This window comes from Armigeres subalbatus, chromosome 1 (assembly GCF_024139115.2).
Source record: "Armigeres subalbatus isolate Guangzhou_Male chromosome 1, GZ_Asu_2, whole genome shotgun sequence".
Lineage (NCBI taxonomy): Eukaryota > Metazoa > Arthropoda > Insecta > Diptera > Culicidae > Armigeres > Armigeres subalbatus.
The window spans coordinates 205,630,467-205,702,555 of NC_085139.1; the positions used below are offsets into that span (position 1 = coordinate 205,630,467).

At 41.1% G+C, this 72,089-nt stretch overlaps 2 protein-coding genes across 2 annotated transcripts; one reads left to right on the forward strand and one right to left on the reverse strand.

Annotated features, from left to right (window-relative positions):
- The first annotated feature begins 13,388 nt into the window (after positions 1 to 13,388).
- Positions 13,389 to 48,473, forward strand: LOC134205698 (protein FAM107B-like). Its single transcript, XM_062681227.1, has 3 exons — positions 13,389 to 13,528; positions 14,302 to 14,605; positions 45,675 to 48,473. The coding sequence occupies exons 1-3, from the start codon at positions 13,465 to 13,467 to the stop codon at positions 45,961 to 45,963; spliced, it is 657 nt and encodes a 218-aa protein (XP_062537211.1). The 5' UTR covers positions 13,389 to 13,464; the 3' UTR covers positions 45,964 to 48,473.
- On the reverse strand, positions 29,982 to 37,341 carry LOC134218532 (probable cytochrome P450 4d14). The gene is made up of 3 exons (XM_062697659.1): positions 37,291 to 37,341; positions 30,970 to 31,772; positions 29,982 to 30,912 (listed from the first exon to the last, which is right to left on the reverse strand). The coding sequence occupies exons 1-3, from the start codon at positions 37,339 to 37,341 to the stop codon at positions 30,012 to 30,014; spliced, it is 1,755 nt and encodes a 584-aa protein (XP_062553643.1). The 3' UTR covers positions 29,982 to 30,011.
- Positions 48,474 to 72,089: the final 23,616 nt, after the last annotated feature.

Consider the following 72,089-nt stretch of genomic DNA (forward strand, 5'->3'; position numbering starts at 1 on the left):
GATTTCACGATTGATCGTATTACGAATAGCAAGGAAAACTGTCGCGTGATCCGAGATATTTTGTTTTGATCTGTACGGTTCGCGTTTTTATTTGTATTTTATATAATCCCCTCCCTTAGATCGCATCACTTACCAAAGTGAATCCAGATAAAATATCCTATGCAACTAATACAATACCACATCCCGTGACAATCGTGGAGATGCAGAGGTGTTCTCGGTCTCTAGTAGCAACGAGAGTCGAACTAACAATCCTACCTTTCCTATATGACCGTAAGGACGTGGCCGGCGCCGTTATTGACTTTAAATACGTGAGCTTCTGAAACGTGTACATTGAGAATGGATAGCATATCCCATGCTCCATTCACATGGTTCTCTGTGCAATTTCACAAGTTCCAGTCAATCACGGAGTAGCAACTACGAATTGTACGGTCATAATGCTCATGCTCATGCTAATGTCGGATCATGATATAACTTTTCCCCATTACCCAACGCTGTGGTATTTATGAGGGTGTCGCTGTGTCTAGCTCGGGGGCCCTTACGTTAAGTAAGTATTACTGTGATGTTTCCGTTCCCTCCCAAGTTACGTTTAAGATGGCGGTGACGAGGAGTAGTAATCCTCAATTTCAAGAAGAAGAAGCGGTAACAATCCATTCAATCCAATCCCTTCTCAGATTTTTATTGAAGACCTCCCTAGCAAGTTTTGAGATTCTTATGAAAGTTTCCTAATGGACCGGCGCTATGATAGTGAAACGTGCGCTGAAGTTTTCAAACGAACTTCGCTTACGCGCCAGGCAGCGAAGCTGCCACGAAGCCGCGATGCTTTAAATGCCCGGTGAGACTCGAGGATGGTTTACTTCCAACTCACAACGGTCAACCAACTCAACTGAAACCGAAAAACTAATTCCAATTCAAATAACCGATCTATTCGAAACGACTAAAAAAAAATGAGTCCCTAGTCAGCTGTCAATGCTTCTTCGACACTCGCCTGAATGTATGCTTCACGCTACTATTTAGTCTGGATCACTCTACTACCGCACTTTCATATTCTTATTGGACAATAATGGTGTACCAGAAGTGCCGATATGCTGCAAGTAGCGAGTTGACTCGACGATCGTCGGCGATGCTCGATGCGTACCGGTACGATGATCGTATGTTGCACTGGAAGAACTCGATGTCGCAGGGATACGGGAATTTCACTTGGCCGGTCAGGTACGAGGGGTCTAAGCCGTCATACACTGGATTCAAAATTCTCTACTGGTCTTCATCTTTCCTAGGCCAATGTCAATGCCAATCCTAATCAAACCGGCGGGAACCGGGCCTGGTGTCTTTTTGTCACTTTCACTGTCCAGTCGAGAGGGATAATAGCGTCCACGTGATGGTGGTTTATACCCGGGTTCGGAATAACGGTTGACCCAACTAACAGCTTCGTTTGAAGGATTTCCTTCAAACAAAATTACTATTAGCCTTTTCATTCTTTAATACTTGTCTAGCTAATTACCTGATCTAATTTGTGCCCTTCGCACGGCACACGGCGTGGTCAATCAAGTCGTAGCGATAGGATTTCCCATAACTGTTTTTAACAATCGTTATTATTATTGTTTTATAAGAAAGGATTTCATGGGACTCACGTTAACTAAACGCTTGTTGTAATGCACCAGCCGTTCACAATAGTTAGGTTCTAAAACTTTTAGCAATCTTTATCTTCCTTTGTTTCCAATTTCATCACTCCTCTCTGTAGCACTGCCTAAACTGGACTTTGGGCACTTATCATTTTAAGATGGATCTTTATCTATTGATCTGCATATCATATACTCCAACACGACGCGTCAGTTTCTGATTGGCTGTTCAATCGTTAGTGTGTCCATAGTAACATTTTTTTAGCGCCTGGCGCAATACTCGCCCTTTTGACCAAGGGGTATTCAAAACACTTTTAATTTTTAAATTCAAATTTCGCCCGCGTATTTTGTTTTTAATCTTGATTTAAAATATTTTTGTAACCACATAGTTACAATAGTCCGTTGCAGGCTGGCATCCGTTTCCTTGAAATGGCAAACGCCTGGAGTTGAGAATTCAGTAGATATTGTATCTCGTAATACGTGGTGTAATGGTCCTTTCCGGCTAGCCCTTCAGGATACCTGGCCTGCGGATTCTCGAGTCAACGAACAGCAATCCGTTGCTGATATGGTGTAAAACGTGTTGTCTCATTACCTGCAGCAGCCATTCCGTTGAGTGAAGTGTTCTTGTTACGTTCATCACTTATGATACTGGTACGTAAAAAGTGGCGCAATACCGAATACAAGTAGGAAGATAACTATAAGAATTTGAGTAGAAAACGGCAGGTCAAAGATTCATTCAAGGTTCGCAATCTGCAACCCCAACTGGTCGATGGGTTATTGCGGGTTGATAGCCAGCTGCGCAACGCACTGGGGCGGTGTCAGAAAATCGGAAGCACCCATCATACTCCATCATCGGCATCAGCTGTCCAAGAAAATTTTCATGGATTTTCACCAGAAAACGTATCATGCCGTCCAAAAATTGCTCATTGCCAGTGCCAGAGAGGAGCTCTGGATCATCTCCATTCGTAGGTGCTCGTGAATTTTCAATGCATCATATGATTCCGTTTGAAATTAAGAGTGCCACAACAGCAGCTGATGGCTGATTTACTAGCCATCGAATAAGAAGAATAAGGATAATCACGCAGGAAATCTATGCATTTTTATAGTAGCCTCCCATAGTATCCTCCGGAACACAACTTAAACGAAACTTCAAATGCAATTCATACAACTCAAACATCCAAAGTCGGACTAATTTAAATTATACTGCCATGCCATCATATAGCGCTTCCCGACCATTGCAGCAGCCAGACTGGCGCACAGGTAGAGGCCGCGTAGCTAAATCTGGACAACGACGACGTCGCTCGACTGATAATAAAATGAGAAACGGGTTACTGCTGCTGTGTACCAACTGCGTTCGTACACCTACCGACCGAGTTCATCGGAAGCATTCCAGCCTGATGAACATTGTACCGGAAATTGAATCAAAAAGACGACGAGCAAGCAAAATTAAATTCCATCAGCGCTTTAAGCTATTTGTTGGTGCTGTATGCTGCATTGCTGAGCGTACGACGATCAATCCAGTGCTCCGAAATGGGACAATTAAAGTGTTACCGTCGATGGTGATGATGATGATGATGACTACCAAATGGCATCAAATGAATCGTTTCATGGTATTTATACTACACAGTTATAAAAGTCTTCTCTGCGTGATTTATCCACATATGAGATAAAATTAGCGAATTGAACTAATCAAAATGACGCTGTACTATCCATTCACATAGGAACGTTACTAAAACTGATTAAAATTGACAAAGTGAATGATTCGGGATACAATTACTACCCAGAAGTCACGCAACATCCCGAACCGGCTTCAGTTTCCATCGCAAAAGATTTAAGATAATTGGACTGTCGCGTTTGCGGTTCAGTTTACGCGCAAATGCGAAATGAGCCAGCTCGGCTCGTTGCAAAAGTCCAATTTCAGAGCATCATTTTTATTGCACATTCCAGTTTGGGTTATTTTTCCAACCTTTGAAGCAATGGTTTCTTGCATTTCCCTCTGTCGCAGCGGTGCAGACTTTGCAGGGAATGACGTAATTCTTGCGAGTATTTAATGGCAATTTTTATACGCGCGCTGGCAGCGCGACTAACGATGACGTCGACGGTAACCCTTTTGGTGACAAGTGAAATAAAAATTAAGCTGAAACAAAACTGTTCTGATTTTACATGAAATCCGTGATAAATTTCCCCTGATATTCTTATAAATTTTAAGGATTTTTTTTCCAATTTCTCAACTGTCACTGCAACTGGAATCTACTTCAGTAATTCTCCAAAGGGTTAAACGCGAAATCCCTAGCAAAGCTATTCAAAACCAAAAGGCGGTAACACGACACCGAGTATGGTTGACAAACAGCCACACGGTTATGTGGAGGAAGACGAACGAGATGACAGAGTTGCAACCGATTACGACGACGACATAATTTCTACCGGCATCAGCGGCGCGACACGCCGTTGGGCCACCTGTAGTTTGAAGCGTAGTGTCAACTGGAAATAACCACCACGAGAGCTTGGATTATGCCTTGCTACTGGAAAACCATCAGTCAATAGATGAAAAGAGTGACAATTGTGTGCCAGACGGTTTTATGGGCCATAAACCGATGAATGACGGTTGATGGTACGCGGCCTGGATGCTGCTGATAGATCGCGCGCGCTACAACGATCTTTATGAGTGTTGCTTCTTCGTAACACCGTGATCTACTTTAGGCAGATGTGGATGGCCTTGACAAGACTGCATTGTCTGCATGAAATACGACAAGGTTTGGTGATTGTCAATCTGTCTGTAATTACAGTGGAGACACAGAACAAAGGTTTTCAGTTCTCAGTTCTCACCTTCTAGATTGTAAGGACGTGTCTATTAACTTGGAACGTAAAAAAAAAGTTTTAAATATAGAACCACAACAGGCTATCCTCTACGATGTAGGTATGTAGATCACAAATGAATTATTAATAGCGCACGATCATGTGAAAGTATATTTAATGTAAAACGAAGCATTGTTATTGAAAATTCCTTTAAATCATAACACGCCCACACTAGCTGGGCAAAGATTGACAAAAGCGAACACTTCAATTCGGATACCCTGAGAAGGAGAAATTATAATTGTTGACATCGATTCCCGATTCGGAATACCAAATGAGAACCAATTGTGTTCGTCCGTCGTTTCATGAACGCATTGTCATTGGGTTGCAAGTAGCTTCGCTCCGATGGATGGGTGTGCATTTGTTATGATGAATACTAAATGCGCCCCTCTGTCCGCGAGGGGTCGCCTTGTTGCAATCTTTTGCTACCGGGGGCTGTCTCTTTTTCTGTTTATTCAACGATCTATTTGAAAGTCTAAACACGTTCCCAAGTGGATATGTTAATGCTCCGGTTATGGACAACTGTGGTGTCGCGCGGTTTGCTACTGTACAATTGTACATATAGTGGCATCCTTGAATCTTGAGTACAACTGAGAGGGTGGAACAACAGCAGCGCCAGCCAGCCCAGCAGTTTCTCGCTTTGCATCGACCAAATTTGAAAGTGACGATAGATGTGGCGAACCGAGTGTGTGAGAATGAGAATGTTCGTGTCCATAATTTGTTGCTTGTTTAAGTGTGGGCAATTTGTGTTAATTTGAATCGGCTATTGTTAGTTATATGCATACATTGTTGCTTCTTTGTTGGAGTGTTAACAACTTTCAACAGAAGATGTTGATTTTTCAATCGCTATAGATATTTTGTAAATCAGTCATCAATTGAAGATGGCTTGTACGCCTAGGCAAATTCTCCAGCACGTGCAACATCTTCCAGAAAGCACTTTGCTCTAATTTAATTTCAATGCCTTTAATTGACAAAAATAAATCAAAGCACTCAAAAGTTACTTGTCGATAAAAAACGATCTTTGAATTCTAATCAATGTTTCAATAGCAATAAAACACATGTTTGGCATTTGAAAATAAACAGTACAGAAGGCTGCATTACATGTTGCTCACATGAAGCAATAAAATTTAGTAAGTTTGCATTTTAAAAGAAATAGACAAAAATTTGATTTTTCATGGGTTTAGCTTCACCCGCACTGACAAAACTGCTCATGCAGTATCAATCATAGTAACCCATGAGTCAGAAGACAAATTTTGACAGCTCTATCAGTGGATCTTCTTCTTCTTCTTCTTCTTATTGGCATTACATCCCACACTGGGACAGAGCCGCCTCGCAGCTTAGTGTTCATTAAGCACTTCCACAGTTATTAACTGCGAGGTTTCTAAGCCAGGTTACCATTTTTGCATTCGTATATCATGAGGCTAACACGATGATACTTTTATGCCCAGGGAAGTCGAGACAATTTCCAATCCGAAAATTGCCTAGACCGGCACCAGGAATCGAACCCAGCCACCCTCAGCATGGTCTTGCTTTGTAGCCGCGCGTCTTACCGCACGGCTAAGGAGGGCCCCTCAGTGGATCTCTAACCGTGATGGCAAAAACAATGAAGCAACTCCGTTCAGAAGTGTGCGCGTTCAAAGAACGACATCTCGCCGCGTCGAAAACAAACATCGTGCGGCACTTTGTGGGCGCCGGATACGCCTGTTCCGGCATCTACAACATATTGGCACTATTAGAAAACTATCAACTTTAAACAATAATATGTTTGTTTAATCAGACTTACAGTAAATTTTTATAAATAAATAGGGGAAAAGACAGCTTTGTCAAGTTTTGTTCTATTATTGGAAGAGGCGTTTTTGTCAACCAAATTTTATGAAATTTGGCCACAATATTCTTTGATATGCAAAGAATGTTGAGACCAAATTTGACCCTAGTCAGTCATAAAAAAAACCCCTGCCAATATCAGAACAAAACCTGCCAAAGCCGTCATTCCCCCTATTTATGTTTGGCTTGACAACTCGCAATCAATTCCAGTGATGGTGCAATCAAGTTATAGGAAGCCCGGAAACGGTGCAGTGGTAGAGCGAAGGACTGTCAATCGCAGATTTTCTTATTCGAATCCGGTTTACATTTCTGTTTTACTTTTTTTCGCACTACAGCGTTTGCATCATTTTTTAATTTTATGCCAATAGGAATATGCTCCACTACTTGCACTGCACAAAAGAAAACAATGTTTTTCTTTTTGCTCGTCAATTGATTTGCATGTCAGAATTGGTTTGGTTCTCCATTAGGAGTTCCTCTGGCTTAAACTTGTTCAGGTACAATGACCAGTGATGAAATGATGAGCGGAGATCCGTACCCGTACGGCTTTGGCTCATTGGTCCTTGTAGACCTGTGCGCCGATTGAAATTTCATCGGCGGCGGCGTGATCAGGGAATCATTTTTTCGTCGATGCGCATGCGAAACAAGCGACAAAGCTTTGTTTTTGTCGACGACAATATTCCAAAAAATAAGATCCGAAAAATTTTGTCCGCAACAAAAAAGAAGACAATTTTGTTGTTAACTTTCATTCCGTTATGTTGCATTATCTCTACAGCAAATTTCGATCTATGCTATCGTAATTTCTGCTTTCAGAGAATTTATCTCTGATTACAAAAATAGCGTCTTATTCTCGGAATAAGGATAATAAATGAATAAAGGACAGGGATAAAGGGTATATTGTTAGGCGTAGCTCGAATATTGATTTCTTGGGCGTGATAGATCATTTTCAGCCAGCGGCGGTGGCGTGGTGGTGTCACGCCGTTGGTGATATGCGGCGTTCGTCGGGCTAATTTTATACATAAAAAATCTACGGATTTCTTCGGAAGCTTACAGAAGTTACCCAGTGAGTTCCTCCAGGAATTCCTGCGGTATTTCCTCCAGGAAGTTCCTACTGGAATTCCTCCAAAAGTTCCTCCAGAAATTCTTCCGGAAGTTCCTCCAGGAATTCCTCCGGAAGTTCCTCCAGGAATTCCTCCGGAAGTTCCTACAGGAATTCCTCCGGAAGTTCCTTCAGAAATCCCTATGGAAGTTCCTACAGAAATTCCTCCGGAAGTTCCTACAGGAATCCCTATGGAAGTTCCTACAGAAATTCCTCCGAAAGATCCTTCAGGAATTCCTCCGGAAGTTCCTCCAGGAATTCCTCGGGAAGTTCTTCCAGGAATTCCTCGGGAAGTTCCTCCAGGAATTCCTCCGGAAGTTCCTCCAGGAATTCCTCCGAAAAATCCTCCAGAAATTCCTCGGAAGTTCCTTCAGGAATTCCTTCGGAAGTTCCTCCAGGAATTCCTCCGAAGTTCCTCCAGGAATTCCTCGGAAGTTCCTCCAGGAATTCTTCCGGAAGTTCCTACAGGAATTCCTCCGGAAGTTCCTCCAGGAATTCCTCCGGAAGTTCTTCCAGGAATTCCTCCGGAAGTTCCTAGGAATTCCTCCTGAAGTTCTTACAGGAATTCCTCCGGAAGTTCTTACAGGAATTCCTCCGGAAGTTCCTCCAGGAGTTCCTCCGGAAGTTCCTCCAGGAGTTCCTCCGGAAGTTCCTCCAGGAGTTCCTCCGGAAGTTCCTCCAGGAGTTCCTCGGAAGTTCCTCCAGGAGTTCCTCCGGAAGTTCCTCCAGGAGTTCCTCCGGAAGTTCCTCCAGTAATTCCTCCGAAATTCCTCCGGAAGTTCCTCCAGGAATTCCTCCGGAAGTTCCTCCAGGAATTCCTCCGGAAGTTCCTCCAGGAATTCCTCCGGAAGTTCCTCCAGGAATTCCTCCGGAAGTTCCTCCAGGAATTCCTCCGGAAGTTCCTCCAGGAATTCCTCCGGAAGTTGCTCCGGGAATTCTTCGGAAGTTTCTCCGGGAATTCATTAGGACGATCCTCCAGGAATTCCTTCGGAAGCTCCTCCAGGTTTCCTCCGAAAGTTCCTCCAGGTATTCCTCCGGAAGCTCCTCCAGGAATTACTCCGGAAGTTCCTCCAGGCATTCATCAGGAAGTTCCTCCAGGAATTCCTCCGGAAGTTCCTCCAGGAATTCCTCCGGAAGTTCCTCCAGGAATTCCTCCGGAAGTTCCTCCAGGAATTCCTCCGGAAGTTCTTCCAGGAATTCCTCCGGAAGTTCTTCCAGGAATTCCTCCGGAAGTTCCTCCATTAATTCCTCCATTAATTCCTCCAGTAATTTCTCAGGAAATTCCTCCGGAAGTTACTTCAGTTATTCCTCCGGAAGTTCCTTCAGGATTTCCTCCAGAGGTTTCTTCAGGAATTCCTCCGGAGGTTTCTACAAGAATTCCTCCGGAAGTTCTTCCAAAATTCCTCCGGCAGCTTCTCCAGGAATTACTCCGCAAGTTTCTACAGGAATTCCTCCGGAAGTTCCTACAGGAATTCCTCCGGAAGTTCCTACAGGAATTCCTCCGGAAGTTCCTACAGGAATTCCTCCGGAAGTTCCTACAGGAATTCCTCCGGAAGTTCCTACAGGAATTCCTCCGGAAGTTCCTACAGGAATTCCTCCGGAAGTTCCTACAGGAATTCCTCCGGAAGTTCCTACAGGAATTCCTCCGGAAGTTCCTACGAGAATTCCTCCGGAAGTTCCTACAGGAATTCCTCCGGAAGTTCCTACAGGAATTCCTCCGGAAGTTCCTACAGGAATTCCTCCGGAAGTTCCTACAGGAATTCCTCCGGAAGTTCCTACAGGAATTCCTCCGGAAGTTCCTACAGGAATTCCTCCGGAAGTTCCTACAGGAATTCCTTCGGAAGTTCCTACAGGAATTCCTTCGGAAGTTCCTACAGGAATTCCTCCGGAAGTTCCTACAGGAATTCCTCCGGAAGTTCCTACAGGAATTCCTCCGGAAGTTCCTACAGGAATTCCTCTGGAAGTTCCTACAGGAATTCCTCTGGAAGTTCCTACAGGAATTCCTCCGGAAGTTCCTACAGGAATTCCTCCGGAAGTTCCTACAGGAATTCCTCCAGAAATTCTACAGGAATTCCTCCAGAAGTTCTCCAGGAATTCCTCGGAAGTTCCTCAGGAATTCCTCCGGAAGTTCCTCCAGGAATTCCTCCGAAGTTCCTCATGGAATTCCTCTGGAAGTTCCTCCAGGAATTGCTCCGGAAGTTCCTCCCGGAATTGCTCCGGAAGTTCCTCCCGGAATTGCTCTGGAAGTTCCTCCAGGAATTGCTCCGGAAGTTCCTCCAGGAATTGCTCCGGAAGTTCCTCCCGGAATTGCTCCGGAAGTTCCTCCAGGAATTGCTCCGGAAGTTCCTCCAGGAATTGCTCCGGAAGTTCCTCCAGGAATTGCTCCGGAAGTTCTTCCAGGAATTGCTCCGGAAGTTCCTCCAGGAATTGCTCCGGAAGTTCCTCCAGGAATTGCTCCGGAAGTTCCTCCAGGAATTCCTCCGGAAGTTCCTCCAGGAATTGCTCCGGAAGTTCCTCCAGGAATTGCTCCGGAAGTTCCTCCTGGAATTCCTCCGGAAGTTCCTTCAGGAATTCCTCCGGAAGTTCCTCCAGGAATTGCTCCGGAAGTTCTTCCAGGAATTGCTCCGGAAGTTCTTCCAGGAATTGTTCCGGAAGTTCTTCCAGGAATTGTTCCGGAAGTTCTTCCAAGAATTGCTCCGGAAGTTCCTCCAGGAATTCCTCCGGAAGTTCCTCTAGGAATTCCTCCGGAAGTTCCTCCAGGAATTCCTCCGGAAGTTCCTCCAGGAATTCCTCCGAAAGTTCCTCCAGGAATTCCTTCGGAAGTTCCTCCATGAATTCCTTCGGAAGTTCCTCCTGAATTCCTCCGGAAGTTCTTCCAGAAATTCCTCCAGGAATTATTCTAGAAATTCCTCCAGGAATTCCTCCGAAAGTTCCTCCGGAAGTTCTCCCAGGAATTCCTCCGGAAGTTCCTCCAGGAATTCCTCCGGAAGTTAATCCAGGAATTCCTCCGGAAGTCCCTCCAGGAATTCCTCCGGAAGTTCCCCCAGAAATGCCTCCGGAATTTCCTCCAGGAATTCCTCCGAAAGTTTCTCCAGGAATTCCTCCGAAAGTTCCTCCAGGAATCTTTCCGTAAGTTCTTCCAGGAGTCTTCCCGGAAGTTCATTGAGGAATCTTTCCGGAAGTTCGTCCAGGAATCTTTCCGGAAGTTTCTCCAAGAATCTTTCCTGAAGTTCCTTCGGAAGTTCCACCAGGAAGTCCTCCAGAAGCTCCACCAGGGATTCCTCCCGGAATTCCTCCGGAGATTCCTCCCGGAATTCCTCCGAAGATTCCTCCAGGAATTCCTCCGGAAACTCCTCCCGGAATTTTTCCGCATGTTCTTCCCGGAATTCCTCCGGATGTTCCTCCCAGAGTTCCTCCGGAAGTTCTTCCTGGAATTCCTCCAAAAGTTCCTCCCGGGATTCCTCCTTAAGTTACTCCCAAAATTCCTCCGGAAGTTCCTCTTGGAATTCCTCCGGAAGTTTCTCTTGAAATTCCTCCGGAAGTTCCTCTTGGATTTCCTTCGGAAGTTCCTCTTGGATTTCCTTCGGAAGTTCCTCTTGGAATTCCTCCCGCAATTCCTCCAGAAGTTTCTCCAGATATTCCTCCGGAACTTCCTCTAGGAATTCATCTGGAAGTTCCAGTAGCACTTCCCCCAGAAGATCTCTTAGGAATGCCTCTGTAAGTTCCTCCAAGAACTCCTTCGGAAGTTCCTCCCGGAAGTTCTTCTCAAAATTTCTCCGGAAGTTTCCACAGGATTTCCTCCGGATGCTCCTCCAGGAATTCCTCCGTATGCTCCTCTAGGAATTCCTCCGGAAGCTCCTCCAGGAATTCCTTAGGAAGTTCCTCTGGAAGTTGCTCCAGGAATCTTTCCTTAAGTTCCTTCAGAAGTCTTCCTGGAAGTTTTTTAAGGAATCTTTCCGGAAATTCCTCCAGGAATCTTTCCGGAAGTTCCTCCGGGAATCTCTTCGGAAATTCCTCCAAGAATCTTTCCGGAAGTTCCTCCGGAAGTTCCTCCAGGAATTCCTCTGGGAGTTCCTTCAGGAATTCCTCCGGAAGTTCTTCCGGAAATTTCTCCACGAATTCCTCCGGAAGTTCCTCAGGGAATTCCTCCGCAAGCTTCTTTAGGAATTCTTTCGAAAGTTCCTCCAGGAATTCCTCCAGAAGTTTATGCGGAAATTCCTCTAGGAAGTGCTCCGGAGGTTCCTTCAGGAATTCCTCCGGTAGTTCTTCCGAAAGTTCCTCCAGGAATTCATGCGGAAGTGCGTCCAGGAATTCCTCCGGAAGTTCGTTCAGGAATTCCTGCGGAAGTGCGTTCAGGAATTCCTCCGGAAGTTCGTTCAGCAATTCCTCCGTAAGTTTGGCCAGGAATTTCTCCGGTGGTTCCTCCAGAAATTGCTCCAGATGCTCCTCCAGAAGTTCTTCCGAAAGTTCCTCCAGGAATTCTTCCGGATTTTCCTTCGGAAGTTCCTCCAGGAATTCCTACGGAATTTCGTCCAGGAATTCCTCTTCTTCTTCTTCTTCATTGGCATTACATCCTCCACTGGGACATTGACGCCTCGCAGCTTAGTGTTCATTAAGTACTTCCACAGTTATTAACTGCGAGGTTTCTAAGCCAGGTTACCATTTTTGCATTCGTATGTCATGAGGCTAGCACGATGATACTTTTATGCCCAGGGAAGTCGAGACAATTTCCAATCCGAAAATTGTCTAGACCGGCACCGGGAATCGAACCCAGCCACCCTCAGCATGGTCTTGCTTTGTAGCCGCGCGTCTTACCGCACGGCTAAGGAGGAATTCCTCTGGAAGTTCCTTCATGAATTCCTCCGGTAGCTCCTCCGGAAGTTCCTTTAGGAATTCCTCCGGAAGTTCATTCAGAAATTGCTCCGGAAGTTCCTTCAGAAAGTCCTCCAGGAATTCCTCCTGAAGTTCCTCCAGGAATTCTTCCGGAAGTTCCTCCAGGAATTCCTCCGGAAGTTCCTCCAGCAATTCCTCCGGAAGTTCCTCCAGGAAATCCTCTAAAAATTCTAAAGTAAAGTCATATACTGTTTCCAATATATCGAAAAAGGAGGATATTTTAGGTAAAAGGGAGGACTAATTTATAATACCATATGGTCACCCTATCATTGAGTAACCAGAAGTTCAAATTAAAAATTAAATCCCGTTAATATGAATGAGGTACCGTTGAAATTATCCAAGGGGTCCAAGGTAATTAATTATTTTCGATCGTTACTGAATGTCATCAAGATCAAGATTGAACGAACATCGGGTGAATTTGTCAGGCCGGTTCACACGTGCAGCACTTTTTTGGTTTTTATTTTCGATTTTTAAAATAGTTTAGAGGCTTCAAAATTATGGATTCTTCGGGAAAGTTGACCTTAAATAAGCCAAATTTTTGACGGGAAAGGTCAATTGACTGCTTTTCTCCGAAACGTGGCATAGCTGTGATTTTTGCGACCAACTATAAGCAGATTTAGAATACAAAATTAACTAGTGTTGCATCGCATTTGCTATAATGATTCACGAGCTGCTAATTGTTGAACGCAGTTGCAAAAACAGATACAAAACTACTACGTGCTAACAAGCTTCTCAACGCGCTCACTACAATTCGAAGTTCCCATTTACCGCAGCCAGGGAAAGTGACGGCAGCTTGAACAAACGTGATTAAGTACGGCAAATTTCGGTGACTGACTGGGAGCCAGCCCACCTCCCTTCAAGTCAAGTTCGCTGCTGCTGCTGGTTCGGTCATAATGGAAAGTGAAACCAATTTATGCGATAATCTTGAGCTTTTTTTCTGGCTTCGCCATCTATTTTTCTCTTGGTCGTCATTTCCTACATACATTATAACTTCTGTCATAAGTTCAGTGTGCATAGTATAATAAGCTTTATTTTCTTCCATTTTCTTTGCTTGCCTCATGGAGAAGCAGGAGCAGCAGAGGGGTGGCACTTATTGTATCTAATTTGATGGCCACTTGTCGCCTTGTGTGAGTTATTTGCATCCATCTAGGAAAACGAGCATTGAACCGGCTCACGAAGGCCATGTTCCGTCCGCAGATAAATCCGTCTCAAAATATACGGGAGAAGATGCGGCTGTTTGAGCAAGGTTTGGGTCGTTGTCCTCTGAAAATTATGCCCCTGTAATGCTAGATTATGTGGATTTTTATTCGATGTCACCAACTCATATCCAGCCCAGTTCAATTCAATACCCACTGCCTAAGCTAGAACACAGTTTATCGCTTATTTTTAGCTCACGTTTATCGACGATTCTCGGTAATCAAATCTCCACCCACCTGCATTGCTGATTGTGTAGCTTTCTCCATTCATGTTACACTGTGTTTCAAATAAAAATATGAAACGTATTCCAAAACTTTGTGTAGTTTAGGTTTAGATAAAAGACTTCCGATTGTCAAATCACCTCAATATCAATTTTTTGTTTGTTTTTGAAAAATTTGTCAATTTGATATAGATCATCACACTTTACGCCCTCCCTCCTCAGCTCAGTTTCATGGCAAAAATGAGGGACGACAATTACTTCTCGAAATCATAATTCCATTTCCTTAAGCTTCTTTTTATTCCAAAGTTATTGCTGCCATAACTTCTTTGCTTCTAACTATTTCGTCGAATTCATTAAGCAATACATTCATATGATGTATTCAACCGGACGAATGACCTATACCCATTCACATCGATATTTCAGAACCCATATAAAGCCGTGTTATCGCTACACCTGTATCTAGTTAAGTTATTTTACCTTATCCGTCGTTGTTGCCTCCACCCATATAAGTAGCAATAATCGAAAGAAAAAACGTTCTGGACACGTGAGATCTAATCGACGGCGTTCGTTTTTTTTCTCCCTTCCATTTCCATCCGATACAGATGCCAGCCTAGACTTGGGCTTCAACCGCCATCCCTCCCAACTGCATCACCATAGAAGAAGATACTCGGATAGTAGCAGCAGCTCGTCGTCGCACGGCAGTGGGGCCGCCCCGTCGTATCAGAATCAGAACCAGGAACCGAAGCCGAACGCCCACCACACTAGAATGATGCCTCCGATCAACCATTCGCAGGGCGCCATGACCGACTCGCAGGGATTGATCGTGCCGAAGAAGCTGGCCAACCCCTGCCTCGAATCGATGGACCGACAGAACCTGCACCGGGAGCTTATGTTCAATCAGAAAATGTGAGTATATTAATTGATGGAAATTGGGTTTATTTTGTTATTTTATTATTTTTACCATCATTGTGCACAACACAATTGATGAAATGAATTTCTCTGCGTTATTTTAGTGTACGTACTATCGAAGCAAAAAGAATTGGAACTCCAAAAGTAAAGCAATTTTTGAAGGTTTTATTAGCTCTAACAGGAGATATATTTCTTATCTTGCTTTGCTGTTGGAACTGATCAACACTTTTTGAAAAATATGCATTTTTCAGGGTTAGCATTAGCATTAGCATTGTTACGGTGTAATTCGTAGATTGGACACTAGTGATACTCATGTTTTACTTTTGAGATCCTCATCTAGAATGCTATCAGAAATCAAGAAGAGGAGTGCTCCTTGATTCCAGTCTTAAACAAAAATAACAAAAGCATGAGGATTACTACTCCTGGCCACGCCCATCTTCACCGTAACTAGGGAGAGGAAGGAAGTGTTGATGTGGTACTTACTTAACGAGAGGCCACCGACTAAGTGATATCTTCATAAGTACCACGGAGTTGGATAATGAGGAAGGTATTCGTTGGGTCAGGATTTGCCTGTAGCTGACAATGTAACCGTGGTAGATCTTACCCCGCAACACACCACGTAAAGGTGTCTACCCAGCGTTACAGGTCGCTTTTTGAAAAATATGCATTTTTCAGGGTTGGCCAAATACAGCACTAAGGTGGCCAAAACCGATACACTTCCCCTAGCAGAATGTTTATAAAACCACCCGGAAGCCAAAATTTCGATAGAAGGCTCGGTACTCGATGCATATTTGTATTTGATATAGTACACAATGTACCAACAGAACCCAGATGGTGCCTACATAAAGCATTAAACAAAATCATCGTCTTTGTAAATATGAGGCTATTATTTTTTTTATTAAATATTGTATTTAACGAAAGGCTATATGCTAACGAAAAAAAAAATGAAATTTTGATAGAATGTCCGGAGGGCCGACTTTTATATACCGATCACCTTAGCTCGACGAATTGAGGTGATGTCTGTCGATAAAGTTTTTAAATCTAAATCATTGGATGGCGATCTACTCACTACTGCAACTAGCGTGGAGCTGATTTCTGACCAAAAAGCGGGACGTGGGAAAATATCTTTGGCAACATGGCCACTATAGGTCCCTTTCAACATATTCTCGACCAAACATAAAAAACTTATTTCCGGGGAAATCCTTGATTCTTTGGGAGAGTTCATGGAGGAATTTCTGGAAGAAAAAGTCGGTGAGCTTCTAGAAGAATTTCCGGGGTTATTATTTTAAGACATTGATGTGAATTCCTGCAACAAAAAATATTGAAAAAATGTTAGGGGTAAATTTTGAGAATTCCGGGAGAATTTTTTAAATAATTTCCAGAGGAATTGCAAGGAGAATTTTTAGAGGGAATCCCGGAAGATTTTTGACGAAATTTTCGGAAGAATATCTGGGAAAATAGTCAGATGAATTTGCAGACGAATTTCTCAAGGAATTCTCGGGAGAATTCCCGAAGAAATGGTAGGTATTCCTGGAAGAACCGGAGGAATTCTTGGAGTAACTTGCGGAGGAATTCCTAAGGGAACTTTCAGAGAAATTCCTGGGGGCACTGAAAATCCACTTGAATTCCTGGGGGAACTTCCGGAGGAATTTATGGGAGCTAAGTAAGTTCCGGAGGAATTCGGGGAAGAACGTCAGGAGGAATTCTCGGAGGAACATCCGAATAAATTCCGAAAATTTCTAATGCACGAAATTGGTTCACACCGCCGCCAAGCACCAGAGGCGTGATGCCGCCACGCCACTACCATTGGCTGAAAATGATCTATTACGTCACCGCCTATAAAATTTCAATCGGCTCACAGGTCTAGATTAAATATCGAGGGAAATTCTGTATGAAATTCTCGAACAAACTTCTAAGGTATCCCCGAGAGAACCCTTGTGAGAAGACTTTTTTTTATATTTTATCTTTATTTAAGAGATTTTCAGCCCACGGTTGGCCCATCTCTAAAGAGGAAGCTTTTTCGGGAATTCCAGTAAGACATCTTAGAGGTGTCTTAGAAGGAACTCCTGATTGAATCTCTAGTGCAATCCAGGGATGAACTTTTGATGGAACTCCTGGGAATAGAACACTACTAATAATAATATATCAAACAAATAAGTAACTGAAAAAAAAACAAAATAAATAAAATAAAACGCTTCTAATTTCTTTCTCAAGAAAAAGTTTGTCACCGACAAGCGGATAGATTCGAACTAAACTTACTATAAGACTGTCAAAAATTCATGACACGTTGCATTTTTAAAGTATCGAGGTAAAATGTACGTACAGTCGGGAGTATGTACTATCGAGGTATGCCTGTATAAGGCAATTAATCGGGAATCGTAGTAGGTCGTGCCGCGAATGGACGTGTTTTGTTTTCGCTGTCACGTATTTTTGCCGATCTTTTATTCGTGAATTTCAAATATTTGCAGATTAGAATGTCTTCAAGTCCTTAGGGTCTGTTTCATTTGGAGAATTGAACTGAAATTAATCTTTGCACCCATCCTAAATATTTAACCCATATTAATTACCATATGATTTTTCTTTGAATAATTTAGGATTTTTTTAAACATGTTGCAAAGATTTTGGTGGCAAATTAAAGTCACACGTTCAAAAATACGAGCGAAAAAAATCGTGTAAAAACAGAATCCTGTGTAGTTTAAATGAAATGCCACGCGCGCGCGAGAAAGCAGTTTTCTTATGATTAATAAAGGAGGCTCATTAGTCCCGCCTCTTTGTTGATCAGTATGAGTGCATATATTGTGTAACCGTAACACTCACCAAAGGGGCGTGGCCACAGGGTTAACTTCATTCATTACAAGAAAGCAGCTTTTCAGCTCGTGAGTCATTTTATTCGAGATGTCGTGAATAGCAGACCGCGGTCCCACTATCAGCATCGGGGGATCTCCTGCCGGAAATTTTATTCCGCCGATGGTGTGGGTTGTGCGGTCGTTGTCCCCCACATCAGATGAAATTTCTTGTCTGTTTCGCCACGATGGCAACTGTGGCAGAAGCGCGGTGGAGCACATTTCTGCAACGGTGGCGTCTGAAGTACCATTAATTGGCTATCATCAGTAAATGCAGCTCTTAAGCCATGATTTGAGGCGAGATGAATTTTTATCAAAGTACAAATGATTCGCTTGGTGATGGCAGATAGTTTCCGTCGGTAGCAGAATCACGAGCGCACGTCAGTGACAGAAGCTGCAGAAAATTATTCGCATGGATAGCAGCAGTAGCAGTCAAGTGAAATGTCCCCTCAAGATTATAATTTTAGTAGGTAGTCTGCTTTATTTCAGGTTTTATTTCCATCCATGCGAATACATTTTTGCAGCTTCTTACGGCGCTCATGATGCTGCTGCCAACGGCAACATTCTGCTGTCACCAAGCGATTATGATTTGCACAAAGTTCGTCTCGGCCAACCCTCCTTTCCATAAAATATTCAAAAGAACTGATTGTTCAATCAATTGCTTTCCCTGTCGCGAACAGGGACAAAACCAAATCAGAATCTTGAGAAAATTTCACTTGGTTGCCACTAAAGCCACCCAAGCGAATAAATATTTGTAGCATCTCTCTCCGACGCGCGTTCATGATTCTGCTACGGATGACAACTTGCTGGCAAAGCAAAGCGGTCAACTTGCCCTTTGAACAAAATTCTTCTCACATCAATCTTCCCTTGTATAAAATGGTGGTCCCTAACCATGTGAGGAAATTTCACTAGAGTGCCACTGACACCGAAGATAGCCACTCGATAGTTTGCCGCTAAACCGTTACAGAAATGACCGCCATCGATGCTAGGACCGCTACCAACGCCATCATTTTGTGCGCTTTTCGTTCCCGCTCTCCATGATCATTCACCGTAGAGAAATGACGCGTGAGCTGGTTTCTGGATTGTTGTTTGAGGGATATTAACCCATAATGTTATTCATCCCTATTAAATTGAAAATTTATTAAATTAACTCTTTGTTCATTTCATTTCATTTATTTAGTTAACATCTAAACAGATAACACTGAATCAACAATTTGACGCCACAATGCACGGTTCGAGGCCGCATCTCTCCATCCTCGAATGCGCCCCACGCTCGCCAAGTCGTTTTGCACCTGGTCTGCCCACCTTGCTCGCTGTGCTCCACGCCGTCTCGTACCTGCCGGATCGGAAGCGAACAACATCTTTGCAGGGTTGCTTTCCGGCATTCTTGTAACATGTCCTGCCATATGGTACCCTTACGGCTTTAGCTACCTTCTGGATACTGGGTTCGCTGTAGAGTTGGGCGAGCTCATGGTTCATTCTTCGCCGCCACACACCGTCTACTTGCACACCGCCAAAGATGGTCCTAAGCACCCGTCTCTCGAATACTCCGAGTGCTTGCAAATCCTCCTCGAGCATTGTCCATGTTTCATGTCCGTAGAGGACAACTGGTCTTATTAGCGTCTTGTACATGACACATTTGGTGCGGTGGCGAATCTTTTTTGACCGCAGTTTCTTCTGGAGCCCATAGTAGGCCCGACTTCCACAGATGATGCGTCTTCGTATTTCACGACTAACATTGTTATCAGCCGTTAGCAAGGATCCAAGGTAGAGGAATTCCTCGACCACCTCGAAGGTATCCCCGTCTATCGTAACACTGCTTCCCAGGCCGGCCCTGTCGCGCTCGGTTCCGCCCACTAGCATGTACTTTGTCTTTGACGCATTCACCACCAGTCAAACTTTTGTTGCTTCACGTTTCAGGCGGGTGTACAGTTCTGCCAACTTTACAAATGTTCGGTCGTCAATGTCTATGTCATCCGCGAAACGAGTAAATTGACTGGATCTGTTGAAAATCGTACCCCGGCTCTCCGCATGACACCTTCTAGCGCAATGTTGAACAACAGGCACGAAAGTCCATCACCTTGTCTTAGTCCCCGGCGCAATACGAACGAACTGGAGTGTCCGCCCGAAATCTTCACACAGTTTTGCACACCATCCACCGTTGATTTGATCAGTCTGGTAAGCTTCCCAGGGAAGCTGTTCTCGTTCATAATTTTCCATAGCTCTACGCGGTCTATACTGTCGTATGCCGCCTTGAAATCAACGAACAGATGGTGCGTTGGAACCTGGTATTCACGGCATTTTTGAAGGATTTGCCGTACAGTAAAGATCTGGTCCGTTGTCGAGCGGCCGTCAACGAAGCCGGCTTGATAACTTCCCACGAACTCCTTCAATAATGGTAACAGACGTCGGAAGATGATCTGGGATATCACTTTGTAGGCGGCATTAAGGATGGTGATCGCTCGAAAGCTCTCACACTCCAGCTTGTCGCCTTCCTTGTAGATAGGGCATATAACCCCTTCCTTCCACTCCTCCGGTAGCTGTTCAGTATCCCAGATTCTGACTGTCAGTTTGTGCAGGCAAGTGGCCAGCTTTTCCGGGCCCATCTTGATGAGCTCAGCTCCGATACCATCCTTACCAGCTGCTTTATTGGTCTTTAGCTGTTGGATGGCATCCTTAACTTCCCTCAAGGTGAGGGCTGGTTGGCTTCCATCGTTCATTGAACTAACGTAGTCATCTTCTCCGCTGTCTTGACTTTCACTGCCTGTACTCTCCGCGCCATTCAAATGTTCCTCGTAGTGCTGCTTCCACCTTTCGATCGCCACACGTTTGTCCGTCAAGATGCTCCCATTCTTATCCCGACACATTTCGGCTCGCGGCACGAAGCCTTTGCGGGATGCGTTGAGCTTCTGGTAGAACTTGCATGTTTCTTGAGAACGGCACAGTTGTTCCATCTCCTCGCACTCCGCTTCTTCCAGACGGCGTTTCTTCTCCTGGAAAAGGCGGGTCTGCTGTCTCCGCTTCCGTCTATAACGTTCCACGTTCTGTCGGGTACCTTGCTGCAGCGCGACCGCCCGCGCCGCGTCCTTCTCCTCCAGAATCTGTCTGCACTCTTCGTCGAACCAATCGTTCCGTCGACTTCGTCCCATATACCCGACGTTGTTCTGCGCTGCGTCGTTAATGGCTGCTTTGAGCGTATGCCAGCGCTCCTTATGAGTGGCCCCATCGAGCTCACCCTCCTCCGGCAACGCTGCTTCAAAGATGCTGCTCGTATGCAGTGGCGACATCAGGTTGCTTCAGTCGCTCTAGGTCGTACCGCGGCGGTCGTCGGTACCGAACATTGTTGTTGACGGATAGTTTTGGGCGCAGTTTAACCATCACCAGATGGTGGTCAGAGTCGATGTTAGCGCCACGATATGTCCTGACGTCGATAATGCCGGAGAAGTGCCGTCCATCAATCAGAACGTGGTCGATTTGTGATTCTGTCTTCAGTGGTGATCTCCAGGTGTACCGATACGGGAGGCTGTGTTGGAAGTATGGTTACCTCTAAACGTTCGCACCATTGATCCCTTCCAACAAACCTCCTGCAGTTGCTGGGTAAGAGGCTAAGGACCGCGAGATGGGGTCTATTTTATTCCTTCAGATACGCGAAGTACCAATGGTACACTTTACCCAGCATTTGCCGTGCCGGAACCGTTACCCTACTATGTCTGAAACTTGATTTGTGCAATTGCACAACATGTGAAAGATTTAGTTCGAAAAATGTATTGGAGGGTAAACACTTCCTTCGGTGGGGTTTGATCCCACGAAACCAGTAGCCAGTAGGCTAGACAGGTGCTTTCCCTACTAAGCTACGAAGGACCTTCGTCATCCTCCGCAGCTTAGAAGGCTACTGATGAGATCAAATTTCCAACACCAGGCACATAGCCGAACTCTCGCAATCTATCCTGTCTAGCGTACTGGTTTCATAGGATTGAACCCCTCCGAAGAAAGTGGTTACCCTCCAATACATTTTTCGAACTAAATCTTTCACATGTTGAGACAAAGTACATGGTGGCATGTAGGGGAAACTGGACACACATGATCCCCGGGAACACATGATCCCCCATGTTTTCTCGAAAACTAATCACATTTTTATACCACTGATATGTGCAAAAGGATTCGCTAGATATATTATTGAATCTGAGTAACATTTGATATTAGTTACTTTATGTATATGGGTTTTAGAGAGGTTTTATTATTTAAGCATTCTCAATTCTTTTTTTCTTCAAAGGAGAAAAGTTTAATAACTTTGAATATGTCCAACCAAAACGTGTCAAATTTTTACTGGACAAAGTTTTATTATTGTAGAATTGAATAAATTCATTGTATTAACTATTGCTTATTTCAATTCAATACAATAAACAAAATAAGATAAATACTCAACATGGACACACTTGATCCCCCACAGTTTGGACACATTTGATCCCGATATTGCATATATTAAGGCGTTTGTTGTATACCATCGCATATTATAGTATTGTATGTAACTAAATTGATCTGTTAAAATTCTTTTCTATTTAAACAGTATAAATTATTTTATTTCTCTTTAATTTTGTCAATCAGGCAATACACGCGCAATTTTAATGTCTCAATAGCCTTATTGTGATTGAACATACTTAGTTTTGATTAGTTTTATCAAATGCATTTTAACATTATTTTCAATGAAAACGAGTATAAATTCTTCTTCTTCTTCTTATTGGCATTACATCCCCACACTGGGACAGAGCCGCCTCGCAGCTTAGTGTTCATTAAGCACTTCCACAGTTATTAACTGCGAGGTTTCTAAGCCAGGTTACCATTTTCGCATTCGTATATCATGAGGCTAACACGATGATACTTTTATGCCCAGGGAAGTCGAGACAATTTCCAATCCGAAAATTGCCTAGACCGGACCGGGAATCGAACCAACCACCCTCAGCATGGTCGTGCTTTGTAGCCGCGCGTCTTACCGCACAGCTAAGGGAGATCCAGTATAAATTAAGCTTTGAAAATGCTCAACAAATCACTGGGCTTAAAATCAGTATTGTTCGATCTGGTTTCAATTCTTTCCGTTTCAATTAGGGGAAGTTTGCTTACAATGAATTTTTAATAAAAGGCTCATTCGACAACTTTTGGTCAGTCGTTTAAGAGAAATCGCATTTGTGTAATAATAACACGCACTATGAGTTTAAAGCATGCGTGACAGTGCCATATTGATGTATGAAGTCACCATGATCACGGTTGTGGTATTGATAGTAATCTGGCGATCTCGATATATCACAGACTTTTTTTGTTGGTCTCAAAACAGGTACTCAGGGATATTTATCATTGACCATGGCATTTGCCGTGTGGCTAATTTTCAGAAGAGCTAATTTTCGTGATATGACAACTGTTTTTCAGTGGAGTGAATGGTTTGCAGATAAATCATCATCACCATGCCAACTTTGTTGCTATAGCCGACATTCTATCTGTCACTATTACTGTATTCGAGAACCAAAATACTTGCCTTGCTTATTACCAACAATACATTTTCGCACGACTGCTATTACGACAGACTACGAATAATTGTTAGGATTTGAGAATGGACCAATTTGACCTTTCATTAGGCTTGGAAGAACCAAAACATTTTCAGTTCATAAAGGGATCAATTTCCCCCTATATAGGGATCAAGTCTCCCGCAAGTTTTGAAAATGCTAAATTTTCTATCTTTCAGCAAAATCGAGTTTTTGGTAACTTTTATGAACAAATAATTGCTTCAATGACGTTTTGGATAACTAATTAAATTCTTTATCAAGTCCATCAAAAGCGTGCAAATCAATGCATGTTACATCGAGAAATATTCTAAACAAAAGTGGGGATCATGTGTGCCCAGTTTCCCCTACAGATACCCGAGCAGGAGCGACGACCTCGATAACAGAAATTGGTATGAACTAGCCTTGCATAAGAGGTAAAATACCAAAAAATAAAACCAAAAACTTATATGCAGAATATTTGAGGCATATTGGCTGCATTTGAAATAAAATTTGACAACAGAGTATGTTATGGCTCAAGTATTGTGCAAATTAGCTTTTGGTATTATTCCTTTGGTATTTTACCTCTTATGCAGGGCTAGTTCATGACGTGAAAAGACGTATTGCTTCTGCGAATAGGGCCTTTTTCGGATTACGTAACCTCAGCTTAGGTCCCGCAACATGCAGACGGAAACGTAACTTGCTCTATACAAAACTCTGATTCTACCAGTGGCCCTTTATGGACATGAAGCATGGACGTTAAAAAAGGCGGACCGGAGAGCTTTCGGAGGTTTCGAGCAAAAAGTGCTGCGTACAATATTCGGAGGGAAACTAGAAAATGATGTGTGGCGCAGACGAATGAATCATGAGCTATATCAAATATACAAAGAAGAAAATAAATATTGTGAATCGTATAAAATACGGCAGACTTCAGTGGGCTGGTTACTTAGTGCGAATGTCGGAAGAAAGAATAGCGAAACAATATTCAACAGAGAACCAGATAGAGGCCGGCGACTTCGTGGAAGGCCACGAACACGCTGGCTACCCCTCGGGGAAACTGGAGGAAAATTTCGTGTTTCAAAAAAGTCAAACTTTGACCGCTTTGGTCAAACCCTTAACGAAGTCCGATTGAGCTGAAATTTTGCATGCCGGCTTTTTTTGAGGAGATGAAACTTTTAAGCACTAACCGTTGTTGAAATTCGATGGTAAAATTTTTCTCATACATTCCATTGGCACCCTAGTGCTCATATACCATGGCACTATGTCACCTTCTGAAGACTTTTGGGGCTTCGTCTTCCGTTGTGGCGTCTTCCGCTGTCGAGTTATATCGATTCACTTGAAAAAAAATATAATTTTAGTAGAATTGGTAAAACTTGAGATAAGCACATATCTCAACATATCTCCAATTTTTTGACACAGTAAAGAATATGAATTCAAGACAAAATTTTCAAAACGACTTATCTGCTTTTGTAAACAAAGATTGAAACGACGATTCGACGAATCTGATAGCTCTCCTACGCAAACTAACACCATTAACATGTAGCGGAAACCTTCACCTACCTATTAGTGGTGTTGGTTTGCGTGGGAGAGCTATCAGATTCGTCAAATCGTCGTTTGAATCTTTGTTTACAAAAGCAGATAAGTCGTTTTGAAAATTTTGTCTTGAATTGCTCTTTTAAATGCCGTGTAAACATAATTTTTTTGGAGACATCGAAATTTGAAAAAAAAAATATTTTGACAGAAAAACGAATATAAATTTTGATCTGCAAAAGATATTGAGCACATTTACCCATCAAAAGTTGCATTTTTTAACTCTTAAAGTCACCCGAAGACGACTTTTCCGAAAAATCGAAAACAAAAAAAGTAGATCAAAAATACTGTTTTTTAAGGGACACCCTAATCCAAGTAGGTAAAATTGCTCTAAATCAGTCAACTTTTTTTTATATTATGGGCCACTATTTTTTTAAGCACCATAATGATAAATTTTCTATTCCGAACAATTTTGTAAAACAATTTTTTTTCTAAATAATATAGTTTTGGCGTAGAATGCATCTTTTCGCGTAAATCTGTATCCTGGACCATAGGGCTGACTTCGTTACAAAAACTTCTTTCTCTTCTATCATATCATTCACAGTGGACTCTAAGGATTCTGCTAACATATCAGCTGCATCATCAATGTAGTCGCACTAAAAAAAATCTCTCATCTTGAAACGTAGCACAGACTGTAAGCAATCGCTAGAATATATCCTCCAACTTTGGTTTTAAGGTCACTCCTGACGGAATCCAAGTTACAAAGTGCTCGCGTTTTCGGGGACACACCACTCGATTCAGAGGCGGCGCACAACTGTCATTTTTGTTGATTTAGCTTTGCTGCGTCGCAGCATGCGTGAAATAATAAAAATTACAGTTGTGCGTTATTTCTGTATCGAGTGGTGTGCCCCTGAAAACGCGAGCACTTTTAAACTTGGATTCCGCCAGGAGTGACCTTAACTGGACTTGAGATAACAGATTCATTCATTAAATCCACCTTGCGACCCTTCGAGAAAATTCGCGAAAGAAAAAAATGTAGAGCAAGTTATGTCGGAAGTAATTCTGGCACAGGCCTCTAAATTCGAAACTTTATGATTGATTTTTTTTCGCAGAAATATCATATTTTTATATAAAGATTCTTTATAAATCAAAATCATTGATGTATCGCAAGATGGGTTTTGGTGCTAGGCAAGATTTGTCCAATTGCTTGGGGGAACCAAATTCCCGGGAACACTTCCGGATGTGGCTAATGTTTCCAAAACCTCTCAAGAACTCATCTATTGATATTGTCTTCCAAAATCATGGAGTTTGATATGTCGCAAGATGGGTTTCGGTGCTAATATAAAATAATCGAAATTTGTCCGCTTCCCTGAGGGAACCAGGCTCTCGGGAACACTTACGGGCGAGGCCAATGTGTCCAAAACCTCTCGAAAAATCATGTGTTGTGCGTGTCTTTCAAAATCAATTAGTTTGATATGTCGCAAGATGGGTTTCGGTGCTAATCAAAATTTGTCCACTTCCCTGAGGGAACCAGGCTCCCACTTCCGGATGTGGCCAATGTGTCCAAAACCTCCCAAAAACTCATCTATTAGGATTCTCTTCCAAAACCATGAAGTTTGATATGTCGCAAGACTGGGTTGTGTTCACTTGAAAAGTGTCCACCACCCCAGGGATACCCCAGGGAACCAGGTTCCCGGAACATCCGGAACCATGTCCTGGTGATTCAAATGTATCAAAACTAACTTCTGATGCTGGTCAATGATGATTGACCACGTTTGCATCAGCATTCTGGTCACTTTCGTTCATTTTTCAATGGTTTTAAAAAAAATGACTCGTTTTTGACTGCATCTGACCCAGGACCCCCTTAATAAATCCGGCCGGATTGGCCCCATGGCCAAAATAGACATGATGACGCTTCTTCCCTGAAAATTTCATGGCAATCGGACTAAAAATGAGCCTACACGGATTATTTCAATTTTGATTTCTAGGTCAGACTGAAACAGGTTAACCAGGCTCCAGGAAAACTTCCGGACGTGGCCACTGTGTCCAAAACCTCTCAAAAACTCATTTATTGAGCTTGTCTTTCAAAATCATGGAGTTTGATGTGTCGCCAGATGGCTTTCGGTGCTACTCGAAATTTGTCCACTTCCTTGAGGGAACCAGGATCCAGGGAACACTTCCGAACGTGGCCAATGTGTCCAAAACCTCTCAAAAACTCATCTATTAAGCTTGTATTTCAAAAATCATGGAGTTTGATATGTCGCAAGATAGGTTTCGGTGCTAATCAGAAATTTGTCCGCTTCCTTGAGGGAACCAGGCTCTCAGGAACACTTACGGACGAGGCCAATGTGACCAAAACCTCTCAAAAAATCATGTGTTGTGCGTTTCTTTCAAAATCATGGAGTTTGATTTGTCGCAAGATGGGTTTCTGTGCTAATCAAAATTTGTCAACTTCCCTGAGGGAACCAGGCTCCCGGGAACACTTCCGAACGTGGCCACTGTGTCCAAAACTTGTCAAAATTCATCTATTGAGCTTGTCTTTCAAAATCATGGAGTTTGATATGTCGCAAGATGGGTTTCGGTGCTAATCGAAATTTGTCCACTTCCTTGAGGGAACCAGGATCCCGGGAACACTTCCGGATGTGGCCAATGTGTCCAAAACCTCCCAAAAACTCATCTATTAGGATTCTCTTCCAAAACCATGAAGTTTGATATGTCGCAAGACTGGGTTGTGTTCACTTGAAAAGTGTCCACCACCCCAGGGATACCCCTAGGAACCAGGTTCCCGGAACATCCGGAACCATGTCCTGGTGATTCAAATGTATCAAAACTAACTTCTGATGCTGGTCAATGATGATTGACCACGTTTGCATCAGCATTCTGGTCACTTTCGTTCATTTATCAATGGTTTTAAAAAAATGACCCGTTTTTGACTGCATCTGACCCAGGACCCCCCCTTAATAAATCCGGCCGGATTGGCACCATGGTCAAATCAAGTCATGTACCAAAAAATAGATATGATGACGCTTCTTCCCTGAAAATTTCATGTCAATCGGACGAAAAATGAGCCTACACGGGTTATTTCAATTTTGATTTCTAGGTCAGACCGAAACGGGTTAAAAACTAGCAAATGAAACCCAGCTTTGCCCGGGTGTTGAAAATGTCACAATGAACTATTTGCAATACCGCACTCTAGATTAATTTCTGTGCGTTTGTTTTGTTTTCCTCAACAGGTGACCCAAAATAGTATTCTAATTATTTTTTACATTTCCCCGTAAAATTTACAAACTTTTTGTATATACAAACCTTGCGGTTCCCAAAACAAATCGATTAGGGAAAAAATCTTGCAAATCGATCAACCCGTTCGCGAGTTAAATCGTCAGGAAGGTGATCTCAACTCATTTTTATTATATAGAAGATTAAGAGTAGATAACCAAAAAAACTAGTGTGAAGGTGAATGAATCGGTCGGATTTCCAAAATCTAAAATAAAACAAAAAAAATATTAGATTTGAAAGATTTTTTTTAGTTCAAAATTATTTGGCTGCCCATTAACTGCCCATGATCGCATATTTGTAACACTCGCATTTTTGTTCATTTGTAAAAAAAACTGAATCGCTCAGAAAGCTCAATTTACTGCACCTAATTACACAAGAGTAAAATAGGCTTTACTATCTTGCTTATCTGTGATTGAGTTTGTGGAAAGGATTGACAAACAATTTACGAAATCAACCAAAATGCAAATTTTACAAATATGCGATCATAGGCAGTAAAGTCTGCCATTTAGAAATTAAAGTTTTTTCGATTTTCTGGATTTCTAATAAAAGACCATCGTTTTATTGGATTTTCAAAATTTTCCTCAAAAGGCCACGTCAAGTTCAAAATCCTGGTTCAAAACTTCATACAAAAGTCATTTATTTGGTCACTTTTTCTGCAATAGAGAGTCACTATTTGGTCACTTTTTCGTCATCGTTGGTCACTAAAGTCACTATTTTGAACGGCAGTCATCGCTACCAGCCCTGTCATTGTAACGAATCGCTATTACTTTAGGCCAATCATCGTACTGCTCCTATCCTGGGATGTTTACTAATCTGTTGCAATGAAGTAGAGTCCATTAAATTTTGGAGTTCTCGCCTGACAACGTAGTTGCACCAATTAATGTTGAAATCACCATTAATTTTGTTCCTATCATAATCATTGTAATCAAGAACTCTTGGTAACCATTCCTCCTCCTTTACATCAAAAATACTAGCGTTAGGTTAATGATAAATGCCGCCATACATAGTTTAAAACGCTCCGATAGACATAACGACAATCAAAACCTTCTCTTGCCTCGTTTGAATCGCCTCACTAAAATCAAAATGCCTCGTCTCACTAAAACAAAATGGATCATGTTGTAGAATCATCAGTTTGATTTCCTCAATACGACTGCAGATAACGCAGTATCTATTTTTTCCCCTTTCTTGAATTTCTGATGTACTGGACACCGAAACAAATGATCAGATGGTATGGTGACCTCATCTAGGCCTCACCATGAAGTAACGCCTAAATCTAGTCTTCTGCACGAAAATTTTTAAAAGAACAACTCTCGCGTGATTTTTGAAAACGTCGTAAGTCCAAATGAGAGACTCTCTTTCATTACGCTCTCTTTTGCTAATATCTAGGCTAGTTTAAAATTTGTTGCAATATTTTCACCTCAGCACACTAGACAAAGCTATTTTCTTCAGATCGGTAGTGGAAAATCCAATGTAAATGTTAGTATGGCTTTGTAATAATCGAAAGAAAAAGTAAACAAAGAGAGCCTCTCTTTTGTACTTACGACGTTTTCAAAAATCACGCGAGAACTTACTCTACTCTCTTCAGTTGTTTCTCACCAACACGCTGAACTTCAATAATAGTTAGTGTCCAGTTGGATCGACCGACATAATGGAACGAGCTTACAGAATAAATCTGATCAATGATAACAAGTGGGGAGAAAACTATGCGAGACAAATGTTACTCTTATGTTTGTTTAAAAAGCGAATCCAGGTCCATTTTGCGTAAACCAAACCTAATCGTGTGTTAATGAAGTTGAACTTGCAATTCACGTGCGATCAAAACTTTTTGCTGGAAGTTTTTGTTTTCTTCTGGAACGAATAGAGCACTGAACTTATGGCACCGAGAGTGACTAATGATAAATAGTGCTGTCCAATGAGCAGTTTGAAGTAGCTCGAAGTTTCTCCCGCCCTACTTGTTCTTTTTTGTCAACAAATGGACATGAGCAGAATGGGAATAACTTCGAGCGACTTCAAGCTGCTCATTGGACAGTACTAATACTTGCATGATGGCAAAATGTATCATAAATTAAGCCAGAATGTGTCAAATAAAAATTAGCAATAAATCGCTAAATATTTCCTAATCTGTTGATTAACAGCTTGCAGGCTGTGCCACGTTTTGCACTTCTTCGATCGCAAATGAGGACGGTAAACAACTTCAATTAGGTATCTCTTTATTACAACAATCTATCGCGCCACAATTTTCAAAAACGTTCCATTAACAGGACGTAGCGTCATGTCGGACTTGATCTTGACCTCATTCTCCGAATCACATGCCAACAACCGATAATGGCCAAGCAACTTGACGAGCGTCGCTTTAATCTCCAACAGCGCGTATTTCTGTCCAACGCAATTTCTCGCCCCCGCACTGAACGGGATGTAGCTGTACGCATGCCGTTTGGCATTGTTCTCTTCGTTGAACCGCTCCGGATCGAACTTATCCGGTTCCGGGAAAACATCCGGATTGCGGTGCATTGCGTAGATCATGACCGCAATATCCACACCGGCCGGTACCAGCTGACCGTCGATCGTCATGTCACCGGCGGATTTCCGTCCGATTATTGGAACGGACGGGTGGATCCTGAGGACTTCCTTGATGGTCATTTCCAGATATTTAAGCTCCTGCAGTGCACTGTAGGTTAGCTCGGCGTTTTTGAAGTCCGCACCGATGATTTGCACCATTTCATCATACAGTTTTTGCTGAATTTCTGGATTCCGGGCAATGTGATACGCCGAAAAACTGATGCAAGAGGTTGTTGTGTCGTGCCCAGCGAACATAAAGGTATCTACTTCCTCGCGAATATCTGAGTTGGTCAGAGCATGCCCCTCGACGGATACGTTCAGCAGCAATTCCAGTAAGGTCATTTTGCGCTTCCCGTAGATATCAGTTTCTTCCATTTTCTGTTGTGTTACTTGTTTCGATTTTTCATCGTCAAGCTGTGCTTTCCGCTGCAAAATGACGGAGTCTGTGAACTTGTGCAGAATTTTCAAAGCCTCCCGTTGCCGTTGTGCTGCCTGGCTCATCAGGAAAAATATTTTGTAATCTCGCAAAGCACTAAACAACCGACGAAAGATGATATCCGACATTCTGAAATTGGATGATGACATTTCAATCAAACTGATAAAATAATTGTTTTATACTTACTCTTTAACAGCTTGAACATACGAAGAATTCGGATCGTCCTGAGCATTCAGCTTTACCCCCATGGCCGATTCCGAGATGATGTCCAGCGTGCAGAGCGTCACGTGTTCGTAAATGTTAAAATCTCCCTTGTTTACCTGATCTTTGAGCTTGTCTACGAATACTTCACTCCGCTCCTTGAATATTCCCAGAAATTCTTCCAGAATTTTGAAATGAAACGCCGGGGTAATAATGCGTCTTCGCTGAGCCCACTTCTTTCCCAGCGATGTCACCAAACCCTCCTTAAGCCAGGGTCGCATAAACTCGTAGATAATGGATTTTTTAATCGTCCGCGCATGAAGCACTTGCTCCACGACTTTGGCACTTGTAATCTGCAGCGCGGGTGCATTGAACAGGGTTTGTGCGATTATGTCGTTACCATACTGGCGATGAAAGTTGGTAAAGGTGGCGAAGATGTCCGACGGTCCGCGGTCATTTTTAAAGAGAAGCGTACTGCCCAACACGGGCACCGCTGGAATTGTCTTGAAGGTCGGCAACTTACGTTGCAGCTCCCGAACGACGAGCAAATTTTTAACAACCGTACTCAGAATCCATATTAGGGTGGCGGCCACCAGCGATATCAGCATCAACAAAGGCACCATTGCATAGGTCTCGTTCAAATTGCTTCCAAGGTCACTTTGGGGGGAATTAACACATAAATAACCGCGTCGAGCACAGAGCTGCACGAGCTCGCGTAGACGGCGTCCGATGCGCGATAGAATCAAACTGGAACTGATGGGCCATCCATCCCACCAGCAGTCAGTGGGCTTGCGTGACCGGCATGGGAATGCGAAGTGGAAATAAAGATAAGGTGCGGGATCCCACAAATACTCGTAGTAAGTGGGTATGTTGCGATTACAAGATGGAAATGTAAGGGTATCGTAAAAGAAGAAATTGGTCAAAACAAAACCTACAAGAGCTTTTGTAGGTTTCGTGCAGCTTCGCCAATCACTATAATGACCAAATGATGACCTGGAGATTTTTTTTGTGCTCTGGTGATATCTGCCCAGCAATGAAGATTACTCTTGTTTTTTTTTTGTGTGGATTTATTACGACGTATACCGTTTTGAATCAAATCCCAAACATGACTCATGCGTTTATTAGCTCATTTGAACTTATTTTGCGTAATTCTGTCCATAGGATCGTGAATTCATTTACAATCTTGGTCATCAATTCAGTATGGAAATAAAAAGCTTTTTCGCGCCGGTTCCCGCAGTCTACTGTTTGTCACATTGACAAACATTTGTCAAGTTTATCCGGACATCTATCATCAAACTGATTAGAAATGAACATGGATTTCAGGCTTGCTTGACTTAAAATATTTGTAATCATGACAAACAGTGTACTGAGGGCTTTAAACGTCAGTGTTCGGAAAAGGGTAACGGAAGGTAATGTTATCGTAGGTTGTGACGTTGGTTCATCACGCAAACTAATCAATACCTATGGGCTACAGCTCCTCGATAAACCTATGCCGAATAGAATATCCTTTTGCACTGGACTCGATCCTGGGCCAATCGCTTCCAGTAGCTCTGAACGTTTAGCGACCCTGGGTCAATTTCTACTGCAAAAAGCCATCGTGTACGCGACCTTACACGAAGCATACGGCCTATTCCGGGTTCTCTACTGATTTTTTTTCGCTTGGCACTCTTTTGACATACGAACAACGTGTTCAGCCCACCGTAGTCTACCGTGTCGTATAAACTTAACAATATCCAGCTCTTTCAACACCTGGTACAACTCGTGATTCATGCGACGCCGTCATATATCATTCTCCTGTTGACCGCAGAGTTTTGTCCGCAGCAACTTACGCTCAAATATTCCGAAAGATCTCCGATCAGTCTCCTTTAACGTCCATGTTTTATCGCCGTATGAAGCCACGATAAGAATCATAGTGCTATACGGCGCGAATTTTGTCTTCGTTTGCAGACTACAGGACTTAAGCTGGTTACAACGTCCGTAATAATCCTTTTCGCAGCTGCAATACGCCTTTTTACCTCGCACTTAACATAATCATCGCACGTCCCTAGAGTTCCAAAGTACACAAATTCTTACGAACGTACGTGTCGTCGGCGAAACCAAATAGCTGAACGGACTTCTTTGAAAATCATTCCATTCGTGTCAATTCCTGCCCTTATATATTGAATAATAGGCACGAAAGACCATCACCTTACCGTAACCGTTTGCGCGTTTGCCATGAATACCGCCTAACGGCCCCACGTACTCTCTTGCAATTGGTGTTAGTCAGCCACATAAAATTTGTGAGAGTACCTTGTAGGCTGCGTTCAGCAATGTGATTGTTTGGTAGTATCTACAATCCAGGTTTATACTTTCCATCCACTCCTGCTGCGCTCTAGCCAGTGCCTCACCATCGTGTTTAAACAGGTCCCCTGGTAACTAGTTGGTCAACCCAAGGGGCTTTGTCTTTTTTTTCAACCGGCTGATCTCCTCCTGGACTTCCTAGAGATCTGGAGCCGGAAAACGTATGTCCTGCGCGCGTGTTCACAGGTTCGCTACTATGCCACCATCGTTGTCTGCCACATCTCCATTCAGATGCTCTTCGAAGTGCTGGTTCCCGTTTATGTCCTTACACATAACAGGCTGTGTCACGTAGCCCTTACGTGAACGGTTCAGCTTCTCATGGAACTTTCATGCGTTATTAGCGCGTAACAGTTGCTCCGTCTCTTCATGGTCTCGATCTTCCTGCTGGTGCTTTTTCCTCCGGAAGTTTCAGTTTTGTAGTGCACGTTGATGATCTTCTTCTTCTTATTTGCATTACATCCCTCACTGTACTATACTATGGGGAATTCTCATACAAATGGGTTGTCAAAAATATGTTTTCAATGAAAACTGTTTCTATGCAACATTGCAACATATATTATGTGAAGGAATATTTCAATACCAAATTTTCAAAACGACTTATCTGCTTTTGTAAACAAAGATTCGAACATTCGGTTGTTTGTGTGCTGTCTTACCGAAACGTGCAACCCCGTTGGTTGCCCGGCGAGGAAAGAGGCAAAGTCATGGCCTGCTATTCACTAATAATAAATATTTGCATATCTGTCATCAATCTTTCACACTGGAAGTGGTTTGTCCAATTTCTAATTCATCTCACCCTCACAACGACGATTCGATGTTTCTGATAGCAGTCCCATGCAAACCATCACCATGATTTGCGTGGAAGTTCCACCAGGATCACCTAATCGACGTTTGAATCTTTGTTTACAAAAGCAGATAAGTCGTTTTGAAAATTTGGTATAAATCTAAGAAATATTTAAGGCTGGTTTCTTGATTAAAAGCGAGAAAGCCAGTATTACTACTGTGTGAATTGAGTTCGTTTTTTTTAAACTTTTTTCGGACTGTTTTTGTTTGTTTCCAATACAAAATGCATAAAATAGCAAAAAAAACATATCTTGTAAACATTATTTTGTAAACATTACTTTGTATTTTCTAATATTTACAAATATCTTCTTTCTTCTATCTATTAATCTATGTATATCTATTAGAATGGGGCTTCATCGTCATTGTTTCAAATCAATGTTTTTACGAAACCATTCTGGGTCTCAATCAACTGTGCAGAATTTAGGCCCAATTGGTTGCTTCCTCGCTTTCCGTATCGCGTTTGAAGTATATTTTTGCATGTTTACTTCTAGAGGTTTCAGTTCTTCATAAACCAAGTGGCACATTGCGTTAAAGTTTGAAACATGCCGAAAAACTTTGCTGAAGAAGGTACGTTACTGGAACGTCTACGGAAAAAGTTATAACGCTTCAAAGATTGAGTGTTTAAACCATATGCAAAAAATCGTTTATTCTGCCAGCACTGTCGACCTACGTGAACCAATATAAATTATTACTGAATGTTATTTCAAAATTATTGATCTTATTGGGCTTTGGAGTTATTCGGAAGAAAGGAAGATGAGTTTTGTCCTCTGACAACCATAGATTGTCCGATGGTGCTGGCAGAAACATTTATTTATTGCATGTAGTTTGAACAATCAATTTTTGAAGCGTGATAACATTTTTTATAAACCTTCCACCTACGTACCTTCTTCGGCAAACGTCGTTCGGCATCTTTCAGACTATATGGTAACGTATTGAGTCACGTGATTGACGAAAATGAAAAAAGTACGTTTTCCCATACTAATCTCCATTTACATTTAAAACGGGATGCGGAAAAGCACAACCAATGGATATTGCGCATAAGCCCCAAAATTTTATTCCCACCTTTGGGTTTCCGCGCCGAGCACTCAGCGCCAGACTCGGCGACAAGGAGATAGTGGTCAAGTTGGTACTCCTGATTTTTGACAACTGATATCGATTGGTTTTGTGAGTGCATCGATGTCAAAAAATAGAGCTTTTAGCTGAAAATTTAATTGTCAAATGCACATTTTGACAGCAATATAGATGTATGAGTGAATAAAATGTGCAAATGCTCTATCGCGGAAACAGTCGCTGAAGACAAGTGTCAATGGTTTATTCCGTGACGAAACGAAAAGTTTCAATGCAAAAGCAATACCATTTTTTGCACAGTTGATTGAAGGCCCAAAACGATTTAGAAAAACCTTGATCTGACTTGATTGGATGAAGTTTGCGGTTTTCCATACAACTGCGCCCCAGTCTAATATCTATAGAACAATGAAGTAGAGAATAAAATGACATAGGTAAGAGGAAACAAGGAAGAAGTAAAGCGATGGGAGTAGAAAGAAGGATAAAAGAAGAAGTTAGAAAGAAGGTAGAAGATAGAAATAAGGAAGGAGGAATGAAGAGCGATCCCGATCGAGCCTGTGTAATATTCAACTCGAGTTTTGCGTTTTTCAACCTATTATTGTATTGAGCAAAACGGCAAGGAGATCGCAGCAGCCATTGAACGCGCGCGGATGGGTTTTTAATATTTGTCCGTCTAATTTCGTTGTTCCTATTTTTTACATTCGGCTGGAAAAGGGCTTATAGAAATAAAGTTCAGTGTCGGGTATCAGGAAAGTGATAGTTTTACGTTCCATTAAAGTGATTCAGCTAAAGTGAAATTTTTTACGCTTCTCGGCCTTTTCGCAAACCGTTAGTGTCCACAAGTGCTCCTTTGTTTGTCCGAAACTTTAATGATCTGTGCTGAAAAGATACGAGGCATTTCGGTAGAACCGATTCCTTATCACTAAAAAGTATCCTTTTGCCTTTCTCGTATTTTCGGGTGTTTTACGTCACAGTGTATTAATTGGTATACAGAGATACAGAGATATAATCGGCAAAGACCTAGGCGACGAATTAAGGATCACGATTGGAAACTTGGAACATGGAACTGCAAGTCGCTAGGTTTCGCAGGTTGCGACAGGATGATCTACGATTAATTACATCCCCGCAACTACGACGTTGTGGCGCTGCAGGAGATTTGCTGGACAGGACAGAAAGTGTGGAAAAGCGGGCATCGGGCGGCTACCTTCTACCAAAGCTGTGGCACCACCAACGAGCTGGGAACCGGCTTCATAGTGCTGGGTAAGATGCGCCAACGCGTGATTGGGTGGCAGCCAATCAATGCAAGGATGTGCAAGCTGAGGATCGAAGGCCGTTTCTTCAACTATAGCATCATCAACGTGCAATGCCCACACGAAGGGAGACCCGACGACGAGAAAGAAGCGTTCTACGCACAGCTAGAGCAGACATACTATGGATTCCCTCTGCGGGATGTCAAAATCATCATCGGTGACATGAACGCATAGGTAGGAAGGGAGGAAATGTAGGAAGATGAGTTTTGTCCTCTGACAACCATAGATTGTCCGATGGTGCTGGCAGAAACATTTATTTGTTGCATGTGGTTTAAACAATCAATTTTTGAAGCGTGATAACATTTTTATAAACCTTCCACCTACGTACCTTCTTCTTCGGCAAACGCCGTTCGGCATCTTTCAGACTATATGGTAACGTATTGAGTCACGTGATTGGCGAAAATGAAAAGTACGTCTTCCCATACTAATCTCCATTTACATTTAAAACGGGATGCGGAAAAGCACAACCAATGGATATTGCGCATAAGCCCCAAAATTTTATTCACACCTTTGGGTTTCCGCTCCGAGCACTCAGCGCCAGACTCGGCGACAAGGAGATAGTGGTCAAGTTGGTACTCCTGATTTTTTGACAACTGATGTCGATTGGTTATGTGAGTGCATCGGTGTCAAAAAATAGAGCTTTTAGCTGAAAATTTAATTGTCAAATGCACATTTTGACAGCAATATAGATGTATGAGTGAATAAAATGTGCAAATGCTCTATCGCGGAAGCAGTCGCTGAAGACAAGTGTCAATGGTTTCAGTGACGAAACGAAAAGTTTCAATGCAAAAAGCAATACCATGTTTTGCACAGTTGATTGAAGACCCAAAACGATTTAGAAAAACCTTGATCTGACTTGATTGGATGAAGCTTGCGGTTTTCCATACAACTGCGCCCCAGTCTAATATCTATAGAACAATGAAGTAGAGAATAAAATGACATAGGTAAGAGGAAACAAGGAAGAAGAATAGAGATGGGAGTAGAAAGAAGGATAAAAGAAGAAGTTAGAAAGAAGGTAGAAGATAGAAATAAGGAAGGAGGAATGAAGAGCGATCCCGATCGAGCCTGTGTAATATTCAACTCGAGTTTTGCGTTTTTCAACCTATTATTGTATTGAGCAAAACGGCAAGGAGATCGCAGCAAGCATTGAAAGTGCGCGGATGTGTTTTTAATTTTTGTCCGTCTAATTTTTTTTGTTCGTATTTTTTCCATTCGGCAAAGAGATTGTAGAAATAAAGTTCTGTGTAGGATATCACGAAAGTTATAGTTTTACGTTCGTTTAAAGTGATTCAGCTAAAGTGAAATTTTTTACGCTTCTCGGCCTTTTCGCAAACCGTTAGTGTCCACAAGTGCTTTTTTGTTTGTCCGAAACTTGAATGATCTGTACTGAAAAGATACGAGGCATTTCGGTAGAACCGATTCCTTATCACTAAAAAGTCTCTTTTTGCCTTTCTCGTATTTTCGGGTGTTTTACGTCACAATGTATTAATTGGTATACAGAGATACAGAGATATAATCGGCAAAGACCTAGGCGACGAATAAAGGATCACGATTGGAAGCTTGGAACAAGGAACTGCAAGTCGCTAGGTTTCGCAGGTTGTGACAGGATGATTTACGATTAGTTACATCCCCGCAACTTCGACGTTGTGGCGCTGCAGGAGATTTGATGGACAGGACAGAAATTGTGGAAAAGCGGGCATCGGGCGGCTACATTCTATCAAAGGTGTGGCACCACAAACGAGCTGGGAACCGGCTTCATAGTGCTGGGTAAAATGCACCAACGTGTGATTGGGTGGCAGCCAATCAATGCAAGGATGTGCATGCTGAGGGTGAGGATAGAAGGCCGTTTCTTCAACTTTAGCATCATCAACGTGCACTGCCCACACGAAGGGAGACCCCACGACAAGAAAGAAGCGTTCTACGCACAGCTGGAGCAGACATACTATGGATTCCCTCTGCGGGATGTCAAAATCATCATCGGTGACATGAACGCATAGGTAGGAAGGGAGGAAATGTATAGATCGGTCATCGGACCGGATAGTCTACACACCGTATCGAATGACAACGGCCAACGATGCATAAACTTTGCAGCCCCCTGTGGAATGGTAGTCCGAACCACCTTCTTTCCCCGCAAGAATATCCACAAGGCCACATGGAGATCACCTAACCAAGAAACGGAAAACCAAATCGACCACGTTCTAATCGACGGTAAATTCTTCTCCGACATCACGAACGTCCGCACTTACCGCAGTGTGAATATTGAATCCGACCACTACCTCGTTGCAGTATGCCTGCGCTCAAAACTCTCGACGGTGAACAACACGCGTCGAAGTCGGACGCCGCGGCTGAACATTGGGCGGCTACAAGACGGTAGACTAGCCCAAGAATACGCGCAGCAGCTGGAAGTGGCACTCCCAACGGAAGAGCAGCTAGGCGCAGCGTCCCTTGAAGATGGCTGGAGAGATATTCGATCCGTCATTGGTAGCACCGCAACCGCTGCACTTGGCACGGTGCCCCCGGATCAGAGAAACGACTGGTATGACGGCGGATGTGAGCAGTTAGTAGAAGAGAAGAATGCAGCATGGGCGAGATTGCTGCAACACCGCACGAGGGCGAACGAGGCACGATATAAACAGGCGCGGAACAGACAAAACTCGATTTTCCGGAGGAAAAAGCGTCAGCAGGAAGATCGAGACCGTGAAGAGACTGTACCGCGTGAAGAGACTGTAACACACGAAAGTTCTATGAGAACCGTCTAAGACGAATTAACAACTGTGTGGTCGTCTTCAGTGTCTCGTACTTGACTCGAATTGAAGAAAACAATTGCAACTTACACTATTTATACTACGCTAGGTACCTAATCTAGTCTTATTTGCCTACTTTATTTACCTATACAGTAAATTACTTTATTGCTTAGGTAGAAGTTTCTACCTAACGGGAACCTTCTTACGAACGAGTGTGAGATGATCCTAAGGTGGCGGCAGACTACGAAGAGCACCTGAATGGCGATGTGGCAGACGAAGATGGCGGTATGGTGATGGACCTGGGGGAACGCGCGCAGGACATAATTCTACCGGCTCCGGATCTCCAGGAAATCCAGGAGGAGATTGGCCGGTTGAAGAACAACAAAGCCCCTGGGGTTTACCAACTACCAGGAGAGCTATTTAAGCTACCGCGCAATCACATTGCTGAACGCCGCCTACAAGGTACTCTCCCAAATTTTATGACGTCGACTAGCACCAATTGCAAGGGAGTTCGTGGGGCAGTACCAGGCGGGTTTTATGGGCGAATGCTCCACCACGGACCAGGTGTTCGCCATTCGCAAAGTACTGCAGAAATGCCGCGTATACAACGTGCCCGCACATCATCTATTCATCGACTTCAAAGCCGCATATGATACAATCGATCGGGACCAGCTAATACACGAAAACGGATTTCCGGATAAACTGACACTATTGATCAAAGCGACGATGGATCGGGTGATGTGCGTAGTTCGAGTTTCAGGGGCATTCTCGTTCACACTATCGTTCACACCGCGGAAATCGGACCACTGCGGTGGGCCGGGCACGTAGCCAGAATGTCGGACAATAACCCGGTGAAAATGGTTCTCGACAACGATCCGACGGGCACAAGAAGGCGAGGTGCGCAGCGGGCAAGGTGGATCGATCAGGTGGAAGATGATTTGCGGACCCTCCGTAGACTGCGTGGTTGGCGACGTGTAGCCATGGACCGAGCCGAATGGAGAAGACTCTTATATACCGCACAGGCCACTTCGGCCTTAGTCTGAATAAATAATAAAGATGCAAGCAAGAGACTTGCCGATTTCGATATAATTTTTGAACTCAAAATTTATACTGTAGGGGACGGTGGGGAGACCTGTACCAGCACAATCCAAACCTATTTGGTTGCAACGACTCAAATGTGACTAAATTCGGTTGCATATGGGTCACAGAAACTTTTGTTTAACATGCGTGCTGCTGGGAGACTTGATTCTTCCCTGTTTTACCGAGAGCTAAAGTAGTATTGTTATACCGTGACCTGCCCTAATTCCGCGCATTGCCTAATACCGTGGATTTTATCCAAATTGATGAATATAGAGGTACTGTCTGTCATACACATCACATTATTTGGTGAAATGCTCAAATATATATCAGAAAATGTTAGCAAATTATTATTGTGGGTATTTGTGACGTAAATTAGGCGCTAAAAAAATAAATGTGAAAATGTATGGCTCGACCAGCCAAAATTTGCATCTGCTTAGCAAAACGCTTAAAATTATGGTTATATTTCCAAGTCTTGTAACTTGATTTTTAAATGATATTTACTTCCAATATATCATTGAGCCCAGTTTTACAGCTATAAAAAATGAGCTGGGTACTGATTTGGTATTTAAATTTCTTGTTTTTGCATTTTTATTGATCAAAAGAATTATCGCGGTATTAGGCCACCTTCTTCGCCAGTAGTGCCTAAGGTGCGATTCAAATATGACGTCCACTACTTTTTGAGATTTCTAGAACCCCACCCCCTCTGTCACGCTTTTTGTATATCTAGTATATGTACTGTCACAAAATCTTAGACCCTCCCCTAAAAGCTGTGACATCATTGTTGAATGACCCTAAAACCGTGACTAGGCTATATCGTGAAGTTGATACTCAGAAAAAATAAAACGTAACCATCACATTGAATACATAGACCACTAGACAATATCGTATAGGTATTTAAACATTCGTATTAAATATCTACGACATTTTATGCGTAGGATTACTAGGGAAGCATCATTCAGATGAATTACATACTGCAATATGTATTATTCCAATACTTCCTCAAAGAGAATCTTCTGTTGGAAGATGGTATACATCTAATGACCATACAAATCATCTTTATTGTGTCGTTCAGCACATACGAATACAATATTATTTATGCGATATTTACCACAGACTATAGACGTAAATATTTTTCCTGTGCAGTTTCCTTTAGAAATAAAGGTAGAGTATTTTTCATCTGAATACAAATCCTCCCATTGTCTTCAAATCTACTTAGACACTCGATTGGATATCATCTATCTAAAACCTAAATAAATGTGAAGTAAATTATTTGAAAAATTAATAAACGCTTTTAAACCGTCAATATTGAGAAATTGCTAACTTCCCAAGGAAATGATTCTTTTCCCAGTAGGTATCTGTGTAAAATAGTAAATTTTTATGACGTTTTTTAGTATGTATGACCTAATAATTTAATTGAAATTTGTATATGATTCAATTATTTACATATTTTATTGTAAATGTGCTCTTAAGCTCATCATTTGAGCTTGTTTGATAGGGCACGGTATTAGGCAATTTTCTGCGCGGTATTTGGAATCTTCTTCGGAATGTACGCGGTATTAGGCATATTCATAAGTCAAATGTCGAATACTATTTTCTTCATTTTTTTATGAGTTGAAGTACAAAACATATTTTTCCCTTCAAATGTATTTAATATTGATTAAAGCGACATAGTTTTTAAGAGTGATTGTTACAAATTGAATTTTATATAGCGAATTTATTGTGGACACGTCCTTAACCCCACGGTAATAGGGCATGTCACGGTAGCGTATTTTTTATAATAGATCCTCTAGACAAATGATCGTTATGTAGCGAGTTTTTTTTATTGACAACCGTATTTACTTTATTATTTACTGTGTTTTGTCTCTCCAAAATATGTTTTTAGTTGCCACGCAAAATTTTCCAAATGACCAAATGCTATCATTTTTTCACAACACAAAGCCATACATATCCTAACTAAATGATGTCTCAATATGAGGAGACTTGAAAATATTTATTGAGTAGATATTATAGAAAAGAGATCAAGTCTCCCCAATTTTGAAGATTGCATGCGCTGTCGAGTTCCATAGCAAAAATCGTTCATGAATACGCACAGGAAGTCGGAAAATCTGCGTATTTTGGAGGAAAAATATTTAAAAGCGCATAGAGCATTTTCCTGCATTATAAGCAGGAGGTCGAGCGTTTAATTACAAGGGAACAATCCGATAGATAAGGAAATTGTTGTCCCAATTTTTTGCCGGCTATTGGTGGGAAATGGTTTCCCTTTTTTTCTGCGGATTTTTGGGATTTGCATTTGTTTACGCCGTTTTTCAAGAAGGTTGCTGAGACAAAACGATTTTTGTGGAAGTTGTTTTCATGATGTACGTATCTCCCGAGTACAAATCAACTTCAGTGTATAGAAACGTTGTAAGAGGAACATCCATAAATTACGTAACGCGTGAAGGGGGAGGGCTGTTGTCGGCGAAATGTGACGCCCTACGTCTGTTTGTATGTGATAATATTCTATCGCTCACATCATAAAATCTGTTTTAAATAGCGACATTCTATAAATCTCTCCAACACTCTTCTCTTTGTGCTAAATGTGATTGGAGAAGCAAAATATTCTATATCTGAGAAAATCCATGTTTTTCACTTGTATTTGTTGCGAGATCAACACTCTGAAAAACGCTTTCAGTATGTCATGGCTCGCTTTGATCGCCGCTCCACTTCGCTTTGCTTATCTCCAACCTCTTCGCTTCGCTTCTCTTCGCTCCCAGTATGTCATCAGCCTTACAAATGAAAATAAAAATGCGAAAATTTAACATTGAGAGACAATTTGATATTCACCAACAGTAAGATTAAAAGGTTTACTGGTTTAAAGATGCTTTAAATATCTTTCTGCGAAGAGCTTGCAGAATGTACACTTCTCTCTGTGAGTTTTTGCCTTTCTCGTATACTAAGTGTCTTACTACAATAGATAGTAGTATCATCATCATCCTCCTATACTAAGTATACCATTGCGTTTGAAAGTTATTAAGAAAATAGAATCGAATTATATAGGCGCCATATAAGGTTGGTGTCTTGGCTAAATGCGAGAAAGGCACCACCACTAGGTGGATTATACTATCGACAGACATATGATTTCCGCACAATGATTTTCGTATCACGCTGTACGCGTACAGTGACAAGTTGACATACATCTTTTCTTTCCACCGTTGTACCTATTTGACAGCTTGTTTTGAAACTGATTCTACCACTTTCCAAAACTATATATTTCATCAAAATGTAGAGAAATCATAAGCTGTTACTATAGTTTTTATGAGTATTACACAATATTTACCCATATTTTTTTAATTAATTATGAATTCGCGTCAGCAGTTCATTCATCGATATGAAAACGTCATAGCTTTCCAATTCTTCGTATAGGTATTTTAGCAGAAATATGCGAGTTCTTGCAAATATTCCGCAGGGCAATTATTTCTGCGGACTTTAATCACTCTATTCTAAGGTTTGGGGTGATTTCAGTGCAAACGCACTGATTGTTTAATTCATTTGGACATTTTGCAGGATAAAGCCGCAGCACCATTCAATTGGGTCATAAATCCAATTTTGAATTCCTAAACAACGGTACAAAACATTCTTCCCATCTAAAAAGTGGATACTGACTAATGGCAAATCAAAGATCCCGCATCCTTTCCAATCCCCAGACCTCATTCCAATTAAAACCCATGGGACCCTTGCACAAAATTTTTGTAATCACACGATACAGATCTCAAACCATCGAATATCATGCAAAAGTGGCGGTAGATCTTCCTGAAAAAAAAAACCCAAAAACTGGCAAAACCAATAGGAAGACATGTTCGGAGCATAATTGAAGCAAATAATGGGCTTACGAATAATCATTTTGCCAATGTTGTGAAAAATATCATCCGCAGAATTGCAGAAAAACGATTTTTACTCAGTCATCTTGCAAATGTTTGTTTTTATTTCATATGTCAAACGGCGTATTTGACATTTCAAACAACAAATTATGTTCTGTTTCGTACAATACAACGGTCGAAGGGCAGGGTACGGAAATCATCGTGCTATCGTAATACCAGCGTGATTCTGGGTGACAGACATATGGTTTTATGCTGTACAGTGATATTGGTATCATATATGTGTCACAAGTATTATATTGGGTTTTTATAGAAAAATTGGATAACCTGTACATAAAAAAAAATCTTGAGTACAACATCGCCTACATTACTTATAATACTTTTACTATATTCTAAACATATTTGATTTTAGATTGCTCGACGAAATTACACGTTTTATAGAAAATGTGTTTCGCATAAGAAACAATGCTGAAAAATAATTTACCTTGTCATACTCTACCAAAATGAAATTTTATCATCAAATCGAGTGACAATAAAGTAGAACCAAATTATTCCTCCTACAAAGTCATAATCTCCACATTAAAATGTATACGATGCTTAAAAACGGCCCTGACCCATCTTACCCCGTGACCCATCTTGCACCGCCTAACCCTACACAAAAATCCATACCACAACCTCCGGTTATAAGAACAGAAAGCACTTCTAAAATTTGCTCAATCGGTTTATTATGGATATAATCATTTAAAGATATAGGTACACTTAAAAAAGGTGAATAATTTCAAACCAATGAATTTAAGGGTAAATTGTCCTCAATGCTATCAAACATTATGGTTCTGGAAAACCCTCGGTGGCCCTAATATGTAAATAGCTAAAAGTTGAACTGATTCACACAATGTTGGTATCGAAATCCATGATTTTCAAATAACTGGTTCAATATGATATTTTTGTTTGTTTCTTTATTCAACTGACCTCTTGTAACTGGTTTCGGAAGTCTTTGAGAAATTGGAATAGCAGTTAAAACTGAAACTAATTCATATAGCATGTAGATGTGGAAATAAAGCAATATTTTTTGCTTGATCTAGACTATTCAACATATCTCTTCCAATGTACCAACCTATAGTCAATTGAGTTATTGAATGGTCTTAAACACTTAAACTAAATCAATTTGTCTTCATCTTATTAGCGTAATCCTTGATTTCGGCGCCCTGGCCAATCGCACGCTACAGCGCACGAGGATGAGATTGCCGTGGGCTCCTGCTCACTGATTGATGACATACCATACCATACGGAAGCAACGCACAACTGTACATTCTGGGGAGTGGTTTTCTGGGGAATGTTATAGAATCGTATTCAACGATAGGCGAAAAAATTGCCGTTCGACATTTGGCGTATTACCCTATTTAGTCATTAGTGTTTTAATAGTGCTAATCCCTTTCCCCATTCTTCAACCATTCCAGGGGCAAGAGCGTGCTGAACCAAAAATCGGAACTCCAGCGGGCGCTCGAGAAGCAGAAGGAACGCCAGGTGCTAGCCGCCCAGAACGTGGCCAAGCAGCAAGCCCAGGAGCAAACCATCTCGAACGAGCTCGGCCGGGTGATAATGCAGCGGGCGGCGCGCCTGGAGCAGAAAAGCCTCGCCGCGGCCGCCGCCGGTTCCCAGCAGGACCAACCGGACTCCATCAATCCGGAGTATCTGAATGCGCGTGCCAAACTGCGCGCCACCCAGGCGCCGGTCTGCTCGAAGTAGAGAGCGCCGGCGGCGGGCTGATCGCACGGCGCCAAAAACCAGATTAGTTGCATTAAGTTTTATTCTTTTAGTAGAAAATCACCCACGGAAGTAATTTTAGCGTTTTTAGTGTTTAAGTTTTAACCGTCTAGACAAGTGATAAATGATATCGATGATTTCGTGTTCTGTTTGTTTTATTAAAAAAGGATGATCATTGTGAGGATGAAATTATTTTAAAACGATAATAAAGGTGCAACAGAATACTGGAAACAGAACGTGCTCAAAATTGGAAACCACTGCCGTAGTCGGCAGATTGTTTTCTAAATTGGGAATTAGTTTAAAAAATACATGCGAGATATAAAAAAAAACAAGGAAGGCGAAATGCTTTAAGTAGTTCTAATGAGTTATTTTTGTAATTCTTTTATGCTTTAGATAGAACGATCTGTTGAATGTATATTTAGTACGAAATTGGAAATTTATGTTCTCAAAACGAGGAGAAGGATTTTGAGCAGACACTAATCGTAGCAAAATTGTGATAACCAAACAGATAAAAGAGCACTCGTTGAAAGCACCATCAAGTAAACAAACAAACCATAAGTCCTTGAAGAATCCTTTTCTTACATAAGAAGAAAGTTGAATGCATGATCTACAATTCCAGGAAGAACATAAAACAAGAATCCAATTAAATTACATACCATATTCTGCTAGTGTTAATGTGGTCTAGTTTGTAGAGTTGTGTTGTAAGAACAATAGAGTTAAATAATGAATACAAAATCAAGTTAAAAAAGACGGCCTTCGCAAAGGAGCTGATTGAGAGCATCGATCGAACTGCTAAATAGGATTAGGACATATTTCATCACACCGAACGTAATCTCACGAATTTTAACATGTTTTGGATATTTGATAGTCTAGAATCAACTGGAAGATATGTGAACCAATGGAACCAGGGAGTCATTCGATTGGAATGTTGTTTTTCATGGTGAAGCGTGAACATACGATAGTCTTAGATAGTCTGGGCAATCGTATGATACCGCATACCCGATACTGTAGCCTTAAAAAGTAGTATAATTCGATTGAATATGACCCAACAGGATATATCAATTCAATTCAAAAATGGCTGTTGAATCAATCTTGAAAACTACATTTGCCATAATACAAATGTCCGCATATACATTTCCATTGAATTCGATGTAAAACGATAGAATCCAACCAGTGGCTGAATAGATTGATTGCTCAGAGTTCAATTCAATGAGAGGCTATGAACAGCGCTGTGAATATGGTCTGGGAAGGACTTTCGTATTGCAATTGTTGAGTACACAAGCAGCATTTCCAATTTTTGTTCAAAAAGACTTTCAATTTTTTATTGATCTGATTTGTTGTCAATGCAAACCAAACAAAATATGATTGAAAGTTTCGTTTGTTTCGTAAACAGGAAGAAAGTTATATGGGCTATGAGCACATTATGTTCCGATGCATCACCCTATTAGCGCTTTTTAACTTTTGTAATTTATTGGTGATAATAACACTTAATGCCGCAAAGTTATTCATGTTTGATGTGGAAGGAATGCGTATCAAGAATTCGCTATATCGCTATATCCTTCGCATGTAAGATGTACAAAATTATGATTTGAAAGTGAATCGATCGAATGACTTCAAGTGTTTATTAGTTTATTTAACAACGGTTGAGTCTTCTCAGAGAAAATACAAATGTAGAAGCAATATTCCAGAAAAGTTAACATACCCCCTCCCTTCACAACCACCCGAGAACCTCATCTCCCATCGAGAATGGCAGCCTTCGCCGCACACGCATGAGTAGGACACCGAATCACACCGAAAGACTTTTAGAAACCCGAATTTGGCCTTTGATAGTAGAGATTTGTATTTAGATGGAGAGACAGACAATTTTTCATATTATAGGATTAAACAACCAATGTGCAAAACCACCATTTTGACCCACATCCACATCCCAACCAGCTCTATTGATAGTATGATATTTTAAAATTCCACTATTATCTACAACAATCATTACTACAACTAAACTTGTGTGAATGTTTTATTTCTGCTGGCAGTTCAATGGATATTACTATAACAAATTATACAACCAGCGAAATCAAGTTCATGTGTTGAGAAATTACAATTTTTTGCCAGTTGTAGTATTTAGGCGAGGAAGTCTATAGCTTGATTGTTAGTTGGTCAGTAGGTACCTACTACTCAATACTACTGCAACACACATACAAAACACACACCATAAACCAGTCAATGGGATAAGAAACGTTTAATTCTCTAGCGGTATAACAATATAAATGCGTATTAATTGATAATTAATAATTTAACAACAGTTCGAGTTAGTTTATAGGATGTGCGTTTTAGTGATTGTGATCTAGGGTTGAGGATTTCCTGATCCACCTGGAGAGTATAACAGAAGAATTACTAAACTTGAATGGCGTGTAAGTGTAGTGACCACAGCAGCTCTGTTGCTGACGAGAGCAGTCCTGTACAATGGAGAATAAATATTTTAACTGAAAAATGAATATTGGGCGGGAAAACAATTAACTTATTTTATGCCGAAATTTCTAATCACTTCTGCACATAGTGATCTATTTGCAAGACTAAATATAGAGAAACATCTGTTTAACTACAGTACTAAAGTTAATAAGATCTCGCATTGTTTTTAAAATTGAAGGTTACATGTCTTTGAATGTTTTCTCATTTAATACTATGCTGAAGTATGAAAACGTAAAATAGGGTCTGTGGGGTAGACCTGGGCGCTGAAGTATTTGTGATCTGCGGCGCCGTAAGGCAATTTTACCGGAGCCTGGCTTTCTTTCGATGTTCTGATTGTTGTCTAATAGTGCCAAGATGTTTTAGATGCCGGAACGCTATCCGGCGTCTACAAAGTCCCGCAGGATGTCCGTTTTCGACGCGGCGGGGTGCCGTTTTTTGAACGCGCAATCTACTTTGATTGAGGCTGCATGGGTATTTCCGTCACTACGGGTGAAGATAGACTCATGAAAAATCGGCCATTTTTGTCCATTTTGTATGCAAACGTTACTCCATGCCCATGGGAGTTTAGAAAAGTTTCAAGCCGGACTGGGAATCGAACCAAGCCACCATTATCGTCGTGTAGTTGGAAAAACCTTGAAAATAGAGCCGTAGCATGGACACCCAGCACCCTCGGCGAACATTTTATTGGGCGCCCCTTTTTTACCAAGGAAAATAAAATATGCAATTTTTCACTTTTGCACTGGGGTCGCTTTTTACGCGGTGTGTAGCTGACAATTTCTGATCTTTTGATTTATCAAAACGTTGATTTGATCCCATGAAAAAATCCACAATAAAATCTAAGAAAAATCAGATGGTATTTAAAAAGGTGTAGACCGAGCAAATAAATAAAAAAACATCGATCATCGTTATCAATCCACTGTATGCGATAACTGGCGAGGCATTATGTTGCTGTGTACCGTTCTCAAAGTTCTGTGCAAAATTATCCTAGCCCGGATTCAGGAGAAGATCGATGCTACTCTCCGGCGGCAGCAAGCCGGATTCCGTGCCGGAAGATCCTGTGTGGGCCATATTGTCACGCTCCGCATCATTTTGGAGCAGGTCAACGAATTCCAAGAGTCCCTTTACTTGGTATTCATTGACTACGAAAAAGCTTTCGACCGTCTCAATCACGAGAATATGTGGGGCGCCCTGAGACGCAAGGGGTTCCTTGAGAAAATCATCGGCCTCATCGAAGCACAGTACGAGGCCTTTTCGTGTAGAGTGCTGCACAATGGCAGGGTTGTTACGACTACGCGGATTTCGCGATTTTCGCGGATTTCGCGGTTTTCGCGGATTTGGCGCGGATTTATATAACGATTTTAGGGTTTCGCGCGGATTTGGCGCGGATTTAGTTTTAGGTGAAAATTTCTAAGAAAAAATCTAAGAAAGTTTATATGAAAATTAATTTTATGCAGGCATTGCAATATCATCTGAGCACAGGATATTATCTTTGCTTCTGCAAAGATATTATCCCTTATCAAAGAGCACTCTGGAAATATATTATCATTTGAGCAATTGATGATGATCCTGATAGCCAGCGCGGTTTTCGTTTATTGCCGCTGTGGCGAGAAATAAAACACAAATTAAACAGTAACAAGTTATGGAGATGATTTATCTCCTACTTATCCTGATATTATCTACTTATGGGCACACGTTAAAACAACTTTTCCTGCGGCACTTCACCAATTTCACACGAAATTAATACTAATTAACACAGCACGGCAAAAACAAACTACAATGTACGCCATCACCACCTTCATAACATCAGTATCTTTGCTCAGAAGATCGAATGATGGGATAAATTGCAATGCCTGATTTTATGCCTATCTAGATGGGCTTTATTTTCATTATCAAATGTTGTTGAGAACAAATTTACGTTTCAAATTTATTAACATCATTTTTTGGATATGTCCAAGTCCTTATTTAATGGCATGTATTACACTCTCAAGCATCATTTAAAACAAATGTTATGAGAAGAGATACGCCACTTGTTGTCATTTTAATCCATTCTAAAACACGACGCACATAAACCATGTCTATTGAAGGACATGAACACCCATTTTCATCTTGTCAATTTATTCGTAATTCCCAGATATTTGTCAGTTTCTGATTGGCTGTTTCTTTTACGATGAACCACTCAGCATATCATTTTTCAAAAGTCGTCAGGAATTCTTTCATAATATTGGAACATTTTATATTTCCTTTATAACATTCATCTAGTACGAATGAAGGTTTATACAACAATTGAAAACATAAAAATGTTCTGTGATTTAATGCAGATGCTTCATTTTAATAATTTCTTCCGCAGAAAGTCGATCAAAAATTAGAAGATGATTCTCAAAAGTTATTTCTGAGCTCTGGCGGGTTTTTTATGATATTTTCAGTTAACTCCGGTGGTATTTTACAGAATTACCAAAAGAAAACAAAGAAACTTCCTAAAGATATTTCCACAAGGACCCTATGATGATCCTTGTATAAATTCCTTGCAAATAAATTTCCACAGCGTAAAGAGGATTTCTGCAGCATTAAAAACCCGAAAAATTATAAAGACATTTTTGGAGGAATTTCCTGGAGCGGTGACCGCAGGAATGACTGGAAAATCGAAAAGAATGCCGCCTTGAATTTACAAAAGAGTTATAGCGTTGATCACAGATATTTCTTTAATAAGTGCTCAAAAATTGAACCGGGAGTTTTTCCGCAAGAAGTCACTAATCAATTTCTGCAAGAACTTCTAAAGCGATTTCCGTAGGAATTCATGAAGGGATTTCTGCAAGTAAGCTCTGAAGATTATTTGTGGAGAATTTACTTGAACTCACGATAAAATTCCCATATGAATTACAAAATAATTTCCCAGGGGAATTTTTGTAAGAATACTCGGAGAAATTCCCACAGACGTTCTCGGAAGAATTTCCACAGACAATTTGGAGCAACTTCTGCACTTCAACAGATCCAAGGGTAGTTGGATTTCTGCAAACATGAAAATTTCCGGAGGATGACCCGCAGAAATCTTTGGGATGAATCGGCGCACGAAAAATGAATTTCTACAGGAGTTCTCGGAGTTTTTAAATGAAATTCCGGCAAGAATGGTAAAAAAAAATCTGCGTGAATTTTTAGAAAAGCTTGTTACAAGAATTGAAGGAGAAATAACGAACTCATTTCTGTTGGACTTTCCGCAAGTTATTCTGCCGTATTTCCAAAGAAATTTCTTCTGAAATTTCTAAAAATATTCCTCTGGAATTTTTGAAGGAATTTACGCTTGATTCTGACTTAAAAATCAACGGAGCTTGAGCAACTATGTTAGATTTTGTATTATTTGTTTCTTGATATGAATTCAAATATTTGTTTTACAAAAGTTTTGTTTAAAAAACGGAGCTTCATTGTCTAATTCCTTTATATCTAAGCAAGTTTGTCTTGTGATCAATAACTACAACAAAGCTACCTAATCAATTACTTCGAAATAAATTGCGGTTTGACAGATATTTTAATATTTGCCACGTTTTTTTTAATCAATTATGATCAAATCTAGCCTTAACATTCATTTGTAATCAACGTTCCTTGTGCACAATTTTAATCAACAAAAAAAAACTGATAATAACGGAACAAATCATGCCAAAGCCATCTACTAATCCAAAAAGCGGTGCTTATGCAAATAGTTTTGACTGTTTAGTTCTTTTTCCTTTAGATTCAGTACTTCTAGTGGCGAATAAGGCCATTTAGAAGGGTTGTAATACTTACTGCCGGTTTATTAGTCCTATTAGCATTTTGATACAAACATATGTTGCAGTTTTAAATCATATTTAAAATCAGTAATAATTGTAAACATAAAGAACTTTTAGAGAAGACGCTCAATAAATTGTTATACAAAAATTGACATTTAACGTGCATTTGCTTAGAATTTAGATCTGGATCGCGCGGATTTATCGCGGAATGGATTGCATGTCGCGCGGAAATGGTGCGGATTTGATTTTAGTCGGCGCGGACTTGGCGCGGAAAATATTTCAGGATCTCCGTACCAACCCCTGCAATGGGTTCCTGTCCGACCCTATCCGGGTCGTAGCTGGTGTGAGACAAGGATGTATTCTATCACCGTTACTGTTCCTCATCGTAATCGATGAGATTCTGGTAGATGCGATTGACCGTGAACCAAACCGCGGGCTGTTATGGCAGCCTATAACCATGGAGCACCTAAACGACTTCGAATTGGCGGATGACGTTGCACTACTCGCGCAACGGCGCTCTGATATGCAGAGTAAGCTCAACGACCTTGCCGATCGCTCCTCCTCGGCAGGTATAGTCATCAACGTCAACAAAACCAAATCGTTGGATGTAAACACGGTGACTCCTTCCAGTTTCACAGTAGCCGGGCAACCATGGACAATGTTGAAAGCTTCCAATATCTTGGTAGCCAAATGGCGTCAGACGGCGGTACCAAGATCGTCATAGGCGCACGGATCAAGAAAACAAGGGCTGCCATTGCAAGTTTAAGAAATATCTGGAAAAACAGGCAGATAAGTGAACACATCAAAATTTTCAATTCTAACGTTAAATCTGTGCAGTTATACGCTAGCGAAACATGATGTGTATCAGTGGAGAACACTCAACGGCTGCAGGTGTTCATTAACAGATGCCTGCGGTATATAATTCGGGCCTGGTGGCCTTACAACTGGATCTCAAACAACGAGCTCCATCGTCGTTGTCACCAGAGGCCGATAGCAACAGAAATTCGGGATCGGAAGTGGGGCTGGGTCGGCCACACTCTACGTAGGGGCGGAAACGAAATCTGTAAGCAAGCATTAGACTGGAACCCAGCGGGACATCGCAGCAGAGGCAGACCCAGAGGCTCATGGCGGAGAAGCCTCAATAAAGAAATAAAAGAAGTCGACCGAAATCTAACCTGGCAACAGGTTAAAGCGATAGCCGGGCATCGCTCAGGATGGAGATCTTTCAAGTCGGCCCTTTGCACCACCGGAGGTGTACAGGATCCATAAGTAAGTAAGTAAAATCCACTTTGCAGTTACGGCGCCTTTCCTGGCGGCAGCATAATGATTTTATTAAATTTAAAATTTGAAAAACATGAATGGAACACTGCTGGGGAAAACAGGGAGTTTGTTCTATTTTGCACCAGATTCAAAGTAGAATAGTGGTCGAAAATTTAGAATGAAACTGAATCACTGCCGATTTCACTCTAAAGATCTTCGAAGTGAAAAAAATGTGCTGAAGTGTTCGGAATATGAATCAATGTCCATATACCACGCGGACAGGTTTTATTCAATTTAGATATCCCCATTCCCCCGCGTGGACATTTGCTCATAAAAAATTAAAAAAAAAATGTATGGACCGTGGACATTGTCCATACCCATTCTTCCCCTAAACTGTCCACGTGGCATATGGACAACCTCTTGACAGATCGTATACAGCACAGCATAGGAAGATAATTTTAAAATGCTTATAATAAATTCTAGACAAAATGTAATTAAAATCTGATTGATGTATGATACGGAAAAAGTTCCGAACTGTATGATAGATACTTCTTCTTCTTCTTCTTCTTCATTGGCATTACATCCTCCAGTGGGACATTGCCGCCTCGCAGCTTAGAGTTCATTAAGCACTTCCACAGTTATTAACTGTGAGGTTTCTAAGCCAGGTTACCATTTCTGCATTCGTATATCATGAGGCTAACACGATGATACTTTTATGCCCAGTGAAGTCGAGACAATTTCCAATCCGAAAGTTGCCTAGACCGGCACCGGGAATCGAACCCAGCCACCCTCAGCATGGTCTTGCTTTGTAGCCGCGCATCTTACCGCACGGCTAAGGAGGGCCCCAATATGATAGATACATTTTTGAAAAATATACAAAAAAGAAATGAAATAAGCTTTCAAATACGTATTACAGAACTTTTCCGTATCGTACATCAATCAGATTTGAATTATAAATTGTCTAGAATTAATTAGGGGGAATGACGGCTTTGGCAGGTTTTGTTCTATTATTGGCAGGGTTTTTTTTATGACTGACTAGGCTCAAATTTGGCCTAAACATTCTTTGCATATCAAAGAATATTGTGACCAAATTTCATTAAATTTGGTCGTCAAAAACCCCCCTGCCAATAATAGAACAAAACCTGCCAAAGCCGTCTTTCCCCCTATAACCATTTTAAAATTATCTTCCTGTGTTGTGCCGTAGGATATGTCAAAGTTAACAACGCCGTGTGTCTTCTTGGAAGTACAACATATACTTCTAGATTGCTTTGGTAACAGGTCGAATGTGCAAACGAGAGATTCTCTTTGATCACGCTCTTTTTCGCTAACATATTGGTTAGTTTTGCATGTTTTGCTACTTTCCACTTTAGCATTTTAGACAATGCTATTGTCTTTGGATATCTGCCAAGAAATTTGAAGTAAACTTTTGTATAGTTTCGTAATAATCGAAAGAGAATAGATCCAAAGAGAGACTCTCTTTTGCACATATGTACGATATGTACGACCTATTTTCAAAACACACTAGACTTTTTTCCACTTTCTTATTTTCTAGGGAATTATTTAGTTGTGTTTAACTTTAATTTGCGTATCTGTTTCGGTTCTGTCATTCTTATGAGCGAATTTCATAATTTAGTTTAATTTGATTTTAATTCGCGAATCGGACCAAAGCACAGTGGTTAAAATCTCCAAAAACGTGATCGTCAGCTTTTTCGGTATGAAATCGTGTTTTAAATGGCATAGTATATTCAGCAAGTATGTTGCATACATCAAGGGGTGAGATAGAAATTTTATTTTTTTCAAAATTTGTTCAAACAAAATAGCGTCTTTGGGAAAGTTGTCAGAAATAATGTACAGAAAAACTTTGTCAAAGACACTATGAGCCTATCTATTGAAACGAACAAAATATGACTCAATTTAAGATAATAGGTCATTTAACCCTATATATAATACAATGAATAACTTTGCATGGTCGGATTTTTGAGGTGACCAATGTTCTAGAAACTTATTCAGCACATAAAAATACAGCATTCAACACTCAGCGAACTGGACTATCGAAATTCATAACTGGCGCCTTATGAATCTTCGACTGATTATTCCACTAACAGTGCTTCTTATACGCAGTTACCTTCTAGTAAGTAATCAAGCGTCGATGGGCGTGTGGTCTACATACCGGCCTCCCGACCCCGACGTCCATGGTTCGAACCCAGTCTGCCGCACTTCACTTTTTTCGAATGAAAATCATCATTCATAAGGCAACATATTGAAATTCATACCGATTCCTTGTGGCAAATTTTCATAAGGCGTTTGATTGAAAATCATACGTCCATTTTCCTCAGTATACTAAAGCACAACAATATTTTCAATTGTTAGAAGGTGAAACGTTCGTGTCCTGCACACAACGTACAGCAGCTTAAGCGCCTCCCCGGGTTAGAGAGACTGCTGACGCTTTCTATAGATCCGGCTTTGAGACCCTATCTTTGGGCGAGTTTTCTGAAGTGGCTCAAACACTCGTGATTCTTTGACCATCCCAACGGAAGCTAATCGAACTAAGAATTAGAACGAAGATCTCAGATTAAAAAAAAAAAACATTCATGAAAACAGATCACACTTTCGCGAAGAAACAATTGTATTTTATGTCTAAGGAGGTTTACAATACTTTGAGCTCAAAGTTCCTAATCACTTACTTGCAAGCTTTGTTTTTACGTTGGACATGCAACAAATTAGTTGGTCTCGCTGTCACGGGCCTCTGTGACGCGATCTCTCACGGCAACCCAGAATCGGTGACGAAGCGTCGCGATGGAGGTGTACCCTGCTGTGGAACTGTCCAGCGGCGACAACTAGTGTGAGTTCCTCTCTCTGTGTCTTGAGATGGGTACCCCGGTGGCTCACCGAGATATAAATGGATGATGGTGCGCCAGGTTAGCGGAAAATCGAGAGGGCGAGGCTCTTGGTTCAGAATCTATCCTGAGGCTTCAGCAAGTGCGACTCTCTCTCACGATGTGTGACTCTCTCTAACGATGCCTTATGGGAGCCGGTTGGAACGGTCCGTAGAGTAGTGAGTTCTCGTGCACTGAGGTCGAAAAGACGAGGGATACCCACCGCGCCTTGGTTGAGTCAGCGTCGACCGAAGGGTAGATGGTTTGACGAGATAGAGTACCACTTAGAGAGCGGGAGCGTAGAGGTAATCGTTTATACTCTGCTCCGGTGAGCGTAAGGCGAACTGCTATGGTGAGGTCTCTCACGATAGTGGTTGCGGGTACCGAGAGATGACCGAGAGACACTGATGCTGGCAAAGTTATGGGCTAGATCTCTCGAACGATGAGCCTCGAGTCTACTGCAGCACTGCTCATCGGTGGAGGACTTCTCATCTACTCACCGGATATTGGTGAGATCGGTGATTCCGGACAAGATACCAGTCCGAGCCTCAAGCCCTAGGGGCCTAAACCCAAGAAAAAACCCTTCGTTGAAGGGAAGCTATCCCGCAACGATATTAGTTTTATTGCCATTGGATCAAGTAGGCATCAAAAAGGCTTACCTATACGTGTTTCACTCCTCGCACTTTGGATTAACTTTTAAGAAAAATTTCCGACAATACGATAGTTTTATAAATTGGATTTCATTAACATATGTCTTTGATGTACTCAGTCTTATCTCACCTCACTCTAATAGTTCGTTTATATAATACCAAAGTTTTTAGGCTAACTTTCCCTTTTAATTTTTGTCGTGTGACTCAATTGCTGGGTTTCACGAAAGTGATCGGCGGCTTCCAATTTAATCTGCCTCATAGCAGGACAAAATTTTCGGAGCTATTGTTGGATTAGGTCATCTACAAATATAGATGGGAATTTCCTTCAAGGCTAATCCTCATCTGCCATCCATTATGGAACGTACACACGGTCAAGCAGTTTGACCAACATTGACTCCACCTCTCGTTTATTCAAACATCCATCAAGTTTTACCAACAGCGACACGAACAATCAATTTATTTGACCAACAATATCACACACGAACGACCGAAGCGCCAACTTGAGCACCAACCATCAAAAATATATGGGGTTTGTGCAACTTCACTACAAATGCTCAAACATGTTCGGCGAACCTTGACTCCACCCCCGACAACTCAAATCAAAATCAAACCGTTTTAATTTTTTCCAACCGAGCCGCCAACTGTCAAATGGTTGTTCGAACAACTTCACACACGTTCAAACAAAGCAGCAACCGAAGCGTTTTCTTGGGGGCGGAGTCAATGTTCGTCAAACTGCTTGACTGGTGTGTACGTTGCATTACGCGATCCGAGGATCTTCTTTCTAGATTCTTTCTCTGTGTGTACCACAATCCCGTATGCAATCCTCATTGCTGTGGGTGCGAGCCACCTCACTGCGCAGACACTCAGATTTCTCATGGTCGGTTAATTTTCTGGTTTCTGGATGGTGAGAGAGACCTTGGGGTGCTGCCATGAACACGGAACGCGAGATTAACAATTTCTCTTTTTCTTGAGAGACGGCACAGCCACATACTGCCAGTTGTTTAATGGGATTCCTAAGGAATCTCATTGCAGTTTAACACAGAGTCGTTACAAAGGAAATTCGAGATTTACGAACAAAATTACACATTTTATTATTACACAACACACATATGGCAAGGTGGCAAAAAGTGGCAGCCAAATCAATGCACATTCAAAAGATAAGCTTCAAAGCTTTCTATTACAAGTGGTTTTATCTGTATCTCATTGTATCCTCGTCAGATATTTAACTATTTTTTTAACATGTTCGAGACATTCTTTGGTATATGCACGTATAAGATAAATACAGATTAGTTGACTACATTCGAAAATTTCAAAGGAAATTAAATAGTTAGCTCAGTTGTTTTAATGCATTTCAATATTCATCCCTTCCTTCAATGTATGCGTACATAAAATGGTTGAATTTTTTTTCTCTAAAGTTCATTTATTTGAAAATAATCTCAAAATACGCCTATTAGATGTAGCGTACAGCTGATGTTTTTCTATAAAATTTCTTATTATAAACACGATTAATGTATTTTAATATTGTTTATTCATGATTATATTTATAGTAATAAACATCCGCTACTTAAACATACGATGTTTTGAAATTAAACCATGTTTTGGTCAAAATGGCGAACAAGTGAGAAGTAAAAACATTGCTTTTTAACAATTCAATGCCTGTGGGCAAAATAAATGCTTTAATTTTTATGTTTCACCGGCATAGTATCTTATATATGATAGATAATCGAAATCGAGTGAGACATACGATTAATTTTTCAAAATTCAGTCGGTAAATGATGAAAACAGATGTAAACATACAGAGAAAACGACAAATGTTAGGAATGACATAATTCAAATTTAGAATTTCTTTAACTTAAATTTGTTTTAAAGCTCGATTATTGTCTCAGGTATTTCATTAAGAGTAATATTATTGAATCCAATCATTCACAGTCAAATTCTAAAAGTACAAGGTGCATGTTAAGGTACCGAACATAAAAACAGCTTTTCAACCCCGTAGAGCACTTCTGATTAAATATTGTAAATATAGCCTCAAATCGTAATTTCATAATTAAATTTGGATTAAACTCCACGATCTGTTACCATAAGGGATGCAATTGGATGATTTCCATGTGGCGAGTAAAAATAAACTTTTTCAAGAGTTTGGCAGCTTATTTAATGATATCTTGGTGAATTTAAATGATTCAACCAAATTTGTTCCTACGGTGACTGAGTCTTCAAATATGATATGACATCTTATAATGTATCCGTGTGCTGCTCTTTTAGTAATATTATTATTAATGAGTGTCCTGAGCTTATAAGCTACCTATACATCGACTTTTAAATAAAGTTATACTTAATTTGAAATATGCCGTTCCCAACATTTGTCGTTTTCTTTGTACATATGTTTACATCTGTTTTCATCATTTACCGACTGAATTTTCCCAAATTTATCGTATGTCTCGCTCGATTTCGATTGTCTATCATATATAAGACACGATGCCGGTGAAATCCATATCTTAAAGCATCTATTTTGCCCAGCAGCATTGAATTGTTAAATAACATTGTTTATACATCTTACTTGTTCGCCATTTTGATTAAAACATGGTTTAATTTCAAAACATTGAATGTTTAAGTAGCGGATGTTTATTATTATAAATATAATCATGAAAAAACAATTTTAAAATACATTAATCGTGTTTATAATAAGAAATTTTATAGAAAAACATTAGCTGTACGCTCAATTTTGTCACATCTGATAGGCGTATTTTGAGATTATTTTCAAATAAATGAACTTTAGAAAAAAATTTCAACCATTTTATGTACGCATACATTGAAGGAAGGGATGAATATTGAAATGCATTAAAAACAACCGAGCCAACAATTAAATTTCCTTTGGAATTTTCGAATATATTCATCTAATCTATGGTGTACGCTCAATTTTGAGAGTGACTGTATTTATAATTAAAAAATTAACTGGTCTTAATTATTATGTCTGAAACACGATTTATGCATATGCGCAACATGTGATAGATTTAGTTCGGAAAATGTTTTGAAGGGTAACCAATTCCATCGGTGAGGGTTAAGGGTACTATGAAAAGATATTTTAGTTACTAAATAAAGATTGTCGCTTCGGTTCCCTTTGTTCTGCTGTCCGGAACATGTTGGGTACCAAGCTGTCAAATCGTATGGATTTTCCTTCTTTGACATTAAGCTCCCCTATCCTCGCCAGCAAAAGATGTTTCGGACAGCGACGACAGCAACAATCTTTATCTAGTAACTAAAATATCTTTTGTACTATGCCATTTAAAACATGATTAAATTTTCATACCAAAGAAGCTGACGATCACGTTTTTCGGGATTTTAACCACTGTGCAAAGCCTTAGAATATTGGTTGTAGTCTTCACTAAATTATAACGTACATAGTAACGTGTAAACCTCTAAAAAATTCTACTCAGCTTTTCTAACACGTTGAACTATTACTACTCCGAAATTGAGTAGATGACAATATGCAAAAAGAATTCAAAAGAAAGAAAATTGTCGTAAGATGAGTTAAGTTAGTACTAGGGGGAATGACGGCTTTGGCAGGTTTTGTTCTATTATTGTCAGGGGGGTTTTTTATGACTGATTATGCTCAAATTTGGCGTAAACATTCTTTGCATATCAAAGAATATTGTGGCTAAATTTCATAAAATTTGGTCGACAAAAACCCCCCTGCCAATAATAGAACAAAACCTGCCAAAGCCGTCTTTTCCCCTATTTCATTTCAGTATTATAAGCAAATTTCCATTCAGTACATAAACGTTGTTAGTGCTGGCCATTACTGACATAACAACCCTCAACAGAGACCGCATCAATGCCGCCCTGCAACATAGTTTTTATTATACCTTCGCGGGCAAGCTACTGTACTACTAGAACATATGCACATTTATATGATATGAATAACACGACATACCAAGTGCAAAATTTAATGAAAATCTGAAGACTTGTGTACATATTTTTGTAAATTTTAATATATTTCCTCATTAAAAACTCTTCTATTAAGCAAGAAAACTACTCATGAATTGGGTCGAAATATGTAAGTGTGTATTTACAAACATGGGTGAAGCTCACCGCTAACGCAAGTAACGCATGTGATGTTCACACAGAATGTGATGCTTCTACCTGCTTGTTAATAGATGGCGCATCCGGCGTCGACCGTTCGACTACAGTATGCCGGGGTGCAAACGTGTTTTTGCCTGAGATATCGGTTGTTTTACTCCTGCAGTGGTGATTCGCATTTTATAATATGGGTCAATGTTTAGTTGGGCTTCAACTGACTGGTTGGGCCATAGCCCACTTAAGACAGTCATATAATAGAGTCATATAATATACCAAAATATAATAACCCATCTAACCATCGAATCAATCAGCTCATTGCTTGATTATAGCCTGGATAGATTCTTGCAGCTCTAGGCTGGCTCGTCTCTCGTTTTTTATCAATTGATTAATGGCTATGAAAACCCACGTTAAAAGCAAAGGGGTATAAGTGACATTTTTTATACATTCTAGATAATGGTCTGTAGATGTCTTTTAGGGTGTGAAGTTCTCGATAATAAAAAATGTGTGCTCGCTCGACTGTGCATTGCAGTGCATTTTTTTCCGCAGGATTTACCAAACCATGACCGACTGTACTTTACACACTCAGGAAAATCGACACATACTTTATGGCAAAAATCCATGTATTTTGAAATATGCATATCATGTGTCGGCACATACCAAATTGCATACAAATTCACACATGGAAACGATGACCCACATAGATAGTATGTATGAACGCTCATGTAATGCATGCGGGCGCATGAAATATATGTGTCGAAAATATGGAATGCATTTGGCAACCCCCATTGCAAAAATCCATGTGTAAACTCATGAATGTAATGGGGAGTTTTTGTGAGTGCAGGTTGTTATGCAACTTTTGAAAAGTTTTATGTTGAACCAGTTTTGCCCAAATTCAAAAACATTATGTACCCACACAAAATCAGCGAAGAAGACAAGTTTAGGTGTGCCTTTTTCCACGTATACATCTTTGGTTTTATAAATAATCTATAAATCTAAATCTATAAATTGCAAAATTTAAAATCCATCGATGTTATTGAATAATGTGCAATAATCCCATTTACCCTCACTAGCCCTTGGCAGTTCGAATTATGCTCATGTTCGATTAATATTTTTTTTCAATAAATACATTTAATCGTCCCCATCGAATCCAACATCGGATGGCAACCCACGCAAAACGTGATTCGCCCATCCGTACAGCGAACATATGTATGAATAGTTGATACGAATGTCTTTTGTTTCTGCACAACATGATTTCCATCCGCACATGTGGAACCGAGAAAACAAAATATGCTGTGTCTGACCCCGCGCGCCATTTATGACCATTTTGGGACGACGACAGCAACACGCATGCAAAACCGAGTCACGTTGTAATGCTGTATTATGACAACTCCATCAGTAATCGGTCACTGCCCACGGGAGACACCCCCGATATTTTAATGCCCTCCCTGTGTAATAGTCCAGTCCTCCCTGGAGGCAATAAATAAATGATATTCAGTCGAACTTTGACTGGGAAAATTCCTATCGCTTCAGAAGGGCAATTTTTCGAAGAGGATGTCACCGGAGGATGGAATAAAAGTTAAACTGGAGTAAACATCTACTCCAGAGTCCAGCAGGTTACAGGGCAAGGCGGGCGAAGCAAAGTCTGTAGGAAGTTCCCCAAATTAACATTACTTTTGGGGGTAAAATCCACGTACACATGAGGGACACGTGTTACCTGGTTAACAAATGCTGACTGTCGCACAGTCTAGCCGCCGAGCGATGCGCGTCAGTTCCGTAACGGTTTTTCTACCACGGGACAAAAGATTGGTTTACTACCCCCAGGAAAAATTAGGGCCATTTGTCGAGGGTAGCAAATGTGATGAAATGCCATTGTTGAGGTGAAATTTACTTTTTATGACTGGCCTTTGTCTTGGGGAACGAAGTCGCTAATCAGGGACAAATCCCATTTTGTATCTGTTTTGACTCGTTCGCCCTCACGTTTATTGGCAAAACAATCAGGGCGTCGTCGTCGGTGGGAACTCAAGTCGAATTGATTTTGCAGATTTTATTTTGGTGCCATTGAAAGGAACAGAAAAGCGGTTCAAGTGTTTATTACGGTTATCTGAATGACTTGTTCCAACATGTGTTCTCGGGACGATCGTAACGGTTTTTTTGCATCATGTACTTGAATATTGGGGGCCCTCCTTAGCCGTGCGGTAAGACGCGCGGCTACAAAGCAAGACCATGCTGAGGGTGGCTGGTTCGATTCCCGGTGCCGGTCTAGACAATTTTCGGATTGGAAATTGTCTCGACTTCCCTGGGCATAAAAGTATCATCGTGTTAGCCTCATGATATACGAATGCAAAAATGGTAACTTGGCTTAGAAACCTCGCAGTTAATAACTGTGGAAGTGCTTAATGAACACTAAGCTGCGAGGCGGCTCTGTCCCAGTGTGGGGATGTAATGCCAATAAGAAGAAGAAGATAGAATTCCTCTAATGCAACACTACAATGCTGTTGCTAAGCTATTTTAATTAATTTATTAAATTATTTAACAAAATGCGAGCAATTATCAAAAAATCTTCTCACGCGGGAGATAAACAGAAAGAGCAAGAGTCTAGTTTCATTAATAATTTGGATCGATTGTTTGACATTGCTCGACGAAATGCATTAAATTTGATTAAAAACGATAAGGATAAACAGTTCCTTATTCTGCAAAGGGAAGTTGGAAGGCCTGGATCTGCCTTTACGAGAGTTAAAAAAGGCAAAATCGAAGAAGAACCAACAACGGAACCAGAGCCTTCCTTGGAATTTCAATCAGCTACCAGCGTTTTTACTATTGATGGAGGAGGTAAGAATATAATCAAATAAGATGGTAACTTCTACTATATGTCAATATTTTTATGTCTAGCTTCCAGATGAGAAACCCTCCACTAGTAGAGCGTTTTCCGAGCGAAGTAAATAAAAAATAATGACTCCTATACCTGCTGCCACCTTAGACCGTATTGGACTAAGCGACCGAAATGCAATGTATGTTATTTCTGCAGTTTTAACAAGTGCTGGACTAAACTTAGGTAAGTTCTCCTTAACAGTACTTTTATTGTATTGTTCTTTCTCCTTGAGTATAATTTTATTATATTGATAGTATCTTGCAACTAAAACAAAATCTTTATCAACTTTATCTATTTTTCAGATGATTTTACCGTTAGCAGACAAACAATCTCAAGGGCCGGTACAGAATATCGCGAAGAGATTGCTCAAAACATCCAAAGCAATTTGGATATAAATCGACCACTTGTTGTACATTGGGATGAAAAGCTGCTTCAAGATCTCAAAGGTAATATATTTGAGCATTTTTTATAGCATTGAAATGTGTTATTCTGTGTTATGATTTTTGGATATCTTCTAACTAAGCATGATTTGAAGTAATCGATAGGTTTTTTTGTTATTTGAAATTTCTTTCCTACAATTTTAGATTACATTTGGTAATATTTGTTTTTTCTTAAAGAAGCTATTTGTAACATATTTTTAACTTTTTTTTTAAAGAATCTATCTGATTTTTTTTTCAGGTACTGACAAAGTAGAAAGATTGCCAGTTTTGGTATCTTCTGGAGCAAATGTTCAGCTGCTTGGAGTCCCAAAATTGTTTTCTGGAACTGGTGAAAGACAGGCAAACGAAGTATGCAAATTGATGCATGCATGGGAACTAAGCGATCGCATCTGTGCAATGGGTTTAATACAACAGCAGCAAATACAGGAATCAAAAAAGTCGCTTGTACCCTAATCGAGAAGCGGATTGTCAGAGATCTTTTATGGCTGGCGTGTAGGCATCATATTGCCGAAGTTTTGATGACAGCAACTTGGGAAAAACTATTTCCTTCAAAAGGCCCTTCTTCAAGTATTTTTATAAAATTTAAATCGGCATGGCCTACTATGGATGAAAATATGGTAAATTTTACACTGAGATGTTGGCTGCAAAAACATGGCGGCGTGCCACCCACCTGCGCCGAATACGCCTGCATCGCCGCCGCAATGGTCGGTGGTACGTTGCTCTCATTTTAAACACCCCTGGGGGACACGCTCGACACCCTCGACTTTGGATGCTTATAACTTGGCCAATTTCAAAGGGATTTACATCCGGTCTTCACCAGTCGCTTCCTTATATAAAAAAGGTTCTACATTTTGTCCACAACAGGAATCCGTCGACTACAGCGCCACCTAGAAGCAAAAAACTGAAACGGTTGCGTTTCCCCATACATTTGGATCACTTTTCCCATACAAACTTTGAGCCATTTGCGCACGCCAACCACTGGACCGAATGAGCTGAAATTTTCAGGGGAGCTTCTGGGACCCCCAAACTGTCATTTAAGGGTGCAAGGTTTGAAATTCCAGACTTTTCACTTTTTCCATATAAGCTTGGGCCACTCTACTCACGTATGTCTTGGGCGGTCACGTTGATAGCGGTCATGTCTCCAATTCCACCACAATATTGCTCTTTTTCTGCCATTCACACCCCATCGCCGTTGTGTATGACGGGGTTCTCCCATAGATTGGACCAAAACTGCGTGACAACTCCAATCTCCGGAAGGCCCTCGCCAAAATCGGCTTTGTCGTTTCGGATGTGGTTGTAGAACTCCCTTTCGTTGATGTTGAACATTCGATTTTGCTCCTTCCTCTTCGAACATTCTCCATAACGTCGCAGTCGTTTAGCAAGAGCACTCAACCGCTGTACATGGGTGTCGAGGATCTCAGTTATGTTCGCCTCGGTGAGATCATGGAGTTCTGTGGGTTTCACAATTTCAGCAACATTCCGAACTAGCCTGGTTGAGCGATTCCCCTGCTTGTACTGTGTTGATCGACCAACCTTTGACCGCAGTGTGGCGATGCGGGTCTCCAGACGTCTCATCCACGCGGGTTTTCGTGCTTTGGGGCGTGCGCGTCCGTCACTCTCACCTTGTGGGCGCGTTCGCAATCCCAACGTTCTTACAACAGCCACTGCAGCCGAATACACGATAAATTGCAGCTCCTCAAGGTTCTCCACGGTTTCCAAGTACTGTGGCAAAATATCCTGGTTAAGGATGCTTACTGTACTCGTCAACCGATAGGAGTACTGCAACTTGGGTATCCAGTGTCGGGACATGGGGTCTGTCCCACGGAACTGTGTAACTGCTGTGCCCATATGATTAGCTAGTTCGTCCTTCAATTGCTGTCGTTGCAATTCCACTGTTGGTCCTGGAGCGGTGGGTGCAATCGAATCGCGACGATTACTTGCGATTGATGCATCCAACCCAACCGAACGTGTCGCTCGATCTTGCCTCCTCCTCCTCTCCTAATTCCCTCTGCACTTCCCGCTTGATGTACTCTACGTCTTCTGGAGTCAGCATATTATGTGACATAATAGCTCTCTGGCGTGTGTACAACTTGTTCTGGTCAAGCTGGGGTGCAAACCGAGGGAACCTTTCATTGAACATCTCCAGCATCGCCGGTCTGCCGGACATATCCGTCTCCATCCTGGTGCAAACGAAGTAGCAACGGATCACGTACTGATTCATCTCCCTTGTCCACATGATCCGTTGCCATCGGCGGCCCGCTAACGTGAGTGATTGACGTCGATCAACCACAGCAACATCAGCAGGTGCAGCATTGCCTTGGTGATTTCTTCTGCTGCCGTTTCTGTTTTGCCTTGTCGGCACGGACTGAGCCCGATGACTAGAGGGTCGCTGTTGCACCTCTCCTTCCTCTAGCCGCTGGCCGCTCGCTCTGTCCCCCGTTCCAGGACCAGCTCCAGTAGGGGCTCCCTCCTCGGGCAATCGCATGGGTGGTATTCTTCTTGAGCGTAACTCCATATTTGGGTGTGCTTTCATTCCCGGAAGCTATGGGTTCTGTAAGTTATTTAATTCTTTACAGTTCAAAATAGCTAGGTTCAAGCGCCAATGCTCGCCCGAGAGTGTTTTTTCATTGGTGCTTAGGAATTGGGCCTTCAGCTCCCACCTACTACCTACTACCTACTATTATTATTATTATTATTTTTATGTTGTTACTTAATTTTTAAATATAATGTATCATGACGGCCTTCAGGAGGCGCTAGTGTGTTTTTTTTAATTTGATAACCTAACTACTATGTACACTAATATTTACAATAAAAATTTGATAACCTAGATTGGAACTAGCGCCCTAATTGGAGCCTGATCCGAATGCAAGCAACGGACCCTAAACTTTTCTTTACACTCACCAAAGCGTTCATGTAAGGTTTTTATTCCGGCCAGACGGTGGACCTCGGATGTTCTTGTCCTGGGAGGGGTGTTGAGAATCATCCTCAGGAATTTGTTTTGGACCCGTTGAAGTTTGAGGTGGTGGGTTTTAGCGCAGCTCTCCCAGACCGGCATGCCATATTCGATCACAGGGAGGATGATTTGCTTGTAGACAGCAAGCTTATTTTTCAGGGACAATGACGACCGGCGGTTGATCAAAGGGTACAGTAGTTTCAACAAAACGTTACACTTTGTCACCGTTTTGTCAACCTGTTGCCTGAAAATAAGCTTGCTGTCGAGGGTCAAGCCAAGGTAGTCGGCCTCATTGGCGCATTTAGCAATAGCAATTTCCGAAGAAATTTTTCGGAAGTTAGTGAGTTTCCGATAACAATTTCTGAATTCATTTGCGGAGATTTTTTTTTTAAAGAAGTCCTGTTGGAATTTTAAAATGAATTCCTGGAATAATTTTTAATGAAATACCTAAATTCCGAAGGAATTCCTTAAACAAAGTTGAAGGTAGAAGTATATGTATGGCTTACCGAAATAATTCCTGGGAGTATTGCATATAGAATTATTTTAAATATTTCCTGGAAGACATTCCGAAGCATTTCTGGATAAATTTATGAAATTAAAACAGGATGAATATTCCAAGATTTTTTGCGAGGAATTTTTGCACCAAATATGGATTATAATGTCGATATTTTAGGGGATTTTCTTGGTTGCTATCTTAATTTCAGCGTCAAAATAGGGTTTTGTTTAACTTCTGTACTGGCCAAATTATGAATGAACTAATTACGTCAAAATTGCTGGTGAACGAACATTATCACAACTCTGGCACCGCCAGTACTAATTTACAATGGTCAAGATGATCTCCTAAGTGATGAAAACTTCATCATCTGCCTAAACTGAAGAGAGATCTGCATAAATTTGAGAAAACTAAACTACCAGTTACATAGCCCAACTGGATTCACTCCAACAGGTGTAATCAGTAGAAAGGATCCAGTTTTTTTTTCTATCTGTACCTACAGTCTTACTCTTATACACCTTTGCGAAGCAATCCAATTTAGGCATTGTGTTGGGCTCGGTCCAACGTTATCCTTGCTTATTTCGTAGTTGCGCATTGTCATCGGAGCATTTCCGTCTTAAATAGGAAAACTCTTCTCGGGATTGTTCCCATGTATGGTCGATATTCAAGAATGCTCCAACCTATTAGCACTAAAGAGCCAAGTAATCAGTTTTATAATTGGAGTTGTCCTGAAAATTAGGAAGTCCATAATAGTAAACTGATTCTATGTTGGATCAATAAAAGTTCTATAAATAAAATGCGGAAATGATAATCTCAGCGTTAGAAACAGTTACTGTCAAAAATATGTATAGCAACAGCCAATTGCCTCTATGACGAGGGCACCGTGCCTAGTAATCTCTTTCGTATTTGGATTTTCATGAAAATTAGGATATAACAAGACCAGTAACTATAAATATTGAAGTTTAGTGGTCTTATTGTTATCTTGTATTGTGGATGAGCGCCGAAATAGGGTTGGCCAAAATTTAGGAGTTAATCTACGGAATTGATGTTGAAGCAATCTGGCATCGCAGGCCGTCAGTGCCTGTTTTGTCGTGTTTCTGCTCAGTAAGCAGATAGTTCGCGCGGCCGAGTGAGTAAACAATTGGTGCGTGATCGGACGTGTTCCAGGTAGGATTTAGAACATTCGTAAAATCCGAGTTTTTGGTTCTGATTTTAATGTTCGGTGAATAAGTGTGTGGTTGAACGTGTTTTGTATATAATGCGAAACATTTGTAAAATCCAGGTTACTTTGTCCTCCTTTGGACGGTCCGTAAGTAAATTGATGAATATATTTTATTATTTTTTCAGCTTATACTGTTATTGATAAACGCTCTATATTGTCGAATAGAGCTCCTTATTATTTATCTCACCCACTAACACAAACTTTCCTCCCAGAAACATCTATTAAGATAGTATGGATTCCCTGCATCTTCACTAGTAGATGTTAAACTTACATTCCTTCGCTTCCTTCCGTGATTGTAAGGACGTGGCCCGGTATACGACTGCTACTGTATAGGAAAAGATACTAGTCCCAAGTACCAATAGTAGATTGCTCAATTGAGCATTGTATAGCCACCCACGATTTGTACAATCACATATGCTATGCTATGTTATGATAAAACGGTGAGATTTTTACGTCCATCTACAAGCGTAGCAAACTTCGATCCTAAACAGGAAATTTGTATGAGTTTAAAGGTGAAAAAAAAGCATAGTGAAGCAGTTGAATATTCGATGAGCAGTGATAATTTGACTTGTGTGACAGTGTGCGGCGCAAGTATTGCCTTACATAGAATATAGGATTACCACTTTACCAGTATTTATTATAAATTCAGTAGAAAACCGAATTATAGCCGCTATCGAAATTGGATTTTTCTCATAATCCATACGTTAAACCTAATTTCGGTAGTAGTGCGCTGTATAGCACATCACCAAATGAATACAGCGCACCATTTCCGAAGTTAGGTTTAACGTATGGATTGTGAGAAAAATCCAACTTCGTTAGCGGCTATAATTCGGTTTTGCACTGAATTTATAATACACACTGAGGATGTTTTCTGAACCCGAGTGTCATCTGCTGGTTCTTTGTGTGATTACAGCTGATCCGGCAATAATGAAACTAACAACCGCGAGAGGTCAATCATGCTCATGTTCATGTTATATTTATGTTGTGCTTCATACATAAATAATGATAAGAACAATGATATAACTAGTAGATTCTAACATTTTCCTGATTTATTTCAAGAGCTATGTATGTGTAGACTACCATCGAAATTATTTTTTAAATTATTTACATTTGGTTCCCACAGACTGCTCAGAAATTGGACCGCCCACGGTTTCCCGACCAAAATTAACGTTCCCCTAGAATCTTTTATTTCTCTTGAGATCCAACGGATGCGACTTAACGGTATGGCAGCGCACGTCTTCAAAGGCAAGTATCGAATCTACGTTCGTCAAACCATTTTATTGCGTGTGACCGTTATCTGGAACCGCCTACGTGTGACAACAGTTGTTTCTGCACTACGGTTCAATTCCGTTCCTACATCGATGAAAATTGTCTCCTTCTGTTAGGAATTTCCCACGTGAACCGACTTACCTTAGCGCCATTCGATTCTCCAGCTGTTGAACATCCCTTTGACCTGCACGACCCACCTGTAGCCTGCGTATCTAAAACTTGTCGTGGAACATCACAGGCAAATCTCGACGAAATTTCCAAGAATCCTGCGGTTACGGTTGCGTAACCTGAAAAAGGCCGCACCGAGCGGCAATTTATTAAGGTCGGCAGATCCTAACCGTGTCCTAAATTATTGTGTTAAACATGATTTTTGTTAACTTTTCGGTCCACGAATAGCGCCGGCTTCTAGCAGAAAAGTACCGATAACCGGGATATTTTGCTTATCTGATGCCATTTAGTTGATTTATCTGCCATAACCTGTGTAAAAGGCAATCATTCCGATCAACAAATCTCTCCCGGCTTACCTACTCCTCTGTGTTTATTGTTTCTACCGATCACCATTTGAAGAAGCCCAATTTACCGACCGACCTCAGAATTTATGTCACTCGTCCCTTCTCCCGGTTGACCCAAATAACAAGTGCAAAATTTGCTACGACCCTACGGGGAAAACAAAACCCGAGATCTTGTACGCTTTTCGCCTTCATCGGGGTGTAGAATTTCCACTCTCTCGCCTGCACTATACAGAAAAGGCACTGACTGAAAGAAGGGATGAATGCTGATAGCGATCATCACCCGGTCAACGAGGATTCGTTTGTCGGCGAACCGCGGGGGTCCTTCTCGGCATCATTTATATCGCAATGCTTCGGCGCTGATTTGGCCCGAGTGTAGGAAGACGCTTGGGTGATTTTTCTTTCGATTTCGTTTTTGCTCTAATTTATAGCACATTCGGAGTTTTTTTTTCTCGATCTGGTTAGTTGGGAACCGTTTGGACAAAAGGACGACATGCAGAAGGAGAGGACTACTTTTACTTTCGTTCTACGAGAAGGAAATCGAGGGCATTTTGGTGGTAAGATGCCGACAGCGAAAGAAAGAATATCAATTTACAACTCTGATATGTAAATAGACTTGGTTGGGTCTAGTCACTTACGACTGTAATTAATCATTGATCGTAATGTCTGTAATGTGTTGATGCTGGAAGGTTCAGCAATGCAACATACGCAGTTTACTTTTGAGCATGCCGTTTTCTATACATAGGATATGAAGTAGTAAATAGAGATTGACTTTACTTTAGCCGGACCAGACATGCCAATAGAGATTATAAAGGAAGTTTATAGTTGTCGCTAATGGCAGCATCATTTGGTTGTATTCTGAATTATTCAACGACAAACGACATATGCTCAATGTATTTTATCTTGAAGACACTTAAATCAGTGTTGGAACAAGTAGACCTTAGTTTTGATTTTGATGTTTTTATACGCATCTTTTCGTTAATACATTTATTAACATCCAAAAGGTCAAATTTTTCAGAAATGCTAATTTTGAAATCATTGCTCTGTTGGCTTCTTAACCGTTCAATGTGTAGTTTTTAAACAATACAGTTCCGATTCAACTTCAAGTAGTTTTCCAATTATGTATGGTTCCAAAATTATTCCAGATTCCGTCGCCAATTCATTAGTATATGTAGGAGGTATATCTTGTATGAATACACTATGCTCAGGGATTCAAGAATGTTTCTCAACCGAATACATCCTGTACAAGACCGAGAATCGTTATAA

Excerpts from the sequence above, each read along its gene's own strand:
- LOC134205698 (XM_062681227.1), top strand. The coding sequence starts at position 13,465 with ATGTTCCGTCCGCAGATAAATCCGTCTCAAAATATACGGGAGAAGATG. Across the intron at positions 13,529-14,301 it reads GATGCGGCTGTTTGAGCAAG|ATGCCAGCCTAGACTTGGGC; the intron begins GTTTGGGTCGTT and ends CATCCGATACAG. Across the intron at positions 14,606-45,674 it reads CTTATGTTCAATCAGAAAAT|GGGCAAGAGCGTGCTGAACC; the intron begins GTGAGTATATTA and ends CAACCATTCCAG.
- LOC134218532 (XM_062697659.1), bottom strand. The coding sequence starts at position 37,341 with ATGGTATTGCTTTTTGCATTGAAACTTTTCGTTTCGTCACTGAAACCA. Across the intron at positions 31,773-37,290 it reads TTTCGTCACTGAAACCATTG|CCCACTGACTGCTGGTGGGA; the intron begins ACACTTGTCTTC and ends CGGTCACGCAAG. Across the intron at positions 30,913-30,969 it reads TATGTTCAAGCTGTTAAAGA|AATGTCGGATATCATCTTTC; the intron begins GTAAGTATAAAA and ends ATCCAATTTCAG.